The sequence below is a fragment of the Python bivittatus genome, unplaced genomic scaffold (genome assembly GCF_059951505.1).
Source record: "Python bivittatus isolate LINGU-HERP-01145 unplaced genomic scaffold, Pbiv_v1 ctg000220_np1212, whole genome shotgun sequence".
Lineage (NCBI taxonomy): Eukaryota > Metazoa > Chordata > Lepidosauria > Squamata > Pythonidae > Python > Python bivittatus.
In genome coordinates this window covers 21,903,937-21,975,279 of record NW_028277048.1, presented here as the reverse complement: position 1 = coordinate 21,975,279, position 71,343 = coordinate 21,903,937, and the positions used below count along the sequence as shown (strand labels likewise).

The 71,343-nt window shown below is 45.9% G+C and overlaps 2 protein-coding genes and 1 pseudogene across 2 annotated transcripts; 2 read left to right on the top strand and 1 right to left on the bottom strand.

Moving 5' to 3' along the window:
* Positions 1 to 12,734: 12,734 nt before the first annotated feature.
* LOC112543339 (retinol dehydrogenase 16-like) lies at positions 12,735 to 17,024 on the bottom strand (annotated as a pseudogene).
* A 14,083-nt stretch (positions 17,025 to 31,107) lies between these two features.
* LOC148216294 (retinol dehydrogenase 16-like) lies at positions 31,108 to 37,136 on the top strand. The gene is made up of 4 exons (XM_088138099.1): positions 31,108 to 31,491; positions 33,640 to 33,898; positions 35,401 to 35,558; positions 36,715 to 37,136. Exons 1-4 carry the CDS (start codon positions 31,179 to 31,181, stop codon positions 36,930 to 36,932), a joined length of 948 nt encoding a protein of 315 aa, XP_087994225.1. The 5' UTR covers positions 31,108 to 31,178; the 3' UTR covers positions 36,933 to 37,136.
* Positions 37,137 to 62,538: 25,402 nt separating this feature from the next.
* LOC112543323 (retinol dehydrogenase 16-like) lies at positions 62,539 to 68,576 on the top strand. The gene is made up of 4 exons (XM_088138098.1): positions 62,539 to 62,919; positions 65,085 to 65,343; positions 66,842 to 66,999; positions 68,155 to 68,576. The coding sequence occupies exons 1-4, from the start codon at positions 62,607 to 62,609 to the stop codon at positions 68,370 to 68,372; spliced, it is 948 nt and encodes a 315-aa protein (XP_087994224.1). The 5' UTR covers positions 62,539 to 62,606; the 3' UTR covers positions 68,373 to 68,576.
* Positions 68,577 to 71,343: the final 2,767 nt, after the last annotated feature.

Here is a 71,343-nt window from a genome sequence, read left to right as displayed (position 1 = left end):
TCTAGTGCATGCTGAACGGCTGCCATCTAGAAAAGACTGTATCCGAATTTTATTAACATTTAAGCAGCCTATAGTTTCTAGCAGGCTTTTTAGAATGAAGCCCTTTCTGAGTACTTTCTCAATATTTCCCATAAGTGTCTTCCACTCAGAGAGTGAGCCCACTTCTGGATCAGTCTCTTCAAGAAGACACTATCACTTTAAAACTTGATTGTGATAGCTCACATAAGATAAACATGAAACTGTTGCATCACTAATGACCGTGAGAAAGCAGAGTAACAACCAACAGAAAGTGTTATCTACAGTTAGGGAGTCTGCTGAGGAAGCGCCAGAAGAATTGTTGATTGATTTATTTGGTGTGCGACCAGAACCAGAGCAAGCAGATGTTATACAGAGTTTGGATGAATTAAGAGAGGCACTGACAACAACACAATCCACAGCAAAGCCATTAATTAACTTGACTTTACCAAGTACTCAGGCCTGTGATAACATACTCAACAGAATATTAAGAATTCTACAGTAAAGAAAAGTTCAGATACACAGGCTGACAGTGGGGAAATTGCAGTGCTCAACCCAGTCCCTGATAATTTGCGGACTGGTAAAAGGTCTCGGTGTATCGTGACCTCCAAGTATGTAGGCCCTAAGGATATAGTTCGCCTTCTGCCCTTACCTGAGTCAGATGTGCTTTTAACCTCTTCCTACAAGGGGGATCCCCAATTGTATCCCCCAGGAAATGGCCGCAAATCCTTGGGGGGCCAGAGACCACTGATAAAGGTGAAGATTCTTCAGTTCAACAACCAGCAGTCTCCCAGAGACAGAGCCTTGCCTCGGAGTCCTGTACCATCTCTGGGGCTATTTCTGCTGTTGCTGAGGATGACCTCTTAGATACCCAAAATAAATCCACTTCTCGGTGAACTATAATTAATAATAAACAGCACAAAGCAAGCTGAGCTTCCACCACACCTTACAATCATGTTTCAACAATGGCCATTGCTGAGAAGATAAATTGACATCACGAAGACCAGTGCAAGATAAACACTCTAAATATTTTAACGTGGAATCTAGCTGGGTGGTATCGCTTTAGAGGTCTTATTCATCTTGATCCTCTGAGAGGTAAAGACATTCTGGTGCAAGAAACATGGACTGATGAAGACCTCTTGCTCAGTGGATATTACTCATATAAATTAGAAGCAAGGCCAGGCAGAGGACCAGGGAGATTGAAGGGAGGGTTGGGTATATTTATTTCCCCCTCCTTGAGAGTAGAGCCCATACCTATCCCCCCTCTAAAACATATGGCTATGGCCCTTCTTTTTAAGTTGGGCCCAGACTCACTTGTTATTTTATTAATGTCTACTTCCCTCCATTGCAAAAAAAATCACTGCCCTATGGATGGAGTTGGAACATTACATTAGTAATCTCCTCCTGGAACATCCAAATGCTTGGGTCCTATTAGGGGGAGACTTCAGTGCCAGACTGGGGCCGGATGACTATACACTATACAATAAATTTCATTAATACCCTCCCCAAGATTCCAACTTAACTAATATCTCCCTCACACGACTCTAAAAATAAAAGAGGAAGTTATGCTGGACTCTGCCTTGCTAAGACGGCAAATAGGCTTAATCTTTTTATGTCTAACGGATCATTGGTAGGAGACTACCCTGGTGAGTTTACATTTATGGCAGGGGTTAAAACTAGCACCCTTGATTATATCTTAACCTCCTTGGATTTAATACAGTATATAGGACACTTTGAAGTTCTACTGCATCTAGAAAGTGACCATCTACCACTTTGCATATACTTGAACCTTTTTACCAGACAGATGCTTCCTGAGGACTGTTTTCCTTTTGCTATTTCCCCAGTAGGTCCAATAAGATGTCAGGTTGCATGAACCCAGCAACTTGACCAGAAGGTAAGGAGAGCTTTAGCAGAGGACAACTTCCAAATAATTCGATCAGCCTTTATATCAGCCAACTCCTCTCAAAATCTAGAACTATATAAAAATCTAGTACAAAAACTACAACCTCTATTTGCCCGTGATCCTAACTTCTCAGTTAAGAGGCCCACCTTCTCTTCGAAGCCATGGTTTGATAAGGTCTGTGTAGAAGCTAAGAAAGCATATAAGACATACAAAACGGAGACCGGAGATAACAATATAATGACTCTTAACCATCTTCTTATACTCAAAAAACAATAAAAGGAATTAGTGGCATTTAAGAAAAATCAAGACACAAGATCCACTTGGGAACAGCTTATTGAGGCAGCAAAGAAAAAGAACTCCTCTATTTAATAGCTTGCCAATCTGCTAGAACTTATAACCCGTTAGACTCTCATATATCATCTGCAGTTTGGGAGCTTCACTTTCGGAGGATGTATGAAGTTCCCTCCAGCGAGACAAAAACACAACCAGCTAAGGACATACCCAACTGGCCCCCGGTCTCAGTGCTTGAAATTAAATCTCTTATTGATCAACTTAGGATGGGGAAGGCCCCGGGAGCCGACTTCGTTTCTGCAGAATTGCTGAAGAATAATGAGTAGTAGATCCTAGTTCTGGCGTTGCTCTTCACTTATATCGACAATACGGGACATATCCCGGATGACTGGGGGCTGGTGATTGTTGTCCCAATCCTTAGAAGGGAAACAGAGATGACCCTGCAAACTATAGACCAATAAGTCGGCTAAATACAATTAGCAAACTTCATGCTAAACACCTACAAGATAAACTCAAGGACTGGCTAGATCGTGAGAACTTGATAGCAGAAGAACAAGCCGAGTTTAGAGAAGGGAGAGGCACCATTTTTTAAAATCAAAACTACTATTAAGATATATAACAAGTACAATTAAAATACAAATCAGAAAGTATAGAAGAGAGAGAAGATAGAACTAAAAGAAAAAGACAAAAACTAAAAGAGTGAGATCAAGTAGAAAGATGGAACAAAGTGACTTCCAACTATCTCCAATACAGATATGAATACAAATTTAAAAAAAAAATTAAATCTCTTACCACTAATTAATCCTAATTCACATGATTTCTATCAACACAAACCATCTAATCAATAAATCCCACAATCAAAGCTTCATTTTTTCCCAACCCACGCACATAATCTGGGAAGGGTTGCCACAAGGAGACAAATTTAGAAACAGTATTATCTCTTATTAAAGCTGTTAGCTTCGCCATTTGAGCTAAGTCCATTAGTTTAATAATCCATTCTTCCACTGTAGGTATTTGTGAATCTTTCCATCTTTGCACATATAACAGTCTTGCAGCTGTGATCATATATAGAAGCAAAGATCCATATTGTTTCTCCAATCCTTTCTCCATCAAACCCAGTAGGAACAATTCTGGGTTTTTTCTTTTGAATATTCACTTTAAGAATCTTTTGAATAGCAATGCATATCGGGTCCCAATTTTTTTTAGCCTTTTCACAAGTCCACCAAAGATGATAAAAGTTTCCTTCACCCTGTGAACATTTCCAACAAACATTTGTTATACCAGTATACATTTTTGATGACTTATCAGGAGTTAAATACCAGCGGTACATCATTTTATAAAAATTCTCTTTTAAGTTATAATTCAATGTAAATTTCAAACCTTTGTTCCACATATTTTCCCATTGTTCCAACATGATATTGTATCCAAAGCTTTTAGCCCATTTAATCATACATTCCTTGACTTGTTCATCTTCTAAGTTCATCTGTAACAACATCTTATACATTTTAGCAATAACATGCTCATCATTTATACAGAGTTGAGTCTCAAAATAAGATATTTCATTAACAAATCTGCAGTATAATTCTTTTTATCCAACTTAAAACGTTCAAACAATTGCATATGAGTAAACCAGTGACATATAAAACCTTCTAATTCTAACTCTTCTCTTGTTTTAAAACTTGGTTCACCCTCCTCAAAATTTAGTAAATCTTTATATTTTAACCACTTCATTTCTCCCACATTTTCTCTTCTAGTAAATGCTTCCTGAGGTGACAACCACAAAGGTACATTAGGAGACAGTCTTACCTTATATTTATTCCAGATCCGCAGTAAGGCATTCCTAATATAATGGTTTTTAAAATCCTTATTAACTTTAACTTTATCATACCGCAGGTAGGCATGCCACCCGAATCTTAATTCATGACCTTCAAGTTGTAATCCTCCTTTATTCTCCAAGGCTATCCAGTCCTTCATCTAAAGCAAACAACAAGCGTCAACATACAGTTTTAAAGCAGGCAAACCCAAACCTCCTTGTTCCTTGGCATCTTGTAGCAATTTATACTTAATTCTAGGTTTTTTGCCTTGCCAAATAACTTAGATATATCTCTCTGCCACTGTTTAAACAGTAAATCTGTAGTCAATATTGGTATAGTCTGGAAAAGAAACAACATCCTAGGCAAAACATTCATTTTAATCACTGAGATTCTGCCCATGAGAGACAATTGTAATTTTTCCCATCTTACCAAATCTTTTTTCACTTCATTCCAAATTTTGCCATAGTTATTCTGGAACAACACACTATTTTTAGTAGACAGAATCACCCCCAAATATCTGACCTTTTTATCAGTCCTGAAACCCGTCTTGCTCATCAGCAAATCTTGATCAGGCAGGGTCATGTTTTTAATTAACATTTTTCTTTTTTGTTTATTTATTTTAAAACCCGCCAGTGAGCCAAATTCCTTCAATTTCTTCATCAAGTGCTCAGCAGATACCAGAGGGTCTTGTAATATCAAAACTAAATCATCAGCAGAAGCCCTCAATTTAAAAACCTCTTGTTTAATCTTGAAGCCCTTTATTTGTTCATCCCTTCTAATGTATCTATTAAGAACTTCAAGAACCAAAATAAAGGGCAAAGGCGACAAAGGGCAACCTTGTCTTGTTCCTTTTTGTATATGACATGATTGTTAGTTCTTCATTCACAATAATACTAGCCTTCTGAGGCGTATAAATTGACGTTATTCCCTGTATAAAATGTTCTCCAAAGTCCATACTTTCCAAAACTTTAAACATAAACATCCAATTCAAATTATCAAAAGCTTTCTCTGCATCCAAAAAAATAAGAGCCATTTGACATTCATTATGATATTGTAAATATTCTATAATATCCAACACGACCCCAACTCTTAATCTTCTCTTAATTGTCTTTTAGGCAAAAATCCACATTGATCATGATGAACAAATTCCTGCAAGATTTTTTAAAACCTTTCTGCCAACACTGAAGCAAATATTTTCTAATTGTTGTTCAGTAATGAAATTGGTCTATAATTCTTTATTAAAAGAGGATCCTGTCCTTCTTTAGGTAGAAACGCAATGTTGGCTTCCTTCCATGAGTCAGGCATTGCCGCACCCAACAATATGGAGTTCATCAATCTTTTAAAAGGTAAAAGAATCTCATCTTCAAAACATTTATAATATATTGCAGATAATCCATCAGGTCCTGGTGCTTTTCCCAGTTTGATTCTCTTTATAGCTTCAACTATTTCAAAAGTAGTTATTAGGACTACTAATATGTTCAATATTAGTTTCTGTAGCTGTGGAAGTTTGGGTAATTTTTGCTTGTTCAAATATTCATCAACCTTTCCCAGAGAAATTTCTTGTTTTTTTTATAAGTTAGAAAAAAAATTATGAAATACTTTTTACATTTTTTAATTGTCCAGTAATTCCACATTTCCTTCCTGAATTTTAGAAATCATGCTCTTGTCTCTCTCTTTACTTAATTTGCATGCTAACCAACTTCCTGGTTTATTTGCAAATTCAAAGTGTCTCTGTTTAGCATATCTTAATTTCATTTTAATTTCTTTCACAGTCAACATTGAAATTTGTTGATGTAGTAACTTGAGTTCATAAACAATATTATTATCAGACAGTTTTTTCTGGAGTTCCTTCTACTTCAACTTGATCTGATTTAAAATCATTTGTAATTTTTGTTGAGACTTTTTCTTAAGAATATGATTATGATAAATAAAATGTCCCCTCATAACTGCTTTACTGGTATCCCACACTGTTTTTAAAACTACACCTTTATCTAGATTGATCTCAAAAAAGTCCTTTAATTTCTTCTTACAGTCCTCCATAACATTTTCTTTTGCAAAATAGATTCATTCAATCTCCACCTAAAAGACCTAGTAAATTCTCTAATTATCATGCTTATAGGATTATGGTCTGAAATACTCTTTGGTAAAATATCCATTGTGGAAATTTTATTTGCTAAGTCTGTTGAAACCCATATCATATCAATTCTTGAAAAAGATTTATGTCTCTCTGAATAAAAAGTAAATCTTTTGCCAGTCCATTTTTATATCTCCATAAGTCCATCAGTACCAAATTATCCATTAAATCAAAAAAGGACTTTGGTAATTTTCCTTGTTTGATTTTAATTTGCTTTTCAGATGTTCTATCAATTAATGGTGAAGCAACTCCATTCCAATCTCCCATCAAACACCGACTTTGGTATGAGAAAGCTGACAACTCATTCAAGAGCTACATAAAAAATTTGATCTTGTCATCATTCGGAGTGTATACTCCCGCAACAATCATTTTAAGTCCATGAATCTCCACTTCCTGGTTTATTTGCAAATTCAAAGTGTCTCTGTGTAGCATATCTTAATTTCATTTCAATGTCTTTCACAGTCAACATTGAAATTTGTTGATGTAGTAACTTGAGTTGATAAACAATATTATCAACTTTATTGAGACTTTATCTCAATATCTACCTTATTCATCTGTTAACAACAAAAGTGGTTTCAAGTAATTTTTAACATATAATACAACTCCATTTATGTTCTTCAAATTAGCTGAAACAAATTCCTGTCCCAAATTCTTATTTATCAAATATTTTGTATCTTTCTTCTTTATATGTGTTTCTTGCAAACAAATTACATCAGATTTCAATTTATTCAAATAGTGAAAGACCTTTTTTCTTTTCTGCGGAGCATTTGTCCCATTTATATTCCATGTAAGACATTTCAAAGCCATCTTTATGCAGATGATTCACCCTAGTCTTTAGGAATGACAGCTGTCTCTTCCCCATGTGTAACCATATCCATTTGCTTAATTCCAGATGTATCCTGTTCCAAGTTGGTTCCAGATCTAGCTAAAAAGTCCTTAGCCTTAGAAACTGAAGTTAATTTAAATCTTTGTTGGTGATAGGAAAAACTTATCCCTTCCAGTTTTTCCCAGCGAAAGGGAATTTTATTTTTTTTCAAAACATTTGTCAGAAATACATTGTCTTTTCTCTTCCTTAAAAACCTTACTGGTATTTCTTTGAGGACCATTATATCCACACTCTCAATGTTAAGTTTAGAGTCAAAATGCACTTGCAAAATCAAAACCCTTGTTTTTCTCCTAGAAAACTGTGCCAGCACATCTCTTGGCTTACCATGTACAATTGCACATTTGGAGTTTATACAAAACCCTTTTTCTATCTCATCTGACATTTTATTTTCTTCCCAGGCAATTAGTTCCGCCATGGCACATGTAATCATATTTGTTAAGTTTTCTTCTTTAACTTCAGGGATTCCCCTAAGCTTCAGACAAAACTCTGTCTCTCAACTCCAATAATGCAATTTTGTCCAGCTCTTTTTCCCTTTCCTTTTCCAGCAAGTCAACTCTGTCATTAAGATTTTTAATCCCGCCTTCTAATTTCTTCTCCATTATTTCAATTTTCTGATCAATTGTTTGATCTAACCTTTTTTCAAGTTCAAGAAACTTTAAATTGAGTGCTTGAGCAACACTTTGGGTAATCATTTGTGTTGTTTTTAAAGTATATTCTTCAAACATACCTTTTATCCAGTCAAGATCACCAGAGCCACGTCTTGTTAACTTTCTGGTGGCCATTATCTTTATTTCTATCTTCTTCTTTCCCCCCCTTACTTAGAAGGAGAGAGAAAAGGGCTATTTCTTCCTTTCAGTAATCCAATAATCCAGATATAATACCTTAGCTCCCTCTTGTGGCCCAGGATAGTATTCCCAACAATCAAACGTAACCAGATATTCACAACTAGAAACAAAGCAGAGGGAGAAGGAAGTCTACAGCCAATCACAGTTTAGGAAAATCAGCAGGCGAAAATTTTCCCACAGCATCTAAAAATAGATCGTTCCAACTCCACAGGAAACCACTTATATAAAAATCTTTCTTTTCAAAAACAAAGGTAAGGTATACATAGAAAAATAGTCTCCTGAAAATATACAAAACTTTCTACAGCATTTTAAAGTTTCCGAGTTGGGTGCTCATATTTCAATCCTTCCGATCCAGTACAACGCACTTAGAAATCCCAAAACATAATGAAAAGCCAACCAAGAGAAGAAGTATTTCTGTAATGGGGATAGCCTCTTTAAATTCTATGAATAATAAACAACAAAGGTGATTTTAGAAGTGGGATGGCCGGAAGTAATGTCTCTTTAAGGAGGCTTTAAACGCAGCTCCGACAAGATGTTCCACCAGCTTCCCAGCTGGTCGCTCACCGTCCGGTTGCATCCGATGGACGTTTGATAAGCTATAGCCGCCCAGAAGACAAGAGGTGCGATACGAGGCTTCTCCCTGCCCAGAGAATGCTTCATGTCTCGGAAAAAATTCTTGAGACACCGCTTAATACCACGCTTCTAATTTTGGCTTCAGCGGATCTTCAGCCAGAATTAACCTTCTGTCACTATTCCTCCACTGGAAGTCTAGAAGGGAGAGGCACCATTGATCAGTGTTTGGTCCTGGAGCATTTGATTGAAAAATATGCGACAAATAGATCATCTATAAATAATACATGTATAAATATTTATAAACAGCTTTTGACTCTGTTACCAGGACCAAGCTATGGGAGAAGCTTGAAGCTGCTTCACTTGATCGTAGGCTTCCTCACTTATTACGTGCCTTAGATACTAACATGACCTTCAAGGTTAGGTGTAATATGCACGGGTCTCTCTCGATGCTGGTTCAAGTTCAAAAGGGGGTAAAACAAGGGTGCATTTTGGCCCCCCGCTTTTTAATTTCTACATCAATGACATGGTAAAATGGATAAATAAACCAAATCATCACCCCCCAAAAGTAGGAGATCGCAGCATCACCCTGCTGCTTTATGCAGACGATGCAGTAATGCTCTCTAGAACACTAGTGGGCCTAAAAAGAGCCTTGCGAGACCTGGTTCAATACTGTAATAATGATAAATTGGAAATAAATTACCAGAAAAGCAAGGTCATGGCCTTTGGCAAAAGGACAAGACTTTGCTCACGGTATCTTAATGGTCACAGTATAGAGCAAGTGACCACCTCTAAGTACCTAGGCGTGGTCCTACATGCCACCGGCTCAAGGAAAGCGCATTGTGAATATGCAGCTGCTACTGGTCAAAGATCAGCCAACGCCATCCTTAAATTTTTCCGTTCACAGGGAGGATATTATGTTCCCACTGCAATTAAGCTCTTTCAGGCCAAGTCACTAGCAGCTTCTTTATGGGACCCAGCTCGGACTCCCAGCTTCTTGTTTCACACCTCTGGAAAGAGTTCTGTCAGGATTTATTAAAGCAATTCTCCAGATGCCTCGTTGTGTTTCAAATGCACACCTATGTCTGGAGACTGGGTTGACAGAAGCTGAATCAAGAATCTGTATAGCTTCCTTAAATCTTTGGCTGAAATTAATTTTTTTCCTCAAGGCCTCGCACCATTAATCCTGCAAGATCATTTCTCCTCTTCATGGACCAAGGCTGTTGAGTCCGATCTTTTTTCTCCTTCTTCAGTACTTGAATTGGATTATGACCAGGCAAAACAAAATATGAGACAAAGGGTAGAGGACACTGAGAGGGTAGAGGACTTAGAGAAAGTTCCATGGTTCCTGTCTCCAGATTACACCAGATACATTGTCAACCCTGCCAGATATCTCAGCCAGTTAGAGTCAGCGAATCATCGGAAAGCTTTCTTGCTTGCATGATGCCCTGCACTCCCCTCAGCTGTTTTCGATGGCAAATATAAAAAGATACCTTTGACTGAAAGGCTCTGCCTCTGTGATTCCGGAGAGGGAGAAACCCCTGGGCATGTTCTTCTTCGATGCTCATTCTATAGAGATATCTGAACAAAATTTATTTATCCAATGATTAATAGGTTCCCAGGCCGCTCTGATACCAACTGTCAGAAAACGACAGACACGGGTTCGGTTGTCCAGTAGACAGAAGTTTTTTATTGGGCACGTTTGCAAAGGTGGGTCCCTCCCGCAGCAATGGAGGAACCCCGAAACAAGGTCTGACAGGTTTTTATACCCCCTATCTGTCCTCCCCCTCCTAAGAGGGCTTGGCTCACAATCTCACCTTTTTTACCGCCCCGGAGCGCCGCTAATTAACCGCAAAACCGCAGACATTCCACTTTCCTAATCCAATCAGCGCAATACACATTGTAATACCCACTTGACCTAACAGCCGCCCCCTGCCGTTTCTCTTCACTCTGGTGTGAACGTGCCTCTTGCCTACAGTATTTCCTCCCTCCTGCCGTCCCTCTTCACTCTGGTGCGAACGTGCCTTCTGCCCATCCTCCCTCCTGCCGTCCTCCCCAAGGCTGCCCCATGGTGCACAGCGCGGTCCCCTAGCAAACATGGTTCTTTTGAAGCCGTCACTTCTCCATGCCTTCTCACACAACTATCTACAGTTTCTGCTTAAAGATGAATGGAATATAGTCACAGTGCAGGTAGCTAAATTCTGCGCAGCAGCACTAAAGATTCATCGGAATCTGATGAATAACTTATTGTAAATATTTTTACATAACCAGTACACTTCAATTCTAGATATTAACACTTCATTGCAATTTCAGTAGTTAACTACTAATAATTATAGGATGCCATAATTTAAGTAATAATATACTACAGTATAGGCTGCTTGACCTCATATATAAACATTAGGTTGGATTTGTTGTTGTTCAGTCGTTAAGTCGTGTCCGACTCTTCGTGACCCCATGAAACATATCGCGCCAGGCCTTCCTGTCCTTCACTGCCTCCCTGAGTTTGTTCAGTTTCATGCTCATTGCTTCAGTGATGCTATCTAAGCATCTCATCCTCTGCCGTCCTCTTCTCCTTTTGCCTTCAATCTTTCCCAGCATCAGGGTCTTTTCCAAAGAGTCCTCTCTTTGCATTAGGTGACCAAAGTATCTGAGCTTGAGCTTCATTATCAATCCTTCCAATGAGCAATCAGGGTTGATTTCCTTTAAGATTGACTGGTTTGACCTCCTAGCAGTCCAGGGGACTCTTAAGAGTCTTCTCCAGCACCACAGTTCAAAGGCATCTATTCTTCGGCGCTCAGCCTTCTTTATGGTCCAGCTCTCACAGCCATACATTACTATTGGAAAAACCATAGCTTTGACTATGCGGATCTTTGTCGGCAAGGTGACGTCTCTGCTTTTTAATATGCTATCTAGGTTTGCCATAGCTTTCCTCCCAAGGAGCAAGCGTCTTTTAATTTCATGGCTGCAGTCTCCATCTGCGGGGATTAGGTTGGATGCTAAATTGTAATTATGATATGGATTTTATTTGCTATTATTAGAGCTAAGAATTTTTATTTAGACATGTTTTGTGCATTTTTAATTGTACTGGTCTATGACTGTAGTAATAAATAAAATGAAAAACACTTGCAAGATCCGGTTATCATAGCCAGATGTTAGTATAGATATATAGGTAGTCCTCAGGTTACGATGGCAATTGGGACCGGTATTACTGTTGGCTAGTGATGCAGTTGTAAAGTTCAAAGTCGTGTGACTGCGTCATTTAGCAACAGCAATCCTGGCAGTTCCAGTTGCCAGAGTAACTCCAAGACGCATGGGCCATTGAGCAAGAAGTGGCGGGAGTCCCAGGTAAGGAGCATGGGGGCTGCTGCGGGGTTTGGGGGGCTGCTGCGGGGGTATAGTGGGGGAGGCCGGGGGGCCTGGGAGGCCTGGCACAAGCTGCACATGAGTCAACCACAGACCCCAACATATCTCCAGGTACTCCTTCTGACAATAAACAAGGAAGTTCTATTCGGCTACTGAAATGGAACATAGCTGGATGGAAGAACAGAATGTCAGATGGAGACCTGATGGAATTTCTCTCCACGTTTGACATCATAGCGCTGATGAGACATGGCTAACCACCAATGATAAAGATGCTCACCTACTAGGCATTGGATCACAGTCTATAGCAGAGTGTAAATTCGAGACAAAAGGATGGGCCTCGGGGGATTATGTGTACTTGCCAAGGCAGATTTGGGCTGGCAAGGGCAGGAACTGGTCCTCAGAGATGACCCCTTCTATCTCCTAGCTATTCAATTTAAATACAAATCATTTGAGGTAGTGCTGTTGAATGTGTATCCACCCCCATATTCCTCTCTTGGCTTCTCTCCTGACATCTGGGTGCAATTAGAAAAAACAGTCTTAGAGACAAACATGAAACATCCCAAATCCATTGGGATTCTATGAGGAAACTTTAGTGCTAGAGTGGGGGCTTCCTTGTACGATTATGCCCACTTGAGCATCATACCTGAGGACTATCTATTAAATGGCCCACCCTGGTACTCCAGAGACTCTAAAAGCAACATGGCAGGCCGTAAATTGATCTCCTTAATCTGTACATGCAATCTTCATATCCTAGGAGGCAAGGACCGTTGCTTTATATACCCCTCACCTTCCATGCCGGGAATGCAGGCAGTGTCCTGGATTACATACATATGTGTCTCAACAGACAAAACGGACTTATTCTCAGACATTCAAGGTTATGTGAGGGAAGACAGTGACCATCAACAGATTGCAGTTAACTTTTATGGCAGTTCTGATTGAAGAAAACCTGTACCACACGACAAGAGGCTACTCGGTAACCTTTGCGTTCTGCAGAACGAGCTGCCTGGTCTCCCGTACACCCCGGGCAAATGCCCACTGGGAAGAGTGACCAGTTATGACAGGGAGAGGGCAGCCTACAGGGCTTCTGCTGACCACATCCTGAGCTCTTTGGCAACCAAAGGGTCAGCAAAGCATGTCAGTTCACATCCACAACAAAGAAATGGCACTGGAAGCAGTTGGAACACATGACTTTAAAACTGGAATAGCTACAGGTGACATTAAACTGCCTCAGGGAAGTTCATGAGAACATGGCAGGAAAATGTGGCTACTGGGTAAGGGAGGAATGGCCTCGTGTGTTGTGCACCCCAAACTCACCTTCTTCCTCAGCCTCAGCCCCAGCCCACACGGGGGAATGTGATTGGCTTTTTTCTTACCAGCAGGAAGTCCACAAATCTCTTCCCTGAACTATTCCTACAAAGCCACTCCCAGGACAGCAGTACCTGCCAGCCTCAGTACCAAAAGAGAATAGAAATTGAGTGTTGGGAGAGAGACAGTTATGCTGGCACATTCTTGGGACACTTCACAGACTGGAGGAAAGCATGTTAAACCATGACCCCATGGCTGCCCTGTACGCCTGGCCCTCTAGCACTTTCTCGGTTACCACCAAACAGCCTTCCCCACAACCTCTTTCCCTTTTAACTCACACATTTTGAAGAACTTCCGCCCATAGCTTTCTTGAATGTCCGGGGCCAGCTGGTGCCAAATTCTCTGCAAGGACTCCTCCAGAGGATCAAAGATAGGTGTTGAAAAAGCGCCAGGTTGAACCATGCTGACGTGGACCCCAAAGTCTGCATCTCTTGCCTGGATTGAGACCAAAGGAATAAGAACAAAAGAAAGGGCTTGTTCTTAGACCAAGGATCCATAACATTCAATGTCCTGCTCCCACAAGCATCAAATACACAAAATTGCCCTCTTCTGCTGGAATTCTCTAAAAGGAGGTTCAGAAGGCTGACAGAAACTGTCCCCCAAATATAAAGGTGCCTTCCATGTCTGATTGACATGCCTTGCTAGGAACCTTCGCTAGACATTTCCCATTGTTTCCGTGGAACCGATTTCCAAATGGCGCCTTCCTTTGGGACCACCGCAGAGAGGCCGATACCTCAGGTTTTAAACTGGTCAGGACAACTCTCTGGCTAGAAGAAGAATGTGTTTGCCAGTGTCTTTCAGTTGCATTCAGTTGATGGGTCATTTATATAGTTTATTTATTTTTAATTTTTATTATTATTAAATTTATATGCCGCCCGTCTCCCCCAGAGGGAGACTCTGGGCAGCTCACAATTAAAATCAAACAACAAAAACAGTAAAAAGTACTGCTTTACTTCGAATAGCCAAGATTTCACACTGTTCCCGAAGGACATGAGAGTGAGGGCACACCACACCTCAGGTGGTAATTTGTTCCACGGGTGGGGGCCACGGCAGAAAAGGCCCTCTTCCTAGACCCCGCCAGTCGAAATTCCTTGACTGGTAGGGTCTGCAACATGCCCGTTCTGCCGGACCGAGTGGGGCATCCTGATATAACGGGGGCAAGATGGCTCCTCCGATAACCTGGTCCTGTGCCATGGAGGGCTTTAAAAGCAATAACCAACACCTTGAATTGGACCCAGAAGCAAACCAGCAAACAACGCAGCCTGCGTAACAGGTGTTCTATGTGCCCCTGGGGGCATCCAAATCTGCCGGTGCTGCACCATTTTCTGCCAGCTGTAGCTTCTGGATCCTCTTTAAGGGTAGCCCCACGCAGAGTAGTAATGCATAATACCAGTGTTACTGTTTATTTTCAATTAAAACATCTTTATCCCGTGCTCTCTGAATGGGATCTAAAAAGCAGTCGACCTGGATAACAAAAACAGTTAAACACAGGATCTCAAGGCATAGTATCCACATGAAAAAGAGACTTAAAACGTGCAAGTTCCTCACTTTCCAACAGTAATTAGGACTAGGAACAACATCACTAAGCAACGCAGTTGTAAGGCGCAATGCCATGTGACCGTGCCGACTTATGACGGCAGTTCTGGCGGTCACAGTTGGTGCCATGACGTAAATCCAAACATGGTTGCAGCGTCCCGCAGTCACGCAATCCCCATTTGTGACCTCTTCCCGGCTTCCCCATTGACTTTCCTTGTCGGAAGCTGCCAGTGAAGGTCGCAAATAGCGATCACGTGGCCAGGGGATGCTGCGACCGTCATAATTGTGACTGAGTTGCCAAGCAGCCAAATCATGTTCACATGACCGTGGGGACAGTTGCAACTACAAGGATCAGTCATAAGTCCCCCTCATTCAGCACCATGATAACTTCAAACAGTCGCTGAACAGGTGGTCATTCAACAAGGAATACCTGTACAGTATATCCAATTCAAATCAGACATATTTCAAATAGCCCTTGATCTCCTCTCTTACCTTCCATTTTCTAAATTGGGGGCTTGATGAGAAATGAGATTTGTTCATTATTTCCATTGTTATTTAATGCTTACTTCCATCTGTAATTCAGCTTTTCTTTCATGGACCATGAAATGATATCAGATAGTTTTGAGCTGTTATCACCCCTCCGATTACTTATACTGATATATATATATATATATATATATATATATATACATACATACATACATATACATATACATATACATATACATATACATATACATACACACACACACACACACACACACACACACACACACAGTATATATATCTTTTAAAGGTATCTTTTACTGAAACCGTAATTAAGTAAGGCTTCAACATACCTCTTGACCACTTCCCAACACTTTTTCATTCTAGCCTGGAGAGGATGCCTCCTTAGAAAGCCAGAGGGCACATACAAAAGGTTCATATCGTGATGTAGCTGCTGGGTATAGTTAATGTCTGATGCTGGCCAACCTCCTCATTTGGATAAAAATTGCCCCAATTCATGTGAGAGTCTGAGGCAAAAAGAACAAGATACTGCCCACCACATCACTCCATCCACCAAGGTTAGCAGACTGGCTGACCAAAACAGGACAGGCCATTAGGCATACATAGCTATGACTTCTTGCACCTGAGCCCCTTTGTCTGTCTCCGAACCGATCACATCAGTAACCTCTCTCTCTACCCAATGGTAGGGCTAGCCCCACTTGTAGTTTGGAAGTCTTGATGACAAGTCTTCAGAAGTTACTTTACCTCAGACTGTCAGAAAAGGCTTCAATGCCGTATTTCGATATAGGATAACCTCCTCCAATGAACGACAGTCTTCCCAGCACACTGGACATGTTGACGACGCTCCCTTTGGCCTTCCTTAAAAAGGGCAGCATGTGAAGCGTTACATCAATTAACCCAAGCAGGTTGACATCCAGCACTGATACAAAGTCCTTCTTGGTCAGCCACTCGTTGGAAGCTGTTGGGTTAGCAGTACCTGCACTGTTTATCAGTCCCCAAAGTCCTGTGGAATCAGAGGAGATAAGACTGTTTCAACTTCACTTGCTTATCTTTGCAGATTCGCATCCATGCATCCATGCATCCATGCATCCATGCATCCATGCATCCATGCATCCATCTATCTATCTATCTATCTATCTATCTATCTATCTATCTATCTATCTATCTATCTATCTATCTATCCATCCATCCATCCATCCATCCATCCATCCATCCATCCATCCATCCATCCATCCATCCATCCATCCATCCAGGCTTCCATACATTCAATATTGCTAACCCCAAATCTGTCAAGAAAATATCAGTCCTTCAGGGTAGAACAGACTAGGAATCCAAAGTGATGGATGCTAATATTCTAGAAGATGCCATGCCTTATTAATTTAGGCAAGAAAGCCATCATAATATTGGTACGTTAATAAAAACAATAATGGTAATTTTGGGGCACATTGAGGACACAGAGTAAAAGTTAACCAGGCACAGTACCTTTGTTCCCCACACATGTTTTCACCCACTCAGTTGCTGCCACAATACTCTCAGTGCTGGTGACATCCAGCAGGGTGGTTTTTAACTGGTCCGATGTGACTTTTTCCAGCTGTTCTGCCCCTTCTGGAGTGGGACACGTGGCCAACACCCGCAGACCCCGGGCATCCAGCTGCCTGGCCAGCTGGTTCCGAAAGCCAGTGTCACACCCCGTGATGAAGGCTTATTTCTCTGTCAGGTTCTTCACCATCTGTCTCTCCTGGTACCATCATCGAAGAAGGTAAAGCCCCACCAGGGCAGCCAGGTAGAGCCACATTGCTGATACCTACCAGGAAGAAGCAAGCAGTGTGAACAGGTGAGAAGCAATGCACATAGCAAGCTTGGGAAGCCCAGACGTTTTACTGTGAAATGATTGGCTAGTGGCTGTTATTGGTAAGACGGAGAACCAGTGAGTAGACCATTTCCTTGGAACCTCTCTCTACAAGGAGAGGACAGGAGATCACCCACATGCGCTCCAGACAGCTGCTTCTCACAAGGAGACTATAGGACACTGGTTTTCTGTGGGTTTGAGTGCCAGGAAATGAAAGGATCAGTCATCTTGCTCGCAACCGTGGCAGAACCTTTCAAAGGACACTACATTCGCTAACCTCCCTCTCTAATCACTTTCAGAAATTACCTATTAACTATCTTAAAACTATTAGCAACCTTCGGAACAATAAGTCTGAAAAGTTGCTGGCTGAGATTATCTTCAACTCTGAACAAAAGAAAAAATTATTATAAGATATGAACTTAAAGAATTAATAATAATAAATAAATATTATTTATTATAAAATAAATAGCTTCTCATGGGAAACACTTGTTTTGGCTGTCTTGGATTGTAAGTAACAACAAAGATAAGTGACTTTATGATTTTCGGAACTGGACACAAGAGGGGACCAGAGATTCCAAAGAGAAGGGAAAAAAAACATATAAGCCTGCTTTTGTACTGAGACTTAAGACATGACACAAAACATTATAACATTGGAAATATTAAAGGAGATCTTTGAAGAACAGAGCCAGAAATTAGTGGCTACAATATCAACAGTGTCAGGATAGGTAGTTCTTGATTTACAACCACAACAGGGACTGCAAAATTCGTCGTTAACCAGTCCAATAGTGAAGCAAGGCATCACGTGAACGCACCCAATTTTATGACACTTTTTGTGGCAGTCGTTAAGCGAATCAACACGGTCATTAAGAAAATCACATGGTCATTAAGTGAATCCCACTGATTGATTTAGCTTGTTGGAAATTGGCTGGGACGGTCACAAATGGTGATCATGTGGCTCCCAGGATGCTGCAACTGCCCTGAATACATGCCAGTTGCCAACCCATCGAATTTTAATCACATGACTGCGTAGTCGCTGAGATGGTCGTAACTGGCTGGAGTTTTAAAAATTAAAGGGGAAATACAAATGACAAACCAAGAGATTGACCTGGAAAATGTTTTCTTATTGGATTTACAAAAGAGGCTCGTTAGACCCTTGAAGAGGTTGGTGTGATGGGATAAAGAAGAATTGTAGAGGAATCAAGTCCTATGACAATTTTTGAATGAACTAAAGATTAAGACTGTTAGTAGTAAAAGGAAGGAATATAATGTCAGTTTATTTGATCAAGGTTAAAATAAGACTTTTTGTTTTTGTTTTGTTTGGCAAAGTTCCGGCAACCCTTTACGGACTTTTTGCTGACACCAGGATTGAAAAGTTGATGTTTTATGGATTTCCTTATAGATAAGGGATGGGATATGAGATGAAGAGATATCTGTTTGTCATCTTTAAGGGCGTGAAGGCTATTAATGTTTATATTTGTTGTGACAAAGTTTGGAAGTCACTTCTTTATATATTTCTTTTCTTTTTCTTCATTATATTCTTTATAATATAATTATAAATTATAAATATAATGGACACATACTGAATCAATGCCAAAACTGAATTGGACACAAATAAATTACATGCTGACTTATGACCTATCAAGATTTATTTCTGGTAAGGTGTCGGATTTTTTTTTTTTCCTTGAGAATAAATGCACGACAGATTCCCTTTCATCCCAAGAGATCATCCTTTGTCTCTTCAGTCTAAAAGTCATGATGCTGAGGCAATTTTGGATTGCTGGCAATATTTCTCAGTGGTATATTAACTGATCTGGTAAATGAACCACCCCGCCCTCCCCAAACACAGACAATGGCCAGAGATTGTCCTTTCACCTTGCAATAACGTTTCGGGTTACTCAGTTGGCAAGGTTCCAACTGTGATCTCCATATACCAGAACATATTTTCCAAATTTCCTCGTGAAAATGTGGCTTAGAGTTAGTTAGAGGAGGACTGACTGTTGTCCCTATCTCATTTTTCACACGCATGCCCCATTGAATCACCCAACCCCTCTATGATTTGGGGCCCTTCCGCGTCTGGAGTTAAACGAGTATTTCACCCTTCCTTGAACTGGCACAAAACAAGGGCAGCAGAAAAGGGATCTCCCGTTGCCAATCCCTAACCTAGCTCGGCTGCATCTGGCTTCAGTCACTGCTGGAGGACATGGCCCTCGTTTGGAAGGGCACTATGGTTATAGGCGAGGCGGAGGGTTTTCTCCTCTGGCTTTGCTCTCCTCCCCTTTCAGTAACTCACAGTCAAGCCCTCCAGCAGGAACAGCTTTTAGGCAACTCTAGGCTACCCTTGACTTGGCCTTCTCCCACACCCCACCTGGGCACCTTCCAAGGTGTAAAGAAACACTGGAATAGAGATAGCCGAGGAGGAGGAGGAGGAGGAGGAGGAGGCACGCCCTGCCACAATTGGGCTACTAGCTAGGTCCTGTAGCCTGGGAGAACAGAAATGGATCAGCTGCGGGGCAAGCCCTCTCGCTTCTTGGGGAAGGGGAAAGCAACTGAGCCTGACAAATTCAGGGGAAGTGACAGGTAAGCACATGCGCACTCTCGTCTTCTCTAGTTGGAGGCCATGCGTATGACCCTCCCAGCCAACCCAAAAACTCCTCTGATCCCTTTTGTTTTATTTTCTTATTTGCCAATTTATAGCCTCCGGTGAAGGGGTTCTTTTCGGAAATGGTACAGACTAGCAACAAACAGGCTGTTTCATTTTCCCTGTGTTTCTCCAGGGAGGTTTTTATTGCAAAAAATTAACAAACTTACTTATTGTCTACCTTATGTACTTAACGAACTTACTTATTACTAAGCCTATGCTTTCTTCGAGTGCAGGTAGACCTTGGGTTATATCCATTTGTTCAGCAACTGTCCAAAGCAATGATAGTGCTGAAGAAATGGACGTTATGACCAGTCCTCGAAGCTCCAGCCATCGCCCCACCCCTGCGGTCACGTGATCACAATGCAGGCAGCCGGGTGCCCAGCTTGCGATTACGAGGTCACAGAGAGCCACGGTCACATGATCAGCATTTGTGACCTTCCCTGCTGGCTTCCGACAAGCAAAGTCAATGAGGGAGCCATCAGGGAAGGTTGAAAGGCACTTCAGTAGGTCTCTCCCGGTGCGGCAACCCCACCACCTGCAAGCAGCCTCCACCGGCTCCCCCAAGCCCTTCCCCAGCCCCCCTTAACTCAGGTGCAGCCCGTGCCAGGCCGCCCAGGGCCTCCCACAGCGTCCCCCACTATACCCCCGCAGCAGCCCCCATGCTCCTTACCTGGGACTCCCGCCACTTCTTGCTTAATGGCACATGCGTCTTGGACTTACTCCGGCAACTGGAACTGCCAGGATTGCTGTCGCTAAGTGACGCAGTCACATGACTTTGCGCTTTACAACTTCATCTCTAAGCGACGGTAATACCCATCTCAATTGCTGTCGTAACCTGAGGACTACCTGTTTCTCTATACTAACATCTATGTCTACATCTTATTCTTAAACAGTCTGTTCTTCTCGGTTGCTTCAGCTTACCCCAAAGTCTCTAGCCACCATTTAGCCACCTTCAAATTGGCTTCTTTATTGCTGTCAACTGCTGCTCTACTCTGCTGCTGAAGCCTGCTCTGCTGCTGAAGCCTGAAGATTGGCAGTTCCGCAATCTGGCTGGGGTAAAAAAAGGAAGGCACTTTACCAGCTGCTGGTTGGCTGTAGCTTCTCGGCATGGCTGCTGGAGTGGTGAAGCTGCTGAGCTCTGCTTCTCTTTCAGCTTCTGCGCTGCTGGTTGGGTGCAGTTCAAGACTGCTCCTCCTTTACCATCACTTGCTCTTGACCTGACAGCTGCTCGGAAGAGGGCCTTTTCTGCCGTGGCCCCCACCCATGGAACAAATTACCACCTGAGGTGTGGTGTGCCCCCACTCTCATGGCCTTCAGGAAGAGTGTGAAATCTTGGCTATGCCAAGTAAAGCAGTACTTTTTACTGTTTTTGTTGTTTGATTTTAATTGTGAGCTGCCCAGAGTCTCCCTCTGGGGGAGATGGGCGGCATATAAATTTAATAATAATAAAAATTAAAAAGAAATAAATGATATAAATGACCCATCAACTGAATGCAACTGAAAGACACTGGCAAACACATTCTTCTTCTAGCCAGAGAGTTGTCCTGACCAGTTTAAAACGTGAGGTATCCGCCTCTCTGTGGTAGTCCCAAAGGAAGGCGCCATTTGGAAATCAGTTCCACGAAAACACTGGGAAATGTCTAGCGAAGGTTCCTAGCAAGGCATGTCAATCAGACATGGAAGGCACCTTTATATTTGGGGGACAGTTTCTGTCACCCTTCTGAACCTCCTTTTAGAGAATTCCAGCAGAAGAGGGTAATTTTGTGTATTTGATGCTTGTGGGAGCAGGACATTGAATGTTCTGGATCCTTGGTCTAAGAACAAGCCCTTTCTTTTGTTCTTATTGCTTTGGTCTCAATCCAGGCAAGAGATGCAGACTTTAGGGGTCCACGTCAGCGTGGTTGAACCTGGCGTTTTTTCAACACCTATCTATGATCCTCTGGAGGAATGCTTGCAGAGAATTTGGCACCAGCTGACCCCGGACATTCAAGAAAGCTATGGGTGGAAGTTCCTGAAAATGTGTGAGTTAAAGGGGAAAGAGCTTGTGGGGAAGGCTGTTTGGTGGTAACCGAGAAAGTGCTAGAGGGCCAGGTATGCAGGGCAGCCATGGGGTCATGGTTTAACATGCTTTCCTCCAGTCTGTGAAGTGCCCCAAGAATGTGCCAGCATAACTGTCTCTCTCCCAACACTCAATTTCTGTTCTCTTTTGGTACTGAGGCTGGCAGGTACTGCTGTCCTGGGAGTGGCTTTGTAGGAATAGTTCGGGGAAGAGATTTGTGGACTTCCTGCTGGTAAGAAAAAAGCCAATCACATTCCCCCGTGTGGGCTGGGGCTGGAGCTGAGGAAGAAGGTTTGTTTGGGGTGTTCAACACACGAGGCCACTCCTCCCTTACCCAGTAACCACATTTTCCTGCCATGTTCTCATGAACTTTCCTGAGGCAGTTTAATGTCACCTGTAGCTATTCCAGTTTTAAAGTCATGTGTTCCAACTGCTTCCAGTGCCATTTCTTTGTTGTGGATGTGAACTGACATGCTTTGCTGACCCTTTGGTTGCCAAAGAGCTCAGGATGTGGCCAGCAGAAGCTACTGTAGGCTACCCTCTCCCTCTCGTAACTGGCCACTCTACCCAGTGGGCATTTGGCCTGGCTGCAGGGGAGACCAGGCAGCTGGTTCTGCAGAGTGCTTGGTCGGACCTTTCCAAAGAAGGTCAGGTTTCCCAGGGTCTGTATAAACTTGGGCATCTTCCTCCCTGAGAGTGCTGGTCCTGTGGTGCCCAGAAGATTGAGCTGAACCAGAATGAGAGCTGGCTTCTGCCAGCTTTGTGATGCTGCTTATGTTGCCGTTGGCGGTGGCTGCTGCTGCTGCTGCTGCTGCTGCTGCTAAGGACTTCTCATGGCCATATTTTCTGCTGTTTTTATTACTTTTGGTATATTTGAGGAATTGCGTATTGTCCTGGGATCAATCTCACGCAGCTCCAGGCACCAAGTTTACTTATGTCACCAAAATTCTCAGCCATGCCTTTTGCTTACACCATCGTAACTTTGAGATTCTTAGGGTGATCGCTGTGTTTGTTATGCATGGGTCTGTCAAAATGGTTGGTTTCCAGGGTTGTCCACTAGCTACTGGCCTATCTTGATGTGGTGGATGTTGTTTTAACTCAGCGGCCTGGAGGAGGAGCCCTTGTTCACAATTCCTCTGTTTACAGCTCTCTCATTTCCCCCGTTTCAACCTCTTTCAGCCTATCGCCCTTTTCTTTCTATGTCTGCTGAGTGGTCCTTCTTGGGCGCTCCCCCCCCCACACATGTGCAATAGATTATCCCCTGAGGGCTGGGGGCTCCAACCTCCTAATTATTGTAAGGCTGAATAGACCATTGTGCTGCACTGAGTGTTGAGGTGCTATGGGTAGTCCTGTTTGACATGATTTTCTTTAATTTATTACATCACTTATTACTTTATTCCTTTTCTAAATGTCTTGGTGTTTGGAATTTATTTTATTATATGGCAAGTGTGTCATTGTAAACCACCTAGAATTTCTGGATTGAGCACCACAGAAACATCTGAAGAAATAAATATATGATGACAATTTCAACATGTTGATAAGCTTAATTATCCATGGAGAGTCAGTTTGGCACTGATTTTAAAAGCCAGGGCTATTACTAGAAACTTCACAATTTCTCATGGATGATAGTTTCTGTGCTTAATGCTTTTCATACCTAGATTGCAAAATCGTGCAACTTTCCAAGACATATGGTGCAAAGAACCTACATTTGGTGACGGACCGTATAGAGCATGCCTTAACGTCCCGCCATCCTCGTGCTCGCTACTCTGCTGGCTGGGATGCAAAGCTGATCTTCCTGCCTGCCTCTTATTGGCCAAGCTGGGTGGTGGACTGGGTATTTCTAGTTGTTTTGTATGTAACAGCACACACAAGTTAGATTGTCCCACTACTAACGTGAGAAGCTAGCCATCATTTAGAAGAGAAGACATGGTTTTACATCCTGCCTGGATTCGCAAGAGCTCATTTCGACAAGTAGGGCCCTCTCACTTTTGCAAACATTCAACAAATGTATAAATGTGAAAGTGGTGTACCAATTGTCCAAGTCTTCTCCTAAATGAAGTCCATTAAAGAGCTTCCTTCAATTTGTTTGAGATGTTTTTCCTTTGTTGCTACCTTGTTGTCTCGTCTCAGGCTAAAAATGGGTTTTTAAAGAAGTAAAAGCTATAAATAAAGAAATTGCACAAAAACAGCCGTTAGCTTGAGTATTATTTCATGGTATAAAAGAACCAGATTCAGTGCCAGAAAAGAGTAATTGGCAGAGAATGCGGGAAACAGAAAATATCAACTGTAATTCCACTGGAAACACTGAAAGAATTGTTTCAGCCAACAGTCATTCTCATCCAGACAATTCTGTGCACAATCCTTTCCTTTCCTTTCTTATTTTAATAAGGATTCTGCAGTGCAACATCAGTCAATACAAACAAGGTATTCCATGGTTGACACGGTCAACTCTTTTGTTACGGTTAAACGTTCTGCTTTTCAAGATCTAAAATGAAGACGTAGTTCCACGATACAAAATGCCCAGCTCTAAAAGCCACAGTTGAAGCCCCTTGAAATACCCTTTCTCCTAGAACTGAACCCAGCAGAGCCAACCAGTCTCTCCTGGCAAGGACGAATATGTGAGAAGGGCACAATCCATTGTGGTGTTGTGAATGGAACACTGAATTGGCATTAAAGAGGCCCTGGTTACATGCGTGGTGAGCTGTGGCAATGATGGGAAGTGTTGGGGCCACCCAAAGCATTAGAACGAGGCCCTTCACAAAAGGCAGCACCGTATGACCTCCTTCTGAAGGAGCATGGAAGAGCTGTGCCCTTTGGAAGGTTTGTGTGACTGTTTCAGAGGCTGCCTTGCTTCTCGGTTCTTGCCTGCACATGTCCCATTGATGCCAAATTGATGTCTGCATGCACACAACACAAGTGAGAAATGGCTGGAAAGCAGCTTGAGACTGCTGGAGGACATGGCTGCTTTAAGACTTTGAGGAGAGATGCTCAGTTTGTGCCCAGCTGCTTTGTGAAACGCTCCTTTGAAGTGTTTTGCATAATCTTGTCATCGTGTGGCATTTGCTACCTTTCAGCCTTTGAGGTTTTAATGAGGCTGTGTTGTAGGGTAGAATAGATTTCAACATGAACAGAAGTGAAGGCAGTTCTATCTTTCTTGCAGACACAAGGCTTTTTCTTCTTTGTTTCTGTTGTTTTTAGCAAATGTGCAGTATGGATCAGCTGAGGTGACAAACCTCCTGTCCATCAATATTTTCTGGAAATAATTGAAAAGCTAGGTAAAAGTGTCTTCTAGAATCTGGCCAAATACAGGTAGGCCTCCCTTACTGACTGCCTCGTTTAGCAACTCTCCAAAGTTATGATGGTGCTGAAAAAGCAACTTTATGACCAATCTTCACATTCATGTCCGCTGTAGTGTCCCCGTGATCACGTGATTGATATTCGGGCACTTTGCAATCAATGGGTATTCAGTACCGTTGCAGCGTCCTGCAGTCACATGGCGTGCTTCACAATAGGCTTGCGACATTCTGCAAGGTGGCAGTAAAATTGGAAGTCGCAGTCACCTAATTTCTCGCTTAATGAGCAAATGCGAAGCGATGCTATAAGTCCGTCATGGTCACATGCTGCTTCACTTACAGACTGTGGCGCTTAGTGATGCAGTTGCCAGGAATAATTACGGTCGGTAAGCAAAAACGTGTCTTCTAGAATGTGGCCAAATACAGGTATACAGGTCGGTAAGCAAGGACTAACTGTATCTCACTTGTTTCTGTTCTGTTTTTCTTTCATCTTTTGTGTTCCTAAGAGTTAACATCTAAAAGACATAATTTTGATATTCACAACACTTTTGTGTGGGGTCTTTCTTTTGCTCCAGAATCAGCTCTGCACCTCAGTGTCCGCGTGCTGTTATCTGAGTCTGTCAGCTGAGCTGATTGATTTCTGGCTGAATACTGATGTGATCCAAAGCCAGAGCTATCAGATCTGGGCTGCAGAAATTAGAAGGCCATTTATATAAATTTATTTACAGCCAGATGCTAATAACAGATTATAATTTGATGCATCTCTGCTGCCGTCGGTTGATCGCTGGGTGAGCCCTGGGAGCGTCATCCAAACAGAGTGAGTTTCCCAGAAATCGATCTGTGACACAGCACTGAAGACGCCTCTGGGGATGTTTCTGGTGTGTTTTGTAAGGAACAGAAATCACCTTTTAACAAAACGTCCTGGTAAGAAGACTTTCTGGTACTTACTGGTTAAAGTGATGAGGCTTGGAATCTGAATGTGTTTACAAAAAGGAAAGGGTCACACCAAGGCGAGCCATGGGGATGAAAGGTGATGAAAGAAGTCTTGCCTTTTGTTGGTAAGAATGTGTGAATCACGAAGGAAGAAAAGATCACAACACAAAGGACAGTTATTTAGTGAAGACAGATGGTCCTCGGCCTTGACACTTATCTCAAGAAAATTATAAACTCTGAACAAGAAAGGAAATCATACTCTGATCTCAGGGAGTATTTTATGACGAGTCTAATTTCTTTATCCCCACTCTCCCACTTTCCTTAGTGGGAAATAGTGGGAAAGGAGCTCTAAATGAGACTTGACTTGAATGAAGCCAGCAGGGCCTAGCATTCAGATTGGTCTGCCAGCTCCGATTCTTGGAAATCCTTGCAAATATTCCCACCCACACATGGGAATCGCTTAGGAGAGGGAGACTAGTGTATGGTGACACGGCCAGCCATGACACCTCCATCTCTCCTTCTTCCCAGAATACTTTGCTTTGAGGCTCCAGCTTCCTCCTCCTTTTGCCACTCAGCACCAGTCCCTCCTTGGTGCGGGAAAGTTATGAGAACCTACACTTTTTCACTCTAAGGGCCTCATGTTAGCTGTGGAGAACCACGGTCTCACATAAAAAGAAGACACACACACCACTGTGGTGATTCAACTCTAAAAGGGAGTTTGGCTTGATCTGGTGGCTGATTCTTTGCAAATCCACACAACTGCTGTGTTCCCACAATGGTGCGTATGAGGGGAGCTGCGATGCAATTGGAAGCAGTCAACCTGCCCCTTCCTTCTGCTCAGTAGGGAAGAAGGGTCTGCATTTCTACCACTGACTCCCTGGGGAGGATGGGTGCTAGCAATTCCCATTCCTGGTGTCTAAGATCAGCAAAGTTAGGAGATTTCAGCCATTGCATTCCCATGATCTTACGTGAGAATGCCAAAATGTTGAGGGATTTCAGCATTCTGTGGTTACTTAGGGTCGACACTGACCTAATGGCACATAATCAGTAAATTGATTTTAAAGGACGTGTATCTTTGCATATTACTAAATCCACAGACAGACACGCACCCTTTGCTTTGAAAATGAAATGGGCTAGACTGGGAATTAGACAATGCTTAAGATGATCCAAGATGGTGACTACCAGCAAACGCCGGGTGCGGTAGAAGGGGGAAGATTGTGGGATTATCCCCCCCCCCAGGGATTTTTTCCACCTCCTAGGGCTGAGTTGGGTGTGGAGGGAGACCTTGGAAGGTTTTCCCCCTCGGATGGGTCACCCAGCCACAAGCCCTAGGACAGGGCAGCAGGGCAGCGGAGCAGCAGAGCACGGCGGAGAGAGCGCGGCGGAGAGTGGCAAAACCGGGCGAGCAACGAGCAGCAGACCTGGCAAACTCCAGTGCAGTTTCAGCCCGGGGCAGCGGGCCCCATCAATCCCCAGTGCAGGGCGGGGAGCTCTACCAGGCTCTGGCATGGGCGGCGATCCACAATGAGCGTGGGGTTCATGTGGTGGCCCCGGGAAGCGGCAGTGCATCGTGGCAAGGCCGCTGAGTTCCGGATTGGCGCGGAGGATTCTGCTGGGTCCCGGCATGGGCGGTGACTGGTGGCGAGCCTTCAGACTATCCGACCCCCATGGGGCGCAGCGAACCTCGGGGAGCCCAGATGCACTGCGGTGCGACGTGGCAGGCTCCAGTGACCAGCAGCGCAATGTGACGAACTCTGGTGGGGCTTGGCATGACATTTCCAACCCCAGGCCCAGTGGGCCCAACAGCCCAATGGACTCCAGGCCTAGCAGGGTCAGCAGGTCCCAGCGAGCCCTGTACGATGCGGTGAACCCCAGCAGGCCCTGATGCAGGGTGGCTGTCCAACTGTGGAGGAAGACCCCTTAGCTTTGGAGTAACAGTTGGGCAGCAGGGGGGTGTGCCAGATGGCATCTCAATTGACTCTTGTTTTCAAGAGGGGCGAACTGGGGCAAGAGCCAGGAGGTGTGAGTGAGTGTATGGGATGCTCACACTGCTGACTAGTGAGAGAGGTCGTGCAGGGGGTCAGAGTGTGATTGTGGTGTGTGGTTGATGGGGGGGGGTGTCCCAGCCAGCTCCCAGATTGTGTGATTGTGGTGTGTGGTTGATGGGGGGGGTCCCAGCCTGCTCCGAGAGTGTGAGCTAGTGGGTGGGCGGGATCTCCCTCACCTGGGAGTGTTTGGTTTTGAATGTGGATGTCTGACTGGATAGAGGGATCTTTGCCTCTGATCGGGGACTCCAGGGGTCCACGATTGCAGGTATCTGGGCCTGGCACCCCTGGGAACGATGTGGTGGGCTACATTATCGAGGTGGTGATGGGTAGGGGACGATAAGGCGGGAGCAGGAGGGCAGGCCATCTTCGGGGAAGACGCCCCTGGTGTGTGCTACTGGTGGCGTGTTCTGGCCCTCCTTGCTCGCTCCCAGGCCCTGACCAGCAGGTTCATAGGGCTCCGGCTCCTGCTGCTTAATGCCAGGTCAATTAAAAACAAGGCCCCCCTCATATGTGACTTGATCACTGAGGAGGGGGCGGACCTGGCATGTATCACCGAGACCTGGCTGGGGCCCAAGGGGGGGTGCCCCTCTCAGAAATGTGCCCTGCTGGGTTTACGGCATGGCGCCAGCCGAGATGCCAGGGTAGGGGAGGATGGGTGGCTGTTGTCATCCGAGAGTCTCTGGTGGCCTTCAGGGGGGTTGCTCCACAGGTTTCTGGCTGCGAGACACTGTTTCTTAGATTAGGTTCCCACGAACATTTCGGAGTGCTGCTACTGTACCAGCCTCCCTGCTGCGTGGCAGCCTCCCTGCCTGAGCTGCTGGAGGCAATCTCGGGGCTGGCGGTGGAGTTCTCCAGGCTTATGGTTATGGGGGACTTCAACCTGCCATCCCTGGGACGGTCCTCGGAGGCGGCTCGGGAGTTCATGGTGACCATGGCAGCCATGGGCCCGTCTCAATTTATGCAGGACCCAACCCGAGACAGTGGCCACAAGCCGGATTGAGTTTTCTTGTCTGAGCAATGGCAAAGTGATCTGAGGGGAGATTTACAGCTTTCCCTGCTGTCATGGTCAGGTCACGTCCTGGTGACCCTGAGTTTCTCCTATGCCACCCCCCTCCACAGGGAGGCAGGACCCATGTGATCGGTCTGCCCCTGGCGCCTGATGGACCCATCAGGGTTCCAGAGGGAGCTGGGGAGCATTCCCGTGGGTCTGCTGCATGGTCCAGCGGAGGCCTTGGCTGCTGCTTGGAATAGGGAGGCAGCTGGGGCCTTGGACAGGATCGCGCCTATGCGACCTCTCTTGCCACATTGGCCGCAACACTCCCCGTGGTTTACGGAGGAGGTGAGGGTGCTGAAAAGGGCCAAGAGACATCTAGAGCACCACTGGAGGAAGTCACGCCATGGCAAGTCATGCCATGAAGCTGGCCTACTAAAAATAGACTTCTACTTGGATTTACATTTTCTCCTACTTAAGCTTAAGCTGTCCTTCTTCCCAGATGGCCTAGCTCCCCTGATTATGACCCGTAATTTTCAATCCTGGTAGGTATCAGCTATGTGGCTCTACCTGGCTGCCCTGGTGGGGCTTTACCTCCTTCGACGATGGTACCAGGAGAGACAGACGGTGGAGAACCTGACGTGTGAATCTTATGTCTAACTTCCTCCTCTGTGACCAAATAATAATTGATCCGATACGGCAAGTTAGTATAAAAATGTATTACTCTTGTAGTCGTTTATAAATTGTAGTGTTATTTATAACATTTTATAGTTATTTGTTTTAGTCAATTACAGTATTTAGGTTAATTGTTGTAAAGTTAACCGTAACTACAACGGATTTTCTTTGTTTATAATATCTTGACACTGCAATGTTACCTCAGTAATTCTATCCACATCCTATTTTATGCTATTAACATGATTTTTGTTTTTACACTTACTGTAGCGTAAGAGCTACGTCACTGGTTATATGCTGGTCTATGACCGAAATAAAATTGATTGACTGATTGATTGATTGATTGATTGATATATGCCCCAAAAAGTAGCCTCCTGCAACTGAAGCTGGAGAAATGGCTGGAGTGGAGGTTGCTGCTCTTCCCTCCACAACCGTAACGTTTTCTGGGAGGTGTAACTGACCAGGTCAGGCTTCCCCATCCAGGTGCCTTCCAGACCTCTCACACCTTCCCTCATCTGTAGCCTATAAATGAGACAGGCTTAAAATCTCATTGGTTGTTCTGGCCTTGAAGGAGTATTCAAGGAGAGGTTGAAAGGGTACAACATTGGCTATGGTGCGCCACTCTTTAGCTTGCGGGCAAAGGCAGTTGAGCTGTGGTGGGGATGGGAGGGGATCTTGAGTGGGAGGTGTGGAAGGAGAGCCTTGTGGGAGAGCATAAAGGACGACTTTGCAGCCGAGAGAGTGGAGGAGCCGTCAGGTCAACAGGCAAGTGATGGTGAAGGGGGAGCAGGCCTGGACTTCCCCAACCAGCAGCGCAGAAGCTGAAAGAGAAGCAGAGCTCAGCGGCTTCACCACTCCAGCAGCCATGCTGAGAAGCTACAGCCAGCCAGCGGCTGGTGACGCGCCTTCCTTTTCACCCCAGCACAGCCTGAGGAACTGCCAAGCGCAAGCTTCAGCAGCAGAGTAGAGCAGCAGTTGAGAGCAACAGAAGTCAGTCTGAAGGTGGCTAAACGGTGGCTAGAGACTTTGGTGTAAGCTCAAGCAACCAAGAAGAATGGATTGCTTAGGAGTCAACAAGGGCCACTGGCCAATTTTTTCACAGTAAAACGTCTGGGCTTCACAAAAGTGCTATGAGCCTCTCTCCCCATCCATTCACAAAGAGGTTAAAATTGGCTCTGAAAAAGAGCATTTTGGGGAACTTAGCTTGTCTTCTATGATCTATTCCCACTGATTCGTGGGTTCTGCTACGTGGGTTAGCAGTAATCAGCTAACATTTTTTAAAATCCCAATGTTATTCCAGAAAGCCAGCTGTAATGTACAAGTCCTTCTTGCCTCTGTTTGTCTTGTGAACAAGGGCAACTAGCCAATTCTTTCACAATAAAATGTCTGGGCTTCCCAGACCTGCTACGTGCACCTCTGCCCACCCATTCACACCGCTTGCTTCTTCCTGGTAGGTGTCAGCCATGTGGCTCTACCTGGCTGCCCTGGTGGGGCTTTACCTCCTTCGACGATGGTACCAGGAGAGACAGACGGTGGAGAACCTGACGGAGAAATACGTCTTCATCACGGGGTGTGACACTGGCTTTGGGAACCAGCTGGCCAGGCAGCTGGATGCCCGGGGCCTGCGGGTGTTGGCCGCGTGTCTCACTCCGGAAGGGGCAGAACAGCTGGAGAAACTCACATCGGACCGGTTAAAAACCACCCTGCTGGATGTCACCAGCACTGAGAGTGTTGCAGCAGCAACTGAGTGGGTGAAAACATGTGTGGGGAACAAAGGTACTGTGTTGGTTAACTCTTACTCCGTGTCCTCAGTGTGCCCCAAAATGCCCATTATTTTTAATTAGCATGCCAATGTTATCATGATTTTCTTGCCTAAATTAAGAAGGCGTTTTTAGAAGATGGTGATGAATCAAGGTTGCAGCCAGTTTTCTCCAAAGTGTCTCACATGGTGTGGAATCACGGGTGCCCTTTAAATCGATGAAGACAATGTAAAAGTTCCCTTTGGGAAGAGTATAATATTTCTTGGCTAGGTGGTCCACAGGGGATTGACCAGGTCTAAACCCTGCGTGGTCTGGGGCCAAATTATTCTCACAAAGCACCCAGTGCAGAAGTTCACAGTACAAAAATCTGGTGTATAATTTACTGATCCCAGATAACGGACTAATAAGGTGATAGTTTATAGGATTGGACTTCTCCCCTTTTTTGTATGTAGGAAGAATGATAGAATTGAACCATTTTTTGAAGATCTGTAAGATGTTATTTGTGGCAGGAAAAAGGGAACTAGCACAGATGCGCACCAAGCAGAGTAGATTTTAAGCAATCCGGTGAAATTATGTCTTTTCCAGGGGCTTTACTATTTTTCAGTTGGGAACTTAAGTTTTGGACTTCAGAGTGGCAAAATATAAGAACCGCAACTTGAAGGTGTATTAAATAGGCCATGGAAATATCTTTGTTATAGCCTGCTGGAGCTTAGTCCAGGTCTTTAATGGATAACGTCTCTTTCTTCTCCTTGAGAAGCCTCTTCTAACTCTTTTTAGAGTACAAAGGTTTTCCCGAGAAGAAGGATCACACATATTGGGGTATTATTGTTATTTTCCCTGCAACACATTCTCTATCCAAGCAGGGTTTAGTCTGCTCTTTGAATTGAAGAAGAGAAAAAAGCTGACCATATTTTAGATATTTCTGAGGTAAACCAATAATTTGTTGGAATATACTAATTATTTCATAAATATTTCTAGCCACACTTGTCCATGGTTTCAAATGAGCAACTGCTGGGGCTTCAAAAAATTGAGCCACAGCCACAGACAGCTTATTAGACCCTGTTCTGTTTTTCTTCAGCTCATATAAATCTTCTGCTTCTTAGACCATCCTGGACAAAATTAACTGTTGGTGGCAAGGGAATCAAGGGCTTGTAAAGATCGGCTCTGCTCAGTTAATAATGAAGGAGCCTCCCGGGATATGTGGTCTCTTGCTAGATGGAAAGGCAGAGAAATGTTTACAATGAGAGGCAAAAACATTAATCATTAACATAGAATGTCGTGCAGCGCCCCTCTATAGCCCCAAAAGGTTTATTCACCCTCTGGGTCACCAGGCTTAGATCCATGAAGGATCTTCAAATAAATGTTTGTGGCCAACTGTAGCAGTCCCTGTCTCTGCAAGATTCTATTACTGTAATTTTATAATAAAAATAATATTAGCATTCATCACTTTGGATTCCTAGTCTGGTCTATTCTGAAGGGCTGTCATTTTCTTGACAGATTTGGGGTTAGGAATCTTGATTCTATGGGAGGATGGATGGATGGATGGATGGATGGATGCATGGATGGATGGATAGATAGATAGATAGATAGATAGATAGATAGATAGATAGATAGATAGATAGATAGATGGATGGAAAAATAATAAAATAAAGCTGGAAACGTGACCCCCTCCCCCTTGCCTCTCCTCACTCTCTTTTCTCCACTTCTTTCTGCCATTCTCTGCTCCTGCAAAACAGGGTCAGCTCCAAGCTATTGCATGACCCAGGAGTGCCCATGTTCCACTACCAAAAATAGCCCTCTAACATACAGAAACAATGGGAGGGCCACCACCTGTCTGCTTAAGGGTTTGCCATGGTTCTTATCTCACCATAGAAAAACCATTTATACCCCATTTAACACCTATCCAAACCTATCCACCAATCAGAGCCCTCAGATTCCCCACCTCTCAACCTCAAAAGTGTATAAATTCTATGCTTTTCTATTGTTCAGGGTCCCTCTTTCTTGAAAGCAGGCCCCCAACGATCATTGCAATAAACATGGCTCTTCTTCTCAGAGCTGTGCTCCTGTCTTTGGCAAAAATTCCATGACAGATAGATAGATATGGAGGGTGGATGGATGGATGGATGAGAAGCTTGTAACAGTCTTATCTCCTCTGATTCCACAGGACTTTGGGGACTGATAAACAATGCAGGTATTGCTTACCCAACAGCTCCCAACGAGTGGCTGACCAAGAAGGACTTTGTATCAGTGCTGGACGTCAACCTGCTTGGGTTAATTGATGTAACGCTTCACATGCTGCCCTTTGTAAGGAAGGCCAAAGGGAGGGTGGTCAATGTGTCCAGTGTTCTGGGAAGACTGTCGTGCTATGGAGGAGGCTATCCTATATCCAAATACGGGGTGGAAGCCTTTTCTGACAGTCTGAGGTAAAGTAAACGCTGAAGAGTTCTCATCTGTGTTTCAACTAAAGCCAAAATACAAGGCCAGCTATCCGGAACCCTTTTTACTTGTCAGGACCCACACAAAGGACTTCCAAGCTACACGCTGGGCTCGTCCTACCACTGGGTAGAGAGGAGTTCCCTGATGGGATCGGTTCGGAGGCAGACAAAGGGGCTCAGGCACAGGAAGTCACAGCTGTGTATGCCAGATGGCCTGTCCTCTTCAGTGTCAGTATAAGATACTATATGTATATGAATATGTGTGTGTGTGTGTGTGTGCAGGTATAGATAGATAGATAGATAGATAGATAGATAGATAGATAGATAGATAGATAGATAGATAGATAGATAGTAGACAAAGACCAGAAGACAGCGGTAGTGATAGATGTAGCAGTGCCAAGTGACAGCAAGATCAGGAAGAAGGAGCATGAGAAGCTGGAGAAGTACCAGGGCCTGAAGGAGGAAATAGAGAGGATGTGGAAAGTAAAGGCCAGGGGGTCCCAGTGGTGGTAGGAGCACTTGGGACTGTGACTCCTAAGCTGGGAGAGGGGCTACAACAGATCCCAGGAACAACCTCAGAGCTCTCTGTGCAGAAGAGTGGAGTGCTGCGAACAGCTAAGATCCTGCGCAGAACCCTCAAACTCCCAGGCCTCTGGTAGAGGACCCGAGATTGAGGAAGACACACACCATCCAGGGAGGTGAGAGGGGAATTTTTTTTTTAGGTATATATAAATAAAGTCAATGGGGAAACTGGCAAGAGGTCACAAATGATTGCGTGACTGTGGGACACTGCAACCACATGGGATTTGCCTAAGAACAGCAACTAGGACAGCCAGAACTGCCATCATAAGTTGGCCCAGTCACTTGATGTCACACATTCCCACCGTGTTGTTTAGTAATGAAGTTTCTGGTCCCAATTACTGTCAGAAACCAAGGACTACATATATTGCATTTTGTAAAGTCTGTCTTTCATGTGGATATTATACCTTAAGATCCTGTTTTTAACTATTTTTTTTAGCCAGGTTAAATGCTTTTTAGATCCCATTTAGAGACCGTGGGGTAAAGATGTTTTAATTAAACATAAACAGTAAGACTGGTATCATATCAATTACCCCATCAACTGAATGCAACTGAAATGCACTGGCATTTCTTCTTCTAGCCAGAGAGTTGTCACAACCAGTTTAAAACCTGAGGTATCGGCCTCTCTGCGGTGGTCCAAAAGAAGGCGCCATTTGGAAATCGGTTCCACGAAAACAATGGGAAATGTCTAGCGAAGGTTCCTAGTAAGGCATGTCAATCGGACATGGAAGGCACCATTATATTTGGGGGACAGTTTCTGTCACCCTTCTGAACCTCCTTTTAGAGAATTCCAGCAGAAGAGGGTAATTTTGTGTATTTGATGCTTGTGGGAGCAGGACATTGAATGTTGTGGATCCTTTGTCTAAGAACAAGTCCTTTCTTTTGTTCTTATTGCTTTGGTTTCAATCCAGGCAAGAGATGCAGACTTTTGGGGTCCACGTCAGCATGGTTGAACCTGGTCGTTTTTCAACATCAATCTACAATCATCAGCAGGAGTCCTTGCAGAGAATATGGCGCCAGCTAGCCCCAGACATTCAAGAAAGCTATGGGCAGAAGTTCTTGAAAATGTGTGAGTTAAAGGGGAAAGAGCTTGTGGGGGAAGGCTGTTTGGTTGTAACCGAGAAAGTGCTAGAGGGCCAGGTATGCAGGGCAGCCATGGGGTCATGGTTTAACTTGCTTTCCTTCAGTCTGTGAAGTGTCCCAAAAATGTGCCAGCATGATCTTCTCTGTCCCAACACTCAATTTCTCTTCTGCTTTGGAACTGTGGCTTGTGAGTAGTGATGTCCTGGGAGCGATTATATGGGAAGAGTTAGGGGAAGAGATGTGTGGAAATCGTGTAGGAGGTAAGTTTGGGGTGTGCAACACACAAGGCCATTCCTCCCTTACCCAGTAACCACATTTTCCTGCCATGTTCTCATGAACTTCCCTGAGGCAGTTTAATGTCATCTGTAGCTATTCCAGTTTTAAAGTCATGTGTTTCAACTGCTTCCAATGTCCTTTTTTTGTTGTGGATGCTATCTGGCATCGTTTGCTCACCACTTTGTTTCTAAAGTGGTCAGGATCTGCGCAGTACAAGCTACTATAGGTGGCCCTTTCTGTCTTGTAAATGGTCACTCTCCACAGTGGCCATTTTGGCCTGGCTGGTAGATCTTGTTTTAACTCAGCGGCCTGGAGGAGGAGCCCTTGTTCACAATTCCTCTCTTTACAGTTCTCTCATTTCCCCCCTCTCTTTCAACCTCTTTCAGCCCATCGCCCATTCCTTTCTATGATTGCTGAGTGGTCCTTCTTGGGGGCTGCCCCCCCCCTTGTGCAATAGATTATCCCCTGAGGGCTGGGGGCTCCAACCTCCTAGTTGTTGTAAGGCTGAATAGACCATTGTGCTGCACTGAGTGTTGAGGTGCTATGGGCAGTCCTGTCTGACATGATTTCCTTTAGTTTATTAGATCACTTCTTATTGACTTTATTCCTTTTTTAAATGTCTTGGTGTTTGGAATTTATTTTATTATATGGCAAGTGTATCATTGTAAACCACCTAGAATTTCTGGATTGAGCACCACAGAAACATCTGAAGAAATAAATATATGATGACAATTTCAACATGTTGATAAGCTTAACTATCCATGCAGAGTTAGTTTGGCACTGATTTTAAAAGCCAGGGCTATTACTAGAAACTTCACAATTTCTCATGGATGATAGTTTCTGTGCTTAATGCTTCTCATACCTAGATTGCAAGATGATGCAACATTCCAAGACATATAGTGTGAAGAACCTCCGTTTGGTGACGGACCGTATAGAGCACGCCTTAACATCCCGCCATCCTCGTGCTCGCTACTCTGCTGGCTGCGATGCAAAGCTGCTCTTCCTGCCTGCCTCTTATTGGCCAAGCTGGGTGGTGGACTGGCTGTTTCTAGTTGTTTTGTATGTAACAGCACACACAAGTTAGATTGTCCCACTACTAACTTGAGAGCTAGCCATCATTCAGAAGAGAAGACATGGTTTTGCATCCTGCCTGGATTCGCAAGAGCTCATTTCGACAAGTAGGGCCCTCTCACTTTTGCAAACATTCAACAAATGTATAAATGTGAAAGTGGTGTACCAATTGTCCAAGTCTTCTCCTAAATGAAGTCCATTAAAGAGCTTCCTTCAATTTGTTTGACATGTTTTTCTTTTGTTGCTACCTTGTTGTCTCGTCTCAGGCTAAAAATGGGTTTTTAAAGAAGTAAAAGCTATAAATAAAGAAATTGCACAAAAACAGCCGTTAGCTTGAGTATTATTTCATGGTATAAAAGAACCAGATTCAGTGCCAGGAAAGAGTAATCGGCAGAGAATGCGGGAAACAGAAAATATCAACTTTAATTCCACTGGAAACACTGAAAGAATTGATTCAGCCAACAGTCATTCTCATCCAGACAATTCTGTGCACAATCCTTTCCTTTCCTTTCCTTTCCTTTCCTTTCCTTTCCTTTCCTTTCCTTTCCTTTCCTTTCCTTTCCTTTCCTTTCCTTTCCTTTCCTTTCCTTTCCTTTCCTTTCCTTTCCTTTCCTTTATTTTAATAAAGATTGTGCAGTGCAACATTAGTCAATACAAACAAGGTATTTTAGAGCAGTCGTATTATAATAGCTATCAGACATATACCTTTAACTCTATCTCTTATTCCATGGTTGACACGGTCAACTCTTTTGTTACGGTTAAACGTTCTGCTTTTCAAGATCTAAAATGAAGACGTAGTTCCACGATACAAAATGCCCAGCTCTAAAAGCCACCGTTGAAGCCCCTTGAAATACCCTTTCTCCTAGAACTGAACCCAGCAGAGCCAACCAGTCTCTCCTGGCAAGGACGAATATGTGAGAAGGGCACAATCCATTGTGGTGTTGTGAATGGAACACTGAATTGGCATTAAAGAGGCCCTGGTTACATGCGTGGTGAGCCGTGGCAATGATGGGAAGTGTTGGGGCCACCCAAAGCATTAGAATGAGGCCCTTCACAAAAGGCAGCAGCGTGAGTATGACCTCCTTCTGAAGGAGCACGGAAGAGCTGTGCCTTTTGGAAGGTTTGTGTGACTGTTTCAGAGGCTGCCTTGCTTCTCAGTTCTTGCCTTCACATGTCCCATTGATGCCAAACTGATGTCTGCATGCACACAACACAAGTGAGAAATGGCTGGAAAGCAGCTTGAGACTGCTGGAGGACATGGCTGCTTTAAGACTTTGAGGAGAGATGCTCAGTTTGTGCCCAGCTGCTTTGTGAAACGCTCCTTTGAAGTGTTTTGCATAATCCTGTCATCGTGTGGCATTTGCTACCTTTTAGCCTTTGAGGATTTAATGAGGCTGTGTTGGAGGGTAGAATAGATTTCAACATGAACAGAAGTGAAGGCAGTTCTATCTTTCTTGCAGACACAAGGCTTTTGCTTCTTTGTTTCTGTTGTGTGTAGCAAATGTGCAGTATGGATCAGCTGAGGTGACAAAACTCCTGTCCATCAATATTTTCTGGAAATAATTGAAAAGCTAGGTAAAAGTGTCTTCTAGAATGTGGCCAAGTACAGGTAGGCCTCCCTTACTGACTGCCTCGTTTAGCAACTCTCCAAAGTTATGATGGTGCTGAAAAAGCAACTTTATGACCAATCTTCACATTCATGTCCGCTGTAGTGTCCCCGTGATCACGTGATTGATATTCGGGCACTTTGCAATCAATGGGTATTCAGTACCATTGCAGCGTCCTGCAGTCACATGGCGTGCTTCACAATAGGCTTGCGACATTCTGCAAGGTGGCAGTAAAATTGGAAGTTGCAGTCACCTAATGTCTCGCTAAATGAGCAAATGCGAAGCGATGCTATAAGTCCGTCATGGTCACATGCTCCTTCACTTACAGACTGTGGCGCTTAGTGATGCAGTTGCCAGGAATAATTACGGTCAGTAAGCAAAAACGTGTCTTCTAGAATGTGGCCAAATACAGGTATACAGGTCGGTAAGCAAGGACTAACTGTATCTCACTTGTTTCTGTTCTGTTTTTCTTTCATCTTTTGTGTTCCTAAGAGTTAACATCTAAAAGACATAATTTTGATATTCACAACACTTTTGTGTGGGGTCTTTCTTTTGCTCCAGAATCAGCTCTGCACCTCAGTGTCCGCGTGTTGTTATCTGACTCTGTCAGCTGAGCTGATTGATTTCTGGCTGAATACTGATGTGATCCAAAGCCAGAGCTATCAGATCTGGGCTGCAGAAATTAGAAGGCCATTTATATACATTTATTTACAGCCAGATGCTAATAACAGATTATAATTTGATGCATCTCTGCTGCCGTCAGTTGATCGCTGGGTGAGCCCTGGGAGCGTCATCCAAACAGAGTGAGTTTCCCAGAAATCGATCTGTGACACAGCACTGAAGACGCCTCTGGGGATGTTTCTGGTGTGTTTTGTAAGGAATAGAAATCACCTTTTAACAAAACATCCCGGTAAGAAGACTTTCTGGTACTTACTGGTTAAAGTGATTAGGCTTGGAATCTGAATGTGTTTACAAAAAGGAAAGGGTCACACCAAGGCGAGACATGGGGATGAAAGGTGATGAAAGAAGTCTTGCCTTTTGTTGGTAAGAATGTGTGAATCACGAAGGAAGAAAAGATCACAACACAAAGGACAGTTATTTAGTGAAGACAGATGGTTCTCGGCCTTGACACTTATCTCAAGAAAATTATAAACTCTTAACAAGAAAGGAAATCATACTCTGATCTCAGGGAGTATTTTATGACGAGTCTAATTTCTTTATCCCCACTCTCCCACTTTCCTTAGTGGGAAATAGTGGGAAAGGAGCTCTAAATGAGACTTGACTTGAACGAAGCCAGCAGGGCCTAGCATCCAGATTGGTCTGCCAGCTCCGATTCTTGGAAATCCTTGCAAATATTCCCACCCACACATGGGAATAGCCTAGGAGAGGGAGACTAGTGTATGGTGACACGGCCAGCCATGACACCTCCATCTCTCCTTCTTCCCAGAATACTTTGCTTTGAGGCTCCAGCTTCCTCCTCCTTTTGCCACTCAGCACCGGTCCCTCCTTGCTGTGGGAAAGTTATGAGAACCTACACTTTTTCACTCTTAGGGCCTCATGTTAGCTGTGGAGAACCACGGTCTCACATAAAAAGAAAACACACACACCACTGTGCTGATTCAACTCTAAAAGGGAGTTTGGCTTGATCTGGTGGCTGATTCTTTGCAAATCCACACAACTGCTGTGTTCCCACAATGGTGCGTATGAGGGGAGCTGCGGTGCAATTGGAAGCAGTCAACCTGCCCCTTCCTTCTGCTCAGTACGGAAGAAGGGTCTGCATTTCTGCCACTGACTCCCTGGGGAGGATGGGTGCTAGCAATTCCCGTTCCCGGTGTCTGAGATCAGCAAACCTTATGAGATTTCAGCCATCGCATTCCCATGATCTTACGTGAGAATGCCAAAATGTTGAGGGATTTTAGCATTCTGTGGTTACTTAGGGTCGACACTGACCTAATGGCACATAATCAGTAAATTGATTTTAAAGGACGTGTATCTTTGCATATTACTAAATCCACACACAGACACGCACCCTTTGCTTTGAAAATGAAATGGGCTAGACTGGGAATTAGACAATGCTCAAGATGATCCAAGATGGTGACTACCAGCAAACGCCGGGTGCGGTAGAAGGGGGAGGATTGTGGGATTACCCCCCCCTCCAGGGATTTTTTCCACCTCCTAGGGCTGAGTTGGGTGTGGAGGGAGACCTTGAAGGCGTTTTCCCCCTCGGATGGGTCACCCAGCCGCAAGCCCTAGGACAGGGCAGCAGGGCAGCGGAGCAGCGGAGCGCGGCGGAGAGAGCGTGGTGGAGAGCAGCAAAACCTGGCGAGCTACGAGCAGCAGACCTGGCAAACTCCAGTGCAGTTTTGGCCCGGGGCGGCGGGCCCCATCAATCCCCAGAGCAGGTCGGGGAGCTCTACCAGGCTTTGGCATGGGCGGCGATCCGCAATGAGCGTGGGGTTGATGCGGTGGGCCCTGGGAAGCCCCGGTGCATCGTGGCAAGCCCGCTGAGTTCCAGAGTGGCGTGGAGGATTCTGCTGGGTCCCGGCATGGGCGGTGACTGGTTGCGAGCCTTCAGACTATCCAACCCCCATGGGGTGCAGCGAACCTCGGGGAGCCCAGATGAACTGCGGTGCGGCGTGGCAGGCTCCAGTGACCAGCAGCGCAATGTGATGAACTCTGGTAGGGCTTGGCATGACATTTCCAACCCCAGGCCCAGTGGGCCCAACAGCCTATTGGACTCCAGGTCTAGCAGGCTCAGCAGGTCCCAGTGAGCCCTGTACGTTGCGGTGAACCCCAGCAGGCCCTGATGCAGGGTGGCTGTCCAACTGTGGACGAAGACCCCTTAGCTCTGGTGGAACAGTTGGGCAGCAGGGGGGGTGTGCCAGATGGCATCCCAATTGACTCTTGTTTTCAAGAGGGGCGAACTGGGGCAAGAGCCAGGAGGTGTGAGTGAGTGTTTGGGATGCTCGCACTGCCGACTAGTGAGAGAGGCATGCAGGGGGTCAGAGTGTGATTGTGGTGTGTGGTTGATGGGGGGGGTCCCAGCCAGCTCCGAGAGTGTGAGCTAGTGGGTGGGCGGGATCTCCCTCACCTGGGAGTGTTTGGTTTTGAATGTGGATGTCTGACTGGATAGAGGGATCTTTGCCTCAGATCGGGGACTCCAGGGGTCCGCGATTGCAGGTATCTGGGCCTGGCACCCCTGGGAACGATGCGGTGGGCTACATTATCGAGGTGGTGATGGGTAGGGGACGATATGGAGGGAGCAGGAGGCAGGCCATTTTTGGGGAAGACGCCCCTGGTGTGTGCTACTGGTGGCGTGTTCCGGACCTCCTTGCTCGCTCCCAGGCCCTTACCAGCAGGTTCATAGGGGCCCTGGCCTCTGGCTCCTGCTGCTTAATGCCAGGTCATTTGAAAACAAGGCCCCCCTCATATGTGACTTGATCACTGAGGAGGGGGCAGACCTGGCATGTATCACCGAGACCTGGCTGGGGCCCAAGGGGGGGTGCCCCTCTCAGAAATGTGCCCTGCTGGGTTTACGGCATGGCGCCAGCCGAGATGCCAGGGTAGGGGAGGATGGTGGCTGTTGTCATCCGAGAGTCTCTGGTGGCCTTCAGGGGCATTGCTGCACAGGTTTCTGGCTGTGAGACACTGTTTCTTAGATTGGGTTCCCATGAACAGTTGGGAGTGCTGCTACTGTACCAGCCTCCCTGCTGCGTGGCAGCCTCCCTGCCTGAGCTGCTGGAAGCAATCTCGGGGCTGGCGATGGAGTTCTCCAGGCTTATGGTTATGGGGGACTTCAACCTGCCATCCCTGGGACAGTCCTTGGAGGCGGCTCGGGAGTTCATGGTGACCATGGCAGCCATGGGCCCGTCTCAATTTGTGCGGGACCCAACCCAAGACAGTGGCCACAAGCCGGATTTAGTTTTCTTGTCTGAACAATGGCAAAGTGATCTGAGGGGAGATTTAGAGCTTTCCCTGCTGTCATGGTCAAGTCACGTCCTCGTGACCCTGAGTTTCTCCTATGCCACCCCGCTCCACAGGGAGGCAGGACCCATGTGATCGGTCTGCCCCTGGCGCCTGATGGACCCATCAGGGTTCCAGAGGGAGCTGGGGAGCATTCCCGTGGATCTGCTGCATGGTCCAGCGGAGGCCTTGGCTGCTGCTTGGAATAGGGAGGCAGCTGTCCAGGCCTTGGACAGGATCGCGCCTATGCGACCTCTCTTGCCACATTGGCCGCGACACTCCCCGTGGTTTACGGAGGAGGTGAGGGTGCTGAAAAGGGCCAAGAAACATCTAGAGCACCACTGGAGGAAGTCACAGACCGAATCTGACCGAACACAAATTAGAGCCGCTATTAAGGCCTACATTGTTGTGCTAAGAGCGGCAAAGCGCCAATACTTTTCCGTCCTTATCGCGTCCGCAGAGTGCCGCCTGGCAGCCCTGTTTGGGATCACTAGATCCTTCCTCGGTAAGGGGGATCTGGAGATTCATTTGCAGGGCCTCATGGAGGAATTCTCAGAGCACCTGCAGGATGAAATCACTTGGATTCGTTCCAAGTTGGACTCTGAGTGTGGCAGGGTCTGGGGAGATGCCAGGGGATCGTTCTTGCCCAGTTATCTGGGGACGGTTTGCTCCTGTTGTTCCTGAGGAAGTGGACAGGATCCTCCAGACTGTGAGGGCAACCACTTGTCATCTGGACCCATGGCCCTCCTGGCTGGTGAAAGCAGCTCGGGAGGTAACATGCGGTTGGATCCAGGCGATAGTTAATACATCGTTGCAGGAGGGAGTGTTTCCAGCGCCCTTTAAAGAGGCGTTGGTGCACCCCCTCCTCAAGAAGCCCTCCCTGGATCCTACCATGCTGGACAATTTCCGTCCAGTCTCCCACCTCCCCTTTTTGGGGAAGGTGGTTGAGAAAGTGGTGGCATCACAGCTCCAAAGGGTTCTGAAGGAAATGGATTATCTGGACCTTTATCAGTCAGGTTTCAGGCCAGGTTACGGAATGAAAACGGCATTGGCCGTACTTATGGATGATCTCTGGCGGGAGCGGGATAGTGGAAGGAAGGAGATCCTTGCTCTCCTTGATCTCTCTGTGGCTTTCAATTATACATCTCCACCCCAGGTGAGGTAAGTGATGCTGTGACCGCCCTTTCGCGGTGCCTGGAGGTAGTTAGGTTCTGGATGGGGAACAACAGGCTCCAGCTGAACCCTGGTAAGACGGAGTGGCTGTGGGTTAATGGCTCCTCTGTATCAGGATGTTGTCATCGTTGGTGCTGGATGGGGTAGCACTGCCCCAGACAGACCCAGTGCATAATTTGGGTGTCCTCCTGGACTCATGGCTCTTGCTCGAAGAGCAGGTGGCAGCCGCGGCCAGGAGGGCTTTTGCACAGCTCCGGGTTGCGCGCCAGTTACGCTCTTTCCTGGATCGGGATGCCCTTCGAATGGTCACTCATTCCCTTGTTATCTCCCAGATAGACTAGTACAATGTGGTCTACATGGGGCTACCCTTGAAGAGTATCCGGAAGCTTCAGCTGGTCCAGAATGCAGCTGCGCGAGCTATTTTTGGGGTCCGAAGAAGGACCCATGTAACACCATTGCTCCGTGAGCTGCATTGGGTACCGGTTTGCTTCCGGGTCCAATTCAAGGTGTTGGTTATCACCTTTAAAGCCCTACATGGCATGGGGCCAGGCTACCCGAGGGACCGCCTCTCCCCCATGATTTCAACCTGTCCCACCCGATCACACAGAGAGGGCATGCTCCAGACCCCCTTGGCAAAAGAACTCCGACTAGCGGGGTCCAGAAGGCGGGCCTTCTCTGCTGTTGCTCCCGCCCTTTGGAACATCTTGCCCCCAGAGCTTAGACAGGCCCCCTCACTCCTGGCCTTTTGGAGGGACTTGAAGACCTGGCTCTGCCATCTGGTCTGGGGTGGGGAGGGAGGCCATCAGATATGGGGTTGGGTAGCCCCCTAGAGGCCTGGTGTTGCTTCCATTGGCCTCCTGGATTTTTCCTCTTCCTTTTACTTTGTCTAAATGTGTTTTTTTATAATTTTTAACTATGTATTTATTTATTGTTTTAATCTGTTGTAAGCCGCCCAGAGTCCCCCATTGGGGGGAGATGATAAATAAACAAACAAACAAACAAACAAACAAATAAATATATAAATGTATAACCTTTCATTTATTGGTGCCTGCCTGGCAAGGTGATGCCCTCCTCTACTCCCCAATATTTCTTTGATCACTAGCTAACAACGGTGAGCCAGAGCTAGTGCTACTACAGTCGGAAGATGGAAAGCGCTTGAAGAAATAACCTAGGCTGTGGAGCAATGCCCTCGCCGCACCGCTGGGGAAAACGCTGACTGGCTCCTGGGTAATCTTTGGTAGAAGTGCTAATTATTACAAGGGCATGCGCCGGAGCAAAGGGCAGGTTGGGAAAGGGAGGAGGAGAAGACGAGAGAGGGGGCAGAGAGAAGAGAGACGACAGTATTTTTATGCAGCAGAGGTGTGAGTCTCACTGTGCAATCCTAAAGACAATCCGGATGCTGAACGGGAGAACCAGAAGGAAGGGAGACCAGGGGTGGAGGCCAGGGGAGAGCTGGCACAGCTCAGGCAAGGCCCAGGATCCGGGGGTGCCAAACAATGAGCCACGGCCAGGGAAGCGGACCAGCCGGCTGCCAGGAAGTCTCTTATCTACAAAAGGCCCTTGTGCAGCTGCTGCACCCCAGACCTGGAGAGGTGCCAGCGGTGGGCCCCGAAAAGCGCCCGCAAGAACTAGCGGGAAGAGCAGCCTGCAGCTTTCTGCGTTGCAGACAGAATCCCCTCAAGCACCAGGAAGGAAGGAAGGAAGGAAGGACGGAAGGAAGGAAGGACGGACGGAAGGAAGGAAGGAAGGAAGGAAGGAAGGAAGGAAGGAAGGAAGGAAGGAAGGAAGGAAGGGCAGACATGTGGCCCATCGAGACAGAGTTAGGTTTGAAACCCCATGAAGGAATGTGGACTGGGAGCCGATAAGGTGCCAGTTACATTTAGTCCCCGTTTAGCGGCTGCCTCGGTTAGCAACTGTTTGCACATATAATGGTAATAAACAGTAGTAAAGAGAAGTAAAAAATGCATTTTCCAAAGAAATCCTTTGCACCTGACCACAACGCACACCAGAGTGAGAGTAAGGCTGGTGTAGCTTCACGAGAGAACTTTGTCCGAATGAGGTGGCAGCAACCAGCGACCTTCGTGGCGTCTCTCTGTCTCTCTGTCTCTCTCTCTCTCAGTCACATGGTTTGCTTGGCGACCATTTTGATTAGCAGCCATTTTGATTAGTGACCGTTTCTCTGAAACGGAACGCGGTCGCTAAACAAGGATATGCATTCTGTGTATGAAGGATGCTTGGTTTCAGCTGGCTCCCTACGGAAGGGGAAGAAGGCACAACAGAGCTCCAAGAGAGGAGGGAAATTTGCAAGGTTCCCAGAGGAAGAGTTCTTGTACAACCATTTGCCACTGATCTTCAGAAAGCTCTCTGGCACTTGGGAGGAGGAGGAGGAAGTTGCTGATGAAACTTATTTCTATGGATAAAAATAAAAATTTGGCATTAAGGGGGAGATGTTCAGTTTGCTGAACTATTTGGGTACAGAAAGTAAATCAGAAGTTCAGCCAGTTCCTTTGGAAAAATCTGTATGGCAAGAATGATGAAGATGTTACATCTGCTTGGGATAATGCCAGAGGTTGGAGGAAAATCCTTGTGTGGCAGTCAACGTTGGTGCAGGGTTATGCACTTGAGAGCAGCCGGTGAGCTGAAAGAGAAGCGGGCAATATATGCCCCACAAAAGTTGAACTAGTGGTGCGTCATTGGCTGAAGAATTGGCTGAAGAAGTTGAACTAGTTGTGTGTCATCTTACACACAAGTAGCTCAACTTCTTCAGCCAATTCTTTCCACCCACCCAGTCAGAGTAAAGAGGAACCAGCGTCCCCCAAACCAACTTGGTTTGATAGTGAATGTCAAGCAGCTAAGAAACAACTGATCTCTAGCTTTAAGGGATATAAAAATGACCCTCTCTCCCATTCAATGCAGGATTTGCTGCTTCTCAAAAGGGATATAAACAGCTGCTGTGGGTAAAGAAGAGGCAGGCCCAGAGGGAGTCCTGGAATAAATTAATCTCTGCTACTCGCTCTGAGAATTCAGCTTTATTCTGGAAATGTGTAACTACTCAATCTGCTTCCTCTAACATACAAATTTCACCTCTTATTCCAGCTTCAGCCTGGGAAGATCACCTCAGATCATCGTATACACAGGAGGAACCACTTTATCCAAAGAGGGGATTAGAATATCACTTACTTCCCTGGTGGCCCCCAGTCTCAGGCTCCAAGATCATAAACCTGGTAAAACAGCTGAAATCGAATAAAGCTCCAGGATATGATCTCATCTCAGCGGAGGTCATTCGTAATAATCTAGACTGGTGGGCACCTGTCCTGGCCCCCCTATTCACGTATATTGATAACTATGGTAAGATCCCTGATGATTGGGGCCGAGCTCTGACGATTCCAATCTACAAAAATGGAGGCAGAGATTTACCTGCCAAGGATCGGCCCATCAGCCTTCTCAGTGTGGTCAGCAAATGATATGCCAGACACCTATACAACAAGCTCTGGGACTGGGTTGTAATGAAGAATTTCTTGGCTGAGGAGCAGGCAGGCTTTAGAGAGGGTCGCTCAATGTTTGACCAGGCCCTAATTCTTCAACATCTGGTTGAAAAATATTCCTCTGGAGCTCACTCAACCCTTTAGGCAGCGTTTATTGATTTAAGATGCACTTTTGATCTCATTGCCAGAGCCAAACTGTGGGAAAAACTGAACTGTTCCTCGATGGATAGAAGATTACTGTTTCTTAAATATAAGCTTTATGAAAACTCTTGGATGAATGTGTGGTGTAATATGTATGGACATTCCACCAAGGAAATTCCAGTCGAGAGAGGAGCAAGACAAGGGTGTATCCTAGCTCCCCTTCTCTTTAATTTATACGTTAATTCTTGTAATACTTGTAGACAAACTGAATAGCCCACCTCTGCACCCCCGAAAACTGGGAAACAGACACATCTCTGTTCTTCTATATGCAGATGATGCCGTGGTGCTTTCTCGGACACAGATTGGCCTGAAGAGGGCACTCCGTACGCTCGATGAGCATTGCCAAGAAGATTGGCTAGAAATTAATTACTCGAAAACCATGCCCTATGGTTTTTGCCAAGCGCCCTAAGATACATATCTGGCGGTTAAGCAATCATCTAATAGAGCAAGTCAAGATTTTTAAATACCTGGGGATTGTTCTTCATGCCTTGGATAACCGCAAATTTCATGCCGATTATGTCAGTCTGAATGCACAAAAACCAGCGGCAGCTCTACAATCTTTCCACTTCTTCAAAGCAGCTCAAGATATACCAGCAGCGATAAAAGTTTTTTCAGCTAAGATTCAAACTCCTTTTTGGAGCTCAGCTTGGCCCTTATAGGTCATTCCTTTCTCTTGAGAGAGTCCAATCCAAGTTTTTAAGATCTATTTGCCAAGTTCCTTGCTGTGTTGTCAATGTGGTGCTATGCCATGAAGCTGGCCTACTAAAAATAGACTTCTGCTTGGATTTACATTTTCTCCTACTGGCTTAAGCTCTCCTTCTTCCCAGATGGCCTAGCTCCCCTGATTATGACCCGTAATTTTCAATCCTGGTAGGTGTCAGCTATGTGGCTCTACCTGGCTGCCCTGGTGGGGCTTTACCTCCTTCGACGATGGTACTGGGAGAGACAGACGGTGGAGAACCTGACGGAGAAATACGTCTTCATCACGGGGTGTGACTCTGGCTTTGGGAACCAGCTAGCCAGGCAGCTGGATGCCCGGGGCCTGCAGGTGTTGGCCGCGTGTCTCACTCCAGAAGGGGCAGAACAGCTGGAGGAACTCACATCAGACCGGTTAAAAACCACCCTGCTGGATGTCACCAGCACTGAGAGTGTTGCAGCAGCAACTGAGTGGGTGAAAACATGTGTGGGGAACAAAGGTCCTGTGTTGGTTAACTCTTACTCCGTGTCCTCAATGTGCCCCAAAATTCCCATTATTTTTAATTAGCATGCCAATGTTATCATGATTTTCTTGCCTAAATTAAGAAGGCGTTTTTGGAAGATGGTGATGAATCAAGGTTGCAGCCAGTTTTCTCCAAAGTGTCTCACATGTCTTTAAATTGATGAAGACAATGTGAAAGTTGCCTTTGGGAAGAGTATAATATTTCTTGGCTAGCTGCGGCAATATTGTGAATTAGTCCACAGGGGATTGACCAGGTCTAAACCCTGCCTGGTCTGGGGCCAAATTATTCTCCCAAAGCACCCAGTGCAAAAGGTCACAGTACAAAAATCTGGTGTATAATTTACTGATCCCAGATAAGGGACTAATAAGGTGATAGTTTAAAGGATTCTGTGCACAGTTCTTTCCTTTCCTTTCCTTTCCTTTCCTTTCCTTTCCTTTCCTTTCCTTTCCTTTCCTTTCCTTTCCTTTCCTTTCCTTTCCTTTCCTTTCCTTTACTTTCCTTTCTTATTTTAATTACAATTGTGCAGTGCAACATTAGTCAATACAAACAAGGTATTTTAGAGCAGTCGTATTATAATAGTTATCAGCCATATACCTCTAACTCGATCTCTTATTCCATGGTTGACACAGTCAACTCTTTTGTTACGGTTAAACGTTCTGCTTTTCAAGATCTAAAATGAAGAGGTAGTTCCACGATACAAAACACCCAGCTCTAAAAGCCACCGTTGAAGCCCCTTGAAATACCCCTTCTCCTAGAACTGAACCCAGCAGACCCAACCAGTCTCTCCTGGCAAGGACAAATATGTGAGAAGGGCACAACGCATTGTGGTGTTGTGGATGGAACACTGAATTGGCATTAAAGAGGCCCTGGTTACATGTGTGGTGAGCTGCGGCTGAATACTGGCTGAATACTGATGTGATCCAAAGCCAGAGCTATCAGATCTGGGCTGCAGAAATTAGAAGGCCATTTATATAAATTTATTTACAGCCAGATGCTAATAACAGATTATAATTTGATGTATCTCTGCTGCCGTCAGTTGATCGCTGGGTGAGCCCTGGGAGCGTCATCCAAACAGAGTGAGTTTCCCAGAAATCGATCTGTGACACAGCACTGAAGACGCCTCTGGGGATGTTTCTGGTGTGTTTTGTAAGGAATAGAAATCACCTTTTAACAAAACGTCCTGGTAAGAAGACTTTCTGGTACTTACTGGTTAAAGTGATTAGGCTTGGAATCTGAATGTGTTTACAAAAAGGAAAGGGTCACACCAAGGCGAGCCATGGGGATGAAAGGTGATGAAAGAAGTCTTGCCTTTTGTTGGTAAGAATGTGTGAATCACGAAGGAAGAAAAGATCACAACACAAAGGACAGTTATTTAGTGAAGACAGATGGTCCTCGGCCTTGACACTTATCTCAAGAAACTTATAAACTCTGAACAAGAAAGGAAATCATACTTTGATCTCAGGGAGTATTTTATGACGAGTCTAATTTCTTTATCCCTACTCTCCCACTTTCCCTAGTGGGAAATAGTGGGAAAGGAGCTCTAAATGAGACTTGACTTGAACGAAGCCAGCAGGGCCTAGCATCCAGATTGGTCTGCCAGCTCCGATTCTTGGAAATCCTTGCAAATATTCCCACCCACACATGGGAATAGCCTAGGAGAGGGAGACTAGTGTATGGTGACACGGCCAGCCATGACACCTCCATCTCTCCTTCTTCCCAGAATACTTTGCTTTGAGGCTCCAGCTTCCTCCTCCTTTTGCCACTCAGCACCGGTCCCTCCTTGCTGTGGGAAAGTTATGAGAACCTAGGCTTTTTCACTCTGAGGGCCTCATGTTAGCCGTCGAGAACCACGGTCTCATGGAAGGATAGCAGAGAGTCATGGCTGATTGGCTGCTGTCACGCAAACAATACCCATGGAAAGATCGTTCTGCTTGTGACCCTCAAGCCCTGCAGAACTTATGGCGGGCCTGTTTTCCTGGGGGATTAAACTGTTAACTGAACCCATCCCCAGGCTTCAGCTGAAACAATATTTGTTCAAGGTTTTTCAAGGACAAAGGTAGCTGGAGAGCTTCACAGGTCTGCCTTCAGAGCAACCGCTCCAGTGTTTTTGCTCATAAAAAGAAAACACACACACCACTGTGCTGATTCAGCTCTAAAAGGGAGTTTGGCTTGATCTGGCGGCTGATTCTTTGCAAATCCACACAACTGCTGTGTTCCCACAATGGTGCGTATGAGGGGAGCTGCGGTGCAATTGGAAGAGGTCAACCTGCCCCTTCCTTCTGCTCAGTAGGGAAGAAGGGTCTGCATTTCTGCCACTGACTGTTGTGCAAAGGCTTTGTTTGGTTTGTTTGTTTGGTTAGATGTGAGAAAAGACAGATACTCTTAAAATATGTTGCATCGTCTGCTTTCCCATCCAGTCTTGTTTCTTTAATGCTTGCAACATTCAAGGACTCCAAAAGGAAAACAGGGATTCCTCAACTTCAAAAGGAGGCATGGATGCCATGCTAAAACGCTAAAAGGCCAATATCACCTTTATTAAAAAGGTAATAATGAAGCCTAAAATTCCAGGTAACACCCCCTTTGTCTAGTTTACCAATTATTTTACAACCCCATCCTCATCCTGAAGGACTGTGGCTGGCACGGAGCAACCAAATAAGACAACGAAGTACATAACACAACCTGAAATTAAATTAAATAACTAAGACAGACAACGCTGTCCAAATCCGCTGGGGGCCGAAGGCCAAAGGCCAGGTGGAACAATCCAGCTTTAACTTGGTTGCAGGATGTCACCAAGGTGGGGGCTGCAGGCACCACCAGCAGGGAGAGAGTTCCAGGAAGCGGGAGCAGCAGAGGCCTATTGTGTCACCCACACCCCATGAACCTCACAAGGAGGCGGCTGTCCCTAGATGACCCGATCGGTTCTGGCAAGGCTCTGAAAAGCTCTCCTAGGACCTCGGAGGTCCGGGGGTGGGGTGGGGTGGGGTCTCTGAGGCAGGCTGCTGTCCACAGGGTCCTCTGAAGTCTCCTTCTCCTCCTTCTGTAATTGCTGTCTAGTGTCATCATATATTCTGCCCAAAAGCAGTGGTTTTGAATGGATAGAACTCTTCTGAGTCACATAAAAGTGGACTTATTAGTCAAAGAACATGAAAACAGATTGGCTCAAGTTTATTTGAGATTTAAGAGGAAATGAACTTCAGTTCCTTATTAAGGCTCCTAAATGAGGGAGGTTTCAGTTTTTGTGCAAATGACAGACTTGGAACTAGTAACTCTCTTCAGTCGTGCACCTATCCAGCAGATTAAATTTTTTAAAACTCCAAAGCACCTTGCTATAATCCGTGTGTCTCCTCATTTCTATACACCCATTCCTCGTTCAGTCACCGAAGTCTGTTCCAACAACCGGGTTGTGAAGCGAAATGGTTGCTAAGTGAACACACGACAGAGAGAGAGAGAGAGTGTACATTGTAGGGCAGTGTGCATTGTTATAATGCATATGAAATTTGGTGGTAAATGCGCCCATTGGTTGGTAAATGAATTTTTTATTACTGTAGTGTCTGTGAAGGGTCAGTAACCGAGGTAGTTGCTAAATGAGGAGTATAGTCTGGTTCTTGTACAAACGATGAGACTATGATCAATACAGACTTTTGGCTGGTCTGGGGTGGCCGTAAGTCATAATATAATCTGCCAGTGAGGTTGGCAAGTAAGAGAGGGGGATGAAGAAGAGTTTGACCTCTCGGCCTGCAGTGTAGCGGCTATGAGGGTAGGGAGAGATCAGGGCATGTTCCATACAGTCCGTAACCAGGTGGAGGTCTGTCTTCTGCCATTTATTGCCGACTAATGTTTGGTGAACTGTGGATAGAGGGAAAGAATAAGAACAAGTCAGCCCTCCTTGATTAGGCAAACCATCTGCTTGTCAGCATGAGAAACAGTCAACTGGCAGCCTGTGTTGGGATCCGTCCCTCAGCTGTAAAACAGCGTTGTGTCTCTCATGCCTTGACGGCCTTGTGCTGTATCCTCTCCTGTACCACAGCTGTGGCTACCTTCCAAAGAGATGAAGCTGTATTCTATATTACCGAGTTGGAAAACGTGACAGAAAATTGTTGTTCTAGGTGTCATCTTGCCAGTTTTAATATGCCTTTCTACATTAGGCTGTGCCAGTGATTGGCAATATCTTCACGTGCCACTGCATGATCTCGCACTTGGCATTGGCACCTATCCTAAAAATAGTTATTCCCACTTAAAGTGTCTGAGATCAGCAAACCTTATGAGATTTCAGCCATCGCATTCCCATGATCTTACGTGAGAATGCCAAAATGTTGAGGGATTTCAGCATTCTGTGGTTACTTAGGGTCGACACTGACCTAATGGCACATAATCAGTAAATTGATTTTAAAGGACGTGTATCTTTGCATATTACTAAATCCACACACAGACACGCACCCTTTGCTTTGAAAATGAAATGGGCTAGACTGGGAATTAGACAATGCTTAAGATGATCCAAGATGGGGACTACCAGCAAACGCCGGGTGCGGTAGAAGGGGGACGATTGTGGGATTATCCCCCCCCCCGGGATTTTTTCCACCTCCTAGGGCTGAGTTGGGTGTGGAGGGAGACCTTGGAAGGGTTTTCCCCCTCGGATGGGTCACCCAGCCGCAAGCCCTAGGACAGGGCAGCAGGGCAGCGGAGCAGCAGAGCGCGGCGGAGAGAGCGCGGCGGAGAGTGGCAAAACCGGGCGAGCAACGAGCAGCAGACCTGGCAAACTCCAGTGCAGTTTTGGCCCAGGGCAGCGGGCCCCATCAATCCCCAGAGCAGGGCGGGGAGCTCTACCAGGCTCTGGCATGGGCGGCGATCCGCAATGAGCGTGGGGTTGATGCAGTGGGCCCCGGGAAGCAGCGGTGCATCGTGGCAAGCCCGCTGAGTTCCGGAGTGGCGCGGAGGATTCTGCTGGGTCCCGGCATGGGCGGTGACTGGTGGCGAGCCTTCAGACTATCCGAGCCCCATGGGGCGCAGCGAACCTCGGGGAGCCCAGATGAACTGCGGTGCGGCGTGGCAGGCTCCAGTGACCAGCAGCGCAATGTGACGAACTCTGGTGGGGCTTGGCATGACATTTCCAACCCCAGGCCCAGTGGGCCCAACAGCCCAATGGACTCCAGGCCTAGCAGGGTCAGCAGGTCCCAGTGAGCCCTGTACGATGCGGTGAACCCCAGCAGGCCCTGATGCAGGGTGGCTGTCCAACTGTGGAGGAAGACCCCTTAGCTTTGGAGGAACAGTTGGGCAGCAGCGGGGGGGGTGCCAGATGGCATCCCAATTGACTCTTGTTTTCAAGAGGGGCGAACTGGGGCAAGAGCCAGGAGGTGTGAGTGAGTGTATGGGATGCTCGCACTGCTGACTAGTGAGAGAGGTCGTGCAGGGGGTCAGAGTGTGATTGTGGTGTGTGGTTGATGGAGGGGGGGTATCCCAGCCAGCTCCGAGATTGTGAGCTGGTGGGTGAGCAGGATCTCCCTCACCTGGGAGTGTTTGGTTTTGAATGTGGATGTCTGACTGGATAGAGGGATCTTTGCCTCAGATCGGGGACTCCAGGGGTCCGTGATTGCAGGTATCTGGGCCTGGCACCCCTGGGAACGATGTGGTGGGCTACATTATCGAGGTGGTGATGGGTAGGGGACGATAAGACGGGAGCAGGACAGCAGGCGATCTTCGGGGAAGATGCCCCTGGTGTGTGCTACTGGTGGCGTGTTCTGGCCCTCCTTGCTCGCTCCCAGGCCCTGACCAGCAGGTTCATAGGGCTCCGGCTCCTGCTGCTTAATGCCAGGTCAGTTAAAAACAAGGCCCCCCTCATATGTGACTTGATCACTGAGGAGGGGGCGGACCTGGCACGTATCACCGAGAACTGGCTGGGGCCCGAGGGGGGGGTGCCCCTCTCAAAAATGTGCCCTGCTGGGTTTACGGCATGGCGCCAGCCGAGATGCCAGGGTAGGGGAGGATGGGTGGCTGTTGTCATCCGAGAGTCTCTGGGGCCTTCAGGGGCATTGCTCCACAGGTTTCTGGCTGCGAGACACTGTTTCTTAGATTGGGTTCCCATGAACAGTTGGGAGTGCTGCTACTGTACCAGCCTCCCTGCTGCGTGGCAGCCTCCCTGCCTGAGCTGCTGGAGGCAATCTCGGGCCTGGCGGTGGAGTTCTCCAGGCTTATGGTTATGGGGGACTTCAACCTGCCATCCCTGGGACAGTCCTTGGAGGCGGCTCGGGAGTTCATGGTGACCATGGCAGCCATGGGCCCGTCTCAATTTGTGCGGGACCCAACCCAAGACAGTGGCCACAAGCCGGATTTAGTTTTCTTGTCTGAACAATGGCAAAGTGATCTGAGGGGAGATTTACAGCTTTCCCCGCTGTCATGGTCAAGTCACGTCCTGGTGACCCTGAGTTTCTCCTATGCCACCCCGCTCCACAGGGAGGCAGGACCCATGTGATTGGTCTGCCCCTGGCGCCTGATGGACCCATCAGGGTTCCAGAGGGAGCTGGGGAGCATTCCCGTGGATCTGCTGCATGGTCCAGCGGAGGCCTTGGCTGCTGCTTGGAATAGGGAGGCAGCTGTCCAGGCCTTGGACAGAATCGCGCCTATGCGACCTCTCTTGCCACATTGGCCGCAACACTCCCCGTGGTTTACGGAAGAGGTGAGGGTGCTGAAAAGGGCCAAGAAACATCTAGAGCACCACTGGAGGAAGTCACAGACCGAATCTGACCGAACACAAATTAGAGCCGCTATTAAGGCCTACATTGTTGTGCTAAGAGCGGCAAAGCGCCAATACTTCTCCGCCCTTATCGTGTCCACAGAGTGCCGCCCGGCAGCCCTGTTTGGGATCACTAGATCCCTCCTCGGTAAGGGGGATCTGGAGATTCATTTGCAGGGCCTCATGGAGGAATTCTCAGAGCACCTGCAGGATGAAATCACTTGGATTCGTTCCAAGTTGGACTCTGAGTGTGGCAGGGTCTGGGGAGATACCAGGGGATCGTTCTTGCCCAGTTATCTGGGGACGGTTTGCTCCTGTTGTTCCTGAGGAAGTGGACAGGATCCTCCAGACTGTGAGGGCAACCACTTGTCATCTGGACCCATGGCCCTCCTGGCTGGTGAAAGCAGCTCGGGAGGTAACATGCGGTTGGATCCAGGCGATAGTTAATACATCGTTGCAGGAGGGAGTGTTTCCAGCGCCCTTTAAAGAGGCGTTGGTGCACCCCCTCCTCAAGAAGCCCTCCCTGGATCCTACCATGCTGGACAATTTCCGTCCAGTCTCCCACCTCCCCTTTTTGGGGAAGGTGGTTGAGAAAGTGGTGGCATCACAGCTCCAAAGGGTTCTGAAGGAAATGGATTATCTGGACCTTTATCAGTCAGGTTTCAGGCCAGGTTACGGAATGAAAACGGCATTGGCTGCACTTATGGATGATCTCTGGCGGGAGCGGAATAGTGGAAGGAAGGAGATCCTTGCTGTCCTTGATCTCTCTGCGGCTTTCAATTATACATCTCCACCCCAGGTGAGATAAGTGATGCTGTGACCGCCCTTTCGCGGTGCCTGGAGGTAGTTAGGTTCTGGATGGGGAACAACAGGCTCCAGCTGAACCCTGGTAAGACGGAGTGGCTGTGGGTTAATGGCTCCTCTGTATCCAGGAAGTTGTCATCGTTGGTGCTGGATGGGGTAGCACTGCCCCAGACAGACCCAGTGCATAATTTGGGTGTCCTCCTGGACTCACGGCTCCTGCTCAAAGAACAGGTGGCAGCCGCGGGCAGGAGGGCTTTTGCACAGCTCCGGGTTGCGCGCCAGTTACGCTCTTTCCTGGATCGGGATGCCCTTCGAATGGTCACTCATTCCCTTGTTATCTCCCAGATAGACTAGTACAATGTGGTCTACATGGGGCTACCCTTGAAGAGTATCCGGAAGCTTCAGCTGGTCCAGAATGCAGCTGCGCGAGCTATTTTTGGGGTCTGAAGAAGGACCCATGTAACACCATTGCTCCGTGAGCTGCATTGGGTACCGGTTTGCTTCCGGGTCCAATTCAAGGTGTTGGTTATCACCTTTAAAGCCCTACATGGCATGGGGCCAGGCTACCCGAGGGACCGCCTCTCCCCCATGATTTCAACCTGTCCCACCCGATCACACAGAGAGGGCATGCTCCAGACCCCCTTGGCAAAAGAACTCCGACTAGCGGGGTCCAGAAGGCGGGCCTTCTCTGCTGTTGCTCCCGCCCTTTGGAACATCTTGCCCCCAGAGCTTAGACAGGCCCCCTCACTCCTGGCCTTTTGGAGGGACTTGAAGACCTGGCTCTGCCATCTGGTCTGGGGTGGGGAGGGAGGCCATCAGATATGGGGTTGGGTAGCCCCCTAGAGGCCTGGTGTTGCTTCCATTGGCCTCCTGGATTTTTCCTCTTCCTTTTACTTTGTCTAAATGTGTTTTTTAATAAATTTTAACTATGTATTTATTTATTGTTTTAATCTGTGGTACGCCACCCAGAGTCCCCCACTGGGGGGAGATGATAAACAAACAAACAAACAAACAAATAAATAAATAAATGTATAATGTTTCATGTCTTGGTGCCTGCCTGGCATGGTGATGCCCTCCTCTGCTCCACTCTATTTCTTTGGTCACCAGCTAACAACGATGAGCCAGAGCTAGTGCTACTACAGTCGGAAGATGGAAAGCGCTTGAAGAAATAACCGAGGCCGTGGAGCAATGCCCTCGCCGCACCGCTGGGGAAAACGCTGACTGGCTCCTGGGTAACCTCTGGTAGCAGTGCTAATTATTACAAGGGCATGCGCCGGAGCAAAGGGCAGGTTGGGAAAGGGAGGAGGAGAAGACGAGAGAGGGGGCAGAGAGAAGAGAGACGGCAGTATTTTTATGCAGCAGAGGTGTGAGTCTCACTGTGCAATCCTAAAGGCAATCTGGATGTTGAACGGGAGAACCAAACGGAAGGGAGGCCAGGGGTGGGGGTGAGGGGAGAGCTGGCACAGCTCAGGCAAGACCCAGGATCCGGGGGTGCCAAACAATGAGCCACGGCCAGGGAAGCGGACCAGCCGGCTGCCAGGAAGTCTCTTATCTACAAAAGGCCCTTGTGCAGCTGCTGCACCCCAGACCTGGAGAGGTGCCAGCGGTGGGCCCCGAAAAGCGCCCGCAAGAACTAGCGGGAAGAGCAGCCTGCAGCTTTCTGCGTTGCAGACCGAATCCCCTCAAGCACAAGGAAGGGACGGAGGGAGGGAGGGAGGGAAGGCAGACATGTGGCCCAACAAGACAGAGTTAGGTTTGAAACCCCATGAGGGAATGTGGACTGGGAGCCGATAAGGTGCCAGTTACACTTAGTCCCCGTTTAGCGGCTGCCTCGGTTAGCAACTGTTTGCACATATAATGGTAATAAACAGTAGTAAAGAGAAGTAAAAAATGCATTTTCCAAAGAAATCCTTTGCACCTGACCACAACGCACACCAGAGTGAGAGTAAGGCTGGCGTAGCTTCACGAGAGAACTTTGTCCGAATGAGGTGGCAGCAACCAGCGACCTTCGTGGCGTCTCTCTGTCTCTCTCTCTCTCTCTCTCTCAGTCACATGGTTTGCTTGGCGACCATTTTGATTAGCAGCCATTTTGATTAGCGACCGTTTCTCTGAAACGGAACGCGGTCACTAAACAAGGATATGCATTCTGTGTATGAAGGATGCTTGGTTTCAGCTGGCTCCCTACGGAAGGGGAAGAAGGCACAACAGAGCTCCAAGAGAGGAGGGAAATTTGCAAGGTTCCCAGAGGAAGAGTTCTTGTACAACCATTTGCCACTGATCTTCAGAAAGCTCTCTGGCACTTGGGAGGAGGAGGAGGAAGTTGCTGATGAAACTTATTTTTATGGATAAAAATAAAAATTTGGCATTAAGGGGGAGATGTTCAGTTTGCTGAACTATTTGGGTACAGAAAGTAAATCAGAAGTTCAGCCAGTTCCTTTGGAAAAATCTGTATGGCAAGAATGATGAAGATGTTACATCTGCTTGGGATAATGCCAGAGGTTGGAGGAAAATCCTTGTGTGGCAGTCAACGTTGGTGCAGGGTTATGCACTTGAGAGCAGCCGGTGAGCTGAAAGAGAAGCGGGCAATATTTGCCCCTCAAAAGTTGAACTAGTGGTGCGTCATTGGCTGAAGAATTGGCTGAAGAAGTTGAACTAGTTGTGTGTCATCTTACACACAAGTAGCTCAACTTCTTCAGCCAATTCTTTCCACCCACCCAGTCAGAGTAAAGAGGAACCAGCGTCCCCCAAACCAACTTGGTTTGATAGTGAATGTCAAGCAGCTAAGAAACAACTGATCTCTAGCTTTAAGGGATATAAAAATGACCCTCTCTCCCATTCAATGCAGGATTTGCTGCTTCTCAAAAGGGATATAAACAGCTGCTGTGGGTAAAGAAGAGGCAGGCCCAGAGGGAGTCCTGGAATAAATTAATCTCTACTACTCGCTCTGAGAATTCAGCTTTATTCTGGAAATGTGTAACTACTCAATCTGCTTCCTCTAACATACAAATTTCATCTCTTATTCCAGGTCCAGCCTGGGAAGATCACCTCAGATCATCGTATACGCAGGAGGAACCACTTTATCCAAAGAGGGGATTAGAATATCAAGTTCACTTACTTCCCTGGTGGCCCCCAGTCTCAGGCTCCAAGATCATAAACCTGGTAAAACAGCTGAAATTGAATAAAGCTCCAGGATATGATCTCATCTCAGCGGAGGTCATTCGTAATAATCTAGACTGGTGGGCACCCGTCCTGGCCTCCCTATTCACCTTTATTGATAACTATGCTAAGATCCCTGATGATTGGGGCCGAGCTCTGGTGATTCCAATCTCCAAAAAGGGAGGCAGATATTTACCTGCCAAGTATCGGCCCATCAGCCTTCTCAGTGTGGTCAGCAAATGATATGCCAGACACCTATACAACAAGCTCTGGGACTGGGTTATAACGAAGAATTTCTTGGCTGAGGAGCAGGCAGGCTTTAGAGAGGGTCGCTCGATCTTTGACCAGGCCCTAATTCTTCAACATCTGGTTGAAAAATATTCCTCTGGAGCTTGCTCAACCCTTTAGGCAGCGTTTATTGATTTAAGATTCACTTTTGATCTCATTGCCAGAGCCAAACTGTGGGAAAAACTGAACTGTTCCTCGATGGATAGAAGATTACTGTTTCTTAAATATAAGCTTTATGAAAACTCTTGGATGAATGTGTGGTGTAATATGTATGGACATTCCACCAAGGAAATTCCAGTCGAGAGAGGAGCAAGACAAGGGTGTATCCTAGCTCCCCTTCTCTTTAATTTATATGTTAATTCTTGTAATACTTGTAGACAAACTGAATAGCCCACCTCTGCACCCCCCAAAACTGGGAAACAGACACATCTCTGTTCTTCTATATGCAGATGATGCCGTGGTGCTTTCTCGGACACAGATTGGCCTGAAGAGGGCACTCCGTATGCTCGATGAGCATTGCCAAGAAGATTGGCTAGAAATTAATTACTCGAAAGCCAAGATTATGGTTTTTGCCAAGCGCCCTAAGATACATATCTGGCGGTTAAGCAATCATCTAATAGAGCAAGTCAAGATTTTTAAATACCTGGGGATTGTTCTTCATGCCTTGGATAACCGCAAACTTCATGCCGATTATGTCAGTCTGAATGCACAAAAACCAGCGGCAGCTCTACAATCTTTCCACTTCTTCAAAGCAGCTCAAGATATACCAGCAGCAATAAAAGTTTTTTCAGCTAAGATTCAAACTCCTTTTTGGAGCTCAGCTGGGCCCTCATAGGCCATCCCTTTCTCTTGAGAGAGTCCAATCCAAGTTTTAAGATCGATTTTCCAAGTTCCTTGCTGTGTCTCCAACGTGGTGCTACGCCGTGAAGCTGGCCTACTGAAAATAGAAACTTCTGCTTGGATTTACATTTTCTCCTACTGGCTTAAGCTCTCCTTCTTCCCAGACGGCCTAGCTCCCCTGACTATGACCGGTAATTTTCGGTCCTCTTGGTGCCGGGCAATACATGCTAAACTGCACCTATATGGCTTTTCAGGGGCAGCCATCATCCTGCTGGGCTACGAACGTGCACGAGAGAACCTCAAACAATCCGATCTATCACTTCTACCTAAGGACCCTTTCTTGGGTCATTCTGCACACTTTCTCCAACCAGCTAGATATCTTACCTGCATAACGATTCCAAAATTTAGAAGGGCCTCTTCCCTGGCCGGATTCAACGCCCTTCCAACGGCTATCACTGAAGGCAGATATCGACATATTCCCCTCAGTCAAAGACTATGCCCGTGTGGCAGAGGAATAATCGAAACGATGGAACGCGTCATCTTATATTGCCCTCTCTGTGCAGATGCTCGCCAGGAACTCTTATCCCAGTTTCTTGATAAACACCCAGGTCGTTCGGACTCCTTCTATCTCAAGTTGCTCCTATCAGACCAATCTGATCTTATTTCATTGTCCTCAGCTAAATTCTGTTTTACGCTCTGTACAATATGCTGTAACATCCCTAATCAGGTGTGAATCTTATGTCTAACTTCCTCCTCTGTGACCAAATAATAATTGATCCGATACGGCAAGTTAGTATAAAAATGTATTACTCTTGTAGTCGTTTATAAATTGTAGTGTTATTTATAACATTTTATAGTTATTTGTTTTAGTCAATTACAGTATTTAGGTTAATTGTTGTAAAGTTAACCGTAACTACAACGGATTTTCTTTGTTTATAATATCTTGACACTGCAATGTTACCTCAGTAATTCTATCCACATCCTATTTTATGCTATTAACATGATTTTTGTTTTTACACTTACTGTAGCGTAAGAGCTACGTCACTGGTTATATGCTGGTCTATGACCGAAATAAAATTGATTGACTGATTGATTGATTGATTGATTGATATATGCCCCAAAAAGTAGCCTCCTGCAACTGAAGCTGGAGAAATGGCTGGAGTGGAGGTTGCTGCTCTTCCCTCCACAACCGTAACGTTTTCTGGGAGGTGTAACTGACCAGGTCAGGCTTCCCCATCCAGGTGCCTTCCAGACCTCTCACACCTTCCCTCATCTGTAGCCTATAAATGAGACAGGCTTAAAATCTCATTGGTTGTTCTGGCCTTGAAGGAGTATTCAAGGAGAGGTTGAAAGGGTACAACATTGGCTATGGTGCGCCACTCTTTAGCTTGCGGGCAAAGGCAGTTGAGCTGTGGTGGGGATGGGAGGGGATCTTGAGTGGGAGGTGTGGAAGGAGAGCCTTGTGGGAGAGCATAAAGGACGACTTTGCAGCCGAGAGAGTGGAGGAGCCGTCAGGTCAACAGGCAAGTGATGGTGAAGGGGGAGCAGGCCTGGACTTCCCCAACCAGCAGCGCAGAAGCTGAAAGAGAAGCAGAGCTCAGCGGCTTCACCACTCCAGCAGCCATGCTGAGAAGCTACAGCCAGCCAGCGGCTGGTGACGCGCCTTCCTTTTTTCACCCCAGCACAGCCTGAGGAACTGCCAAGCGCAAGCTTCAGCAGCAGAGTAGAGCAGCAGTTGAGAGCAACAGAAGTCAGTCTGAAGGTGGCTAAACGGTGGCTAGAGACTTTGGTGTAAGCTCAAGCAACCAAGAAGAATGGATTGCTTAGGAGTCAACAAGGGCCACTGGCCAATTTTTTCACAGTAAAACGTCTGGGCTTCACAAAAGTGCTATGAGCCTCTCTCCCCATCCATTCACAAAGAGGTTAAAATTGGCTCTGAAAAAGAGCATTTTGGGGAACTTAGCTTGTCTTCTATGATCTATTCCCACTGATTCGTGGGTTCTGCTACGTGGGTTAGCAGTAATCAGCTAACATTTTTTAAAATCCCAATGTTATTCCAGAAAGCCAGCTGTAATGTACAAGTCCTTCTTGCCTCTGTTTGTCTTGTGAACAAGGGCAACTAGCCAATTCTTTCACAATAAAATGTCTGGGCTTCCCAGACCTGCTACGTGCACCTCTGCCCACCCATTCACACCGCTTGCTTCTTCCTGGTAGGTGTCAGCCATGTGGCTCTACCTGGCTGCCCTGGTGGGGCTTTACCTCCTTCGACGATGGTACCAGGAGAGACAGACGGTGGAGAACCTGACGGAGAAATACGTCTTCATCACGGGGTGTGACACTGGCTTTGGGAACCAGCTGGCCAGGCAGCTGGATGCCCGGGGCCTGCGGGTGTTGGCCGCGTGTCTCACTCCGGAAGGGGCAGAACAGCTGGAGAAACTCACATCGGACCGGTTAAAAACCACCCTGCTGGATGTCACCAGCACTGAGAGTGTTGCAGCAGCAACTGAGTGGGTGAAAACATGTGTGGGGAACAAAGGTACTGTGTTGGTTAACTCTTACTCCGTGTCCTCAGTGTGCCCCAAAATGCCCATTATTTTTAATTAGCATGCCAATGTTATCATGATTTTCTTGCCTAAATTAAGAAGGCGTTTTTAGAAGATGGTGATGAATCAAGGTTGCAGCCAGTTTTCTCCAAAGTGTCTCACATGGTGTGGAATCACGGGTGCCCTTTAAATCGATGAAGACAATGTAAAAGTTCCCTTTGGGAAGAGTATAATATTTCTTGGCTAGGTGGTCCACAGGGGATTGACCAGGTCTAAACCCTGCGTGGTCTGGGGCCAAATTATTCTCACAAAGCACCCAGTGCAGAAGTTCACAGTACAAAAATCTGGTGTATAATTTACTGATCCCAGATAACGGACTAATAAGGTGATAGTTTATAGGATTGGACTTCTCCCCTTTTTTGTATGTAGGAAGAATGATAGAATTGAACCATTTTTTGAAGATCTGTAAGATGTTATTTGTGGCAGGAAAAAAGGGAACTAGCACAGATGCGCACCAAGCAGAGTAGATTTTAAGCAATCCGGTGAAATTATGTCTTTTCCAGGGGCTTTACTATTTTTCAGTTGGGAACTTAAGTTTTGGACTTCAGAGTGGCAAAATATAAGAACCGCAACTTGAAGGTGTATTAAATAGGCCATGGAAATATCTTTGTTATAGCCTGCTGGAGCTTAGTCCAGGTCTTTAATGGATAACGTCTCTTTCTTCTCCTTGAGAAGCCTCTTCTAACTCTTTTTAGAGTACAAAGGTTTTCCCGAGAAGAAGGATCACACATATTGGGGTATTATTGTTATTTTCCCTGCAACACATTCTCTATCCAAGCAGGGTTTAGTCTGCTCTTTGAATTGAAGAAGAGAAAAAAGCTGACCATATTTTAGATATTTCTGAGGTAAACCAATAATTTGTTGGAATATACTAATTATTTCATAAATATTTCTAGCCACACTTGTCCATGGTTTCAAATGAGCAACTGCTGGGGCTTCAAAAAATTGAGCCACAGCCACAGACAGCTTATTAGACCCTGTTCTGTTTTTCTTCAGCTCATATAAATCTTCTGCTTCTTAGACCATCCTGGACAAAATTAACTGTTGGTGGCAAGGGAATCAAGGGCTTGTAAAGATCGGCTCTGCACAGTTAATAATGAAGGAGCCTCCCGGGATATGTGGTCTCTTGCTAGATGGAAAGGCAGAGAAATGTTTACAATGAGAGGCAAAAACATTAATCATTAACATAGAATGTCGTGCAGCGCCCCTCTATAGCCCCAAAAGGTTTATTCACCCTCTGGGTCACCAGGCTTAGATCCATGAAGGATCTTCAAATAAATGTTTGTGGCCAACTGTAGCAGTCCCTGTCTCTGCAAGATTCTATTACTGTAATTTTATAATAAAAATAATATTAGCATTCATCACTTTGGATTCCTAGTCTGGTCTATTCTGAAGGGCTGTCATTTTCTTGACAGATTTGGGGTTAGGAATCTTGATTCTATGGGAGGATGGATGGATGGATGGATGGATGGATGGATGCATGGATGGATGGATAGATAGATAGATAGATAGATAGATAGATAGATAGATAGATAGATAGATAGATAGATAGATAGATAGATGGATGGAAAAATAATAAAATAAAGCTGGAAACGTGACCCCCTCCCCCTTGCCTCTCCTCACTCTCTTTTCTCCACTTCTTTCTGCCATTCTCTGCTCCTGCAAAACAGGGTCAGCTCCAAGCTATTGCATGACCCAGGAGTGCCCATGTTCCACTACCAAAAATAGCCCTCTAACATACAGAAACAATGGGAGGGCCACCACCTGTCTGCTTAAGGGTTTGCCATGGTTCTTATCTCACCATAGAAAAACCATTTATACCCCATTTAACACCTATCCAAACCTATCCACCAATCAGAGCCCTCAGATTCCCCACCTCTCAACCTCAAAAGTGTATAAATTCTATGCTTTTCTATTGTTCAGGGTCCCTCTTTCTTGAAAGCAGGCCCCCAACGATCATTGCAATAAACATGGCTCTTCTTCTCAGAGCTGTGCTCCTGTCTTTGGCAAAAATTCCATGACAGATAGATAGATATGGAGGGTGGATGGATGGATGGATGAGAAGCTTGTAACAGTCTTATCTCCTCTGATTCCACAGGACTTTGGGGACTGATAAACAATGCAGGTATTGCTTACCCAACAGCTCCCAACGAGTGGCTGACCAAGAAGGACTTTGTATCAGTGCTGGACGTCAACCTGCTTGGGTTAATTGATGTAACGCTTCACATGCTGCCCTTTGTAAGGAAGGCCAAAGGGAGGGTGGTCAACGTGTCCAGTGTTCTGGGAAGACTGTCGTACTATGGAGGAGGTTATCCTATATCCAAATACGGGGTGGAAGCCTTTTCTGACAGTCTGAGGTAAAGTAAACGCTGAAGATTTCTCATCTGTGTTTCAACTAAAGCCAAAATACAAGCCCAGCTATCTGGAGCCCTTTTTACTTGTCAGGACCCTCACAAAAGACTTCCAAGCTACACACTGGGCTCGTCCTACTGCTGGGTAGAGAGGAGTTCCCTGATGGGATCGGTTCGGAGGCAGACAAAGGGGCTCAGGCGCAGGAAGTCACAGCTGTGTATGCCAGAGGGCCTGTCCTCTTCAGTGTCAGTATAAGATACTATATATATATGAATATGTATATGTGTGTGTGTGTGTGTGTGTAGGGATAGATAGATAGATAGATAGATAGATAGATAGATAGATAGATAGATAGATAGATAGTAGAGAAAGACCAGAAGACAGCAGTAGTGATAGATGTTACAGTGCCAAGTGACAGCAAGATCAGGAAGAAGGAGCATGAGAAGCTGGAGAAGTACCAGGGCCTGAAGGAGGAAATAGAGAGGATGTGGAAAGTAAAGGCCAAAGTGGTCCCAGTGTTGGTAGGAGCACTTGGGGCCGTGACTCCTAAGCTGGGAGAGGGGCTCCAACAGATCCCAGGAACAACCTCAGAGCTCTCTGTCCAGAAGAGTGCAGTGCTGGGAACAGCTAAGATCCTGCGCAGAACCCTCAAACTCCCAGGCCTCTGGTAGAGGACCCGAGATTGAGGAAGACACACACCACCCAGGGAGGTGAGAGGGGAATTTTTTTTTAGGTATGTATAAATAAAGTCAATGGGGAAACTGGCAAGAGGTCACAAATGATTGCGTGACTGTGGGACACTGCAACCACATGGGATTTGCCTAAGAACAGCAATTAGGACAGCCAGAACTGCCATCATAAGTTGGCCCAGTCACTTGATGTCACACATTCCCACCGTGTTGTTTAGTAATGAAGTTTCTGGTCCCAATTACTGTCAGAAACCAAGGACTACATATATTGCATTTTGTAAAGTCTGTCTTTCATGTGGATATTATACCTTAAGATCCTGTTTTTAACTATTTTTGATAGCCAGGTTAAATGCTTTTTAGATCCCATTTAGAAACCGTGGGGTAAAGATGTTTTAATTAAACATAAACAGTAAGACTGGTATCATATCAATTACCCCATCAACTGAATGCAACTGAAATGCACTGGCATTTCTTCTTCTAGCCAGAGAGTTGTCACAACCAGTTTAAAACCTGAGGTATCGGCCTCTCTGCGGTGGTCCAAAAGGAAGGCGCCATTTGGAAATCGGTTCCACGAAAACAATGGGAAACTGTCTAGTGAAGGTTTCTAGCAAGGCATGTCAGTCGGACATGGAAGGCACCATTATATTTGGGGGACAGTTTCTGTCACCCTTCTGAACCTCCTTTTAGAGAATTCCAGCAGAAGAGGGTAATTTTGTGTATTTGATGCTTGTGGGAGCAGGACATTGAATGTCGTGGATCCTTGGTCTAAGAACAAGCCCTTTCTTTTGTTCTTATTGCTTTGGTTTCAATCCAGGCAAGAGATGCAGACTTTTGGGGTCCACGTCAGCATGGTTGAACCTGGCGCTTTTTCAACATCAATCTACAATCATCAGGAGGAGTCCTTGCAGAGAATATGGCGCCAGCTGGCCCCAGACATTCAAGAAAGCTATGGGCAGAAGTTCTTGAAAACGTGTGAGTTAAAGGGGAAAGAGCTTGTGGGGGAAGGCTGTTTGGTTGTAACCGAGAAAGTGCTAGAGGGCCAGGTATGCAGGGCAGCCATGGGGTCATGGTTTAACTTGCTTTCCTTCAGTCTGTGAAGTGTCCCAAAAATGTGCCAGCATGATCTTCTCTGTCCCAACACTCAATTTCTCTTCTGCTTTGGAACTGTGGCTTGTGAGTAGTGATGTCCTGGGAGCGATTATGTGGGAAGAGTTAAGGGAAGAGATGTGTGGAAATCCTGTAGGAGGTAAGTTTGGGGTGTGCAACACACAAGGCCATTCCTCCCTTACCCAGGAACCATTTTTACTTGCCATGTTCCCATGAACGTCCCTGAAGCAGTTTAATGTCATCTGTAGTAATCTAGTTTTAAAGTCATGTGTTTCAACTGCTTCCAATGTTCTTTTTTTGTTGTGGATGCTATCTGGCATGGTTTGCTGACCACTTTGTTTCTAAAGTGGTCAGGATCTGTGCAGTACAAGCTACTATAGGTGGTCCTTTCTGTCTTGTAAATGGTCACTCTCCACAGTGGCCATTTTGGCCTGGCTGGTAGATCTTGTTCTAACTCAGCGGCCTGGAGGAGGAGCCCTTGTTCACAATTCCTCTCTTTACAGTTCTCTCATTTCCCCCCTCTCTTTCAACCTCTTTCAGCCCATTGCCCATTCCTTTCTATGACAGCTGAGTGGTCCTTCTTGGGGGCTGCCCCCCCCCTTGTGCAATAGATTATCCCCTGAGGGCTGGGGGCTCCAACCTCCTAGTTGTTGTAAGGCTGAATAGACCATTGTGCTGCACTGAGTGTTGAGGTGCTATGGGCAGTCCTGTCTGACATGATTTCCTTTAGTTTATTAGATCACTTCTTATTGACTTTATTCCTTTTTTAAATGTCTTGGTGTTTGGAATTTATTTTATTATATGGCAAGTGTATCATTGTAAACCACCTAGAATTTCTGGATTGAGCACCACAGAAACATCTGAAGAAATAAATATATGATGACAATTTCAACATGTTGATAAGCTTAACTATCCATGCAGAGTCAGTTTGGCACTGATTTTAAAAGCCAGGGCTATTACTAGAAACTTCACAATTTCTCATGGATGATAGTTTCTGTGCTTAATGCTTTTCATACCTAGATTGCAAGATGATGCAACATTCCAAGACATATAGTGGGAAGAACCTCCGTTTGGTGACGGACCGTATAGAGCATGCCTTAACATCCTGCCATCCTCGTGCTCGCTACTCTGCTGGCTGGGATGCAAAGCTGCTCTTCCTGCCTGCCTCTTATTGGCCAAGCTGGGTGGTGGACTGGCTGTTTCTAGTTGTTTTGTATGTAACAGCACACACAAGTTAGATTGTCCCACTACTAACTTGAGAGCTAGCCATCATTCAGAAGAGAAGACATGGTTTTGCATCCTGCCTGGATTCGCAAGAGCTCATTTCGACAAGTAGGGCCCTCTCACTTTTGCAAACATTCAACAAATGTATAAATGTGAAAGTGGTGTACCAATTGTCCAAGTCTTCTCCTAAATGAAGTCCATTAAAGAGCTTCCTTCAATTTGTTTGACATGTTTTTCTTTTGTTGCTACCTTGTTGTCTCGTCTCAGGCTAAAAATGGGTTTTTAAAGAAGTAAAAGCTATAAATAAAGAAATTGCACAAAAACAGCCGTTAGCTTGAGTATTATTTCATGGTATAAAAGAACCAGATTCAGTGCCAGGAAAGAGTAATTGGCAGAGAATGCGGGAAACAGAAAATATCAACTTTAATTCCACTGGAAACACTGAAAGAATTGATTCAGCCAACAGTCATTCTCATCCAGACAATTCTGTGCACAATCCTTTCCTTTCCTTTCCTTTCCTTTCCTTTCCTTTCCTTTCCTTTCCTTTCCTTTCCTTTCCTTTCCTTTCCTTTCCTTTCCTTTCCTTTCCTTTCCTTTCCTTTCCTTTCCTTTAATAAAGATTGTGCAGTGCAACATTAGTCAATACAAACAAGGTATTTTAGAGCAGTCGTATTATAATAGCTATCAGCCATATACCTTTAACTCTATCTCTTATTCCATGGTTGACACGGTCAACTCTTTTGTTACGGTTAAACGTTCTGCTTTTCAAGATCTAAAATGAAGACGTAGTTCCACGATACAAAATGCCCAGCTCTAAAAGCCACCGTTGAAGCCCCTTGAAATACCCCTTCTCCTAGAACTGAACCCAGCAGAGCCAACCAGTCTCTCCTGGCAAGGACAAATATGTGAGAAGGGCACAACACATTGTGGTGTTGTGGATGGAACACTGAATTGGCATTAAAGAGGCCCTGGTTACATGTGTGGTGAGCTGCGGCTGAATACTGGCTGAATACTGATGTGATCCAAAGCCAGAGCTATCAGATCTGGGCTGCAGAAATTAGAAGGCCATTTATATAAATTTATTTACAGCCAGATGCTAATAACAGATTATAATTTGATGCATCTCTGCTGCCGTCGGTTGATCGCTGGGTGAGCCCTGGGAGCGTCATCCAAACAGAGTGAGTTTCCCAGAAATCGATCTGTGACACAGCACTGAAGACGCCTCTGGGGATGTTTCTGGTGTGTTTTGTAAGGAATAGAAATCACCTTTTAACAAAACGTCCTGGTAAGAAGACTTTCTGGTACTTACTGGTTAAAGTGATGAGGCTTGGAATCTGAATGTGTTTACAAAAAGGAAAGGGTCACACCAAGGCGAGCCATGGGGATGAAAGGTGATGAAAGAAGTCTTGCCTTTTGTTGGTAAGAATGTGTGAATCACGAAGGAAGAAAAGATCACAACACAAAGGACAGTTATTTAGTGAAGACAGATGGTCCTCGGCCTTGACACTTATCTCAAGAAAATTATAAACTCTGAACAAGAAAGGAAATCATACTTTGATCTCAGGGAGTATTTTATGACGAGTCTAATTTCTTTATCCCCACTCTCCCACTTTCCCTAGTGGGAAATAGTGGGAAACGAGCTCTAAATGAGACTTGACTTGAACGAAGCCAGCAGGGCCTAGCATCCAGATTGGTCTGCCAGCTCCGATTCTTGGAAATCCTTGCAAATATTCCCACCCACACATGGGAATAGCCTAGGAGAGGGAGACTAGTGTATGGTGACACGGCCAGCCATGACACCTCCATCTCTCCTTCTTCCCAGAATACTTTGCTTTGAGGCTCCAGCTTCCTCCTCCTTTTGCCACTCAGCACCGGTCCCTCCTTGCTGCGGGAAAGTTATGAGAACCTAGGCTTTTTCACTCTGAGGGCCTCATGTTAGCCGTGGAGAACCACGGTCTCGTGGAAGGATAGCAGAGAGTCATGGCTGATTGGCTGCTGTCACGCAAACAATACCCATGGAAAGATCGTTCTGCTTGTGACCCTCAAGCCCTGCAGAACTTATGGCGGGCCTGTTTTCCTGGGGGATTAAACTGTTAACTGAACCCATCCCCAGGCTTCAGCTGAAACAATATTTGTTCAAGGTTTTTCAAGGACAAAGGTAGCTGGAGAGCTTCACAGGTCTGCCTTCAGAGCAACCGCTCCAGTGTTTTTGCACATAAAAAGAAAACACACACACCACTGTGCTGATTCAGCTCTAAAAGGGAGTTTGGCTTGATCTGGCGGCTGATTCTTTGCAAATCCACACAACTGCTGTGTTCCCACAATGGTGCGTATGAGGGGAGCTGCGGTGCAATTGGAAGAGGTCAACCTGCCCCTTCCTTCTGCTCAGTAGGGAAGAAGGGTCTGCATTTCTGCCACTGACTCCCGGGGAGGATGGGTGCTAGCAATTCCCATTCTTCCTTTTGTGCAGAGCGCGGGGGAGGAGATGTTTGACGGTCCACCACCGTCCTTCTCTCTCTTCACCCTCACGGGCGTCCTGGTATCCTCCCACTTTCAGTTTTCAGGGGAAACGCCTTATTGCTGGAGCAATGATGGCTTGGGAGTTAGGCAAGCTGAGCTGTTTTCTGAGCAAGACAAAGGGTGAACGCGCTGGCACTGAATCCCCGTTACACCAAAATCTTGGATTTCTCCACTTTTGCAGGAAGAGGTCCTCCACCAGTCCCCCAGGAGTGCAAAAGTGGTGTTCTGCCACCGTTGCCTTTAACGTTCAGGCACCGGAATTGGCGCAGAGCCCATAGGAACTTGATCCCTGAATGTGGGAGACAAAACTCTTTTACCTTTACAAGGTGGCCTTTTCCGTCCCCCGAAAATACAAATCACCGAGTTGCAGGCAAAGTAAAAAGTGTTTATGAAGGGGGAGCCAAGTCTTTATATAGGGTACAGAAACAAATGATACATGCATTTGGTATACGTGATACGCCAGAA

Excerpts from the sequence above, each read along its gene's own strand:
- LOC148216294 (XM_088138099.1), top strand. The coding sequence starts at position 31,179 with ATGTGGCTCTACCTGGCTGCCCTGGTGGGGCTTTACCTCCTTCGACGA. Across the intron at positions 31,492-33,639 it reads AACATGTGTGGGGAACAAAG|GACTTTGGGGACTGATAAAC; the intron begins GTACTGTGTTGG and ends CTGATTCCACAG. Across the intron at positions 33,899-35,400 it reads GCCTTTTCTGACAGTCTGAG|GCAAGAGATGCAGACTTTTG; the intron begins GTAAAGTAAACG and ends GTTTCAATCCAG.
- LOC112543323 (XM_088138098.1), top strand. The coding sequence starts at position 62,607 with ATGTGGCTCTACCTGGCTGCCCTGGTGGGGCTTTACCTCCTTCGACGA. Across the intron at positions 65,344-66,841 it reads GCCTTTTCTGACAGTCTGAG|GCAAGAGATGCAGACTTTTG; the intron begins GTAAAGTAAACG and ends GTTTCAATCCAG. Across the intron at positions 67,000-68,154 it reads GCAGAAGTTCTTGAAAACGT|ATTGCAAGATGATGCAACAT; the intron begins GTGAGTTAAAGG and ends TTTCATACCTAG.